Source organism: Lampetra planeri, chromosome 14 (genome assembly GCF_965212315.1).
Source record: "Lampetra planeri chromosome 14, kcLamPlan1.2.h2, whole genome shotgun sequence".
In the NCBI taxonomy this organism is placed as follows: domain Eukaryota; kingdom Metazoa; phylum Chordata; class Hyperoartia; order Petromyzontiformes; family Petromyzontidae; genus Lampetra; species Lampetra planeri.
In genome coordinates, this window is record NC_136120.1 from 13,642,160 (window position 1) to 13,705,493 (window position 63,334).

General features: G+C 53.7%; 2 protein-coding genes across 2 annotated transcripts; one reads left to right on the forward strand and one right to left on the reverse strand.

Moving 5' to 3' along the window:
* The first annotated feature begins 12,827 nt into the window (after positions 1-12,827).
* On the forward strand, positions 12,828-27,493 carry LOC144722412 (transmembrane protease serine 9-like). Its single transcript, XM_078600658.1, has 11 exons — positions 12,828-13,206; positions 14,423-14,585; positions 15,799-15,837; positions 19,372-19,576; positions 19,939-20,195; positions 21,000-21,142; positions 22,148-22,367; positions 22,512-22,713; positions 22,958-23,211; positions 24,022-24,164; positions 24,481-27,493. Exons 1-11 carry the CDS (start codon positions 13,144-13,146, stop codon positions 24,703-24,705), a joined length of 1,914 nt encoding a protein of 637 aa, XP_078456784.1. The 5' UTR covers positions 12,828-13,143; the 3' UTR covers positions 24,706-27,493.
* A 1,749-nt stretch (positions 27,494-29,242) lies between these two features.
* On the reverse strand, positions 29,243-56,488 carry LOC144722413 (aspartyl/asparaginyl beta-hydroxylase-like). Its single transcript, XM_078600659.1, has 15 exons — positions 56,341-56,488; positions 51,161-51,190; positions 49,761-49,958; positions 45,980-46,132; positions 43,657-43,748; positions 43,359-43,445; positions 42,729-42,879; positions 37,044-37,180; positions 36,560-36,658; positions 34,956-35,048; positions 34,494-34,631; positions 32,186-32,321; positions 31,096-31,187; positions 30,813-30,946; positions 29,243-30,401 (listed from the first exon to the last, which is right to left on the reverse strand). Exons 1-15 carry the CDS (start codon positions 56,408-56,410, stop codon positions 30,251-30,253), a joined length of 1,761 nt encoding a protein of 586 aa, XP_078456785.1. The 5' UTR covers positions 56,411-56,488; the 3' UTR covers positions 29,243-30,250.
* Positions 56,489-63,334: the final 6,846 nt, after the last annotated feature.

The window sequence follows — 63,334 nt, forward strand, 5'->3', positions numbered from 1 at the left end:
AGGTGAACACCACGAGGGTGTCGTCCACGCTGGCTCCCCATCGTTCGAAGAAGACGTTGCACATCACCGACATGTGTGTGGTACGCGTGCTCCAGCCGGAGCCGCGCCTTAAGCAGGTCCCTGAACACTGGAAGCAGCACAGAGCAGCCGTCAGTGTCACCTTCCAGCATCTTTTTTCTCGTTCTGTACAGTGTAGAGAGAAAGAGAGACACATGCTTACCGCACCTCCGATTGGAATAGTTGGCTACGTGCGGTGCGAAATAAATTAAACATACATAATACATTTATCGTGCACAAGTAATTGGTATCACGATCGTTCATTGTTAATGTCCCAGGGCGTGAAGTGTAACTCACCAAGTGAGCAAATTGGAGGTGGTTAACACCCTCGCCTGGAACGCAGGACCACGTGGGTTCGATCCCGACGCCTGCTGTATATCTGGAGTTTTCGTGTCTCTCTCTATTTCATCATTATCATCATCAGTATCACGGTGGCTAGGAAATGTCAACTACTTCGTCTGGTATACAGGAGGCCGTGGGTTCGATCCCGACCGTGACGCCTGCTGCTGTGTATTTGGAGTTTGCACAAATAAGACTAGGTTTTGCCCTTTCTGGCAATACAACGGATGCTAAGATATTCAAACACCAACTAAATACCTTTCGCAAGACGTCAAGGATGCATTATCTGCACATACGTGTGGCAAAACATGCAAATAAACACGCACTGATAATTATAAATGCATTGTCTTTGGAACCGATTGGCCTGCACCAGAGGCAGCCTTTTGGAGTTGGCCTATCTCTCTCTCGCCGTGATCGCCCTGGGGAGGGGGGGCGTTGTGATATTTTTCGGGTCCTCCGGTTTTTCCACATTTAGAGTCAACGCACGTCTCGAGCAGTAGTACTTAACCTTTACTGCAGCCTTGGACACCGTTGGTTGTCAATCAATACCATGCAACATTTAATAATGCTAATAAACACATCGGGTGTTATGAAACAAAGCAATTGTATGTGCGTGCCCGTGCTTAATTTGTGTTTTCGATGATTTGCCTTCTAGCAAAAATGTGGCCGTGTCTCGCACCCCCAGAAAGGTCATTTCGCACCCCCAGGGGGTGCATCGTGTACTCCACGTTAAGAAGAACCACTGGCTTAAGAGTATTTTGCTACCATAAATGTCCACGTGGTAAGCCACTTCGTTGAACTATCATTTGTGGCCAGGTCGCTTCTGCAAAAGAGCTACAAAGCTTACCTGGTAGAATAAAAAAAATGTTTAGTAGTTTTAATTGGTGACTGCAGCATTATCTGATGATATAAAATGTTTTAATTTTGGTGGTGGTGATGCTGATACTGATGTTTGCTGCTGCTTTGGCAGTGATGCACAAGCACAGTCAACAACATCGTCAACAACAACAACTCGACTTCATCGCACGATCCACGTGCTGTGTAGAAGGGCCATCGTCACGTTCCGTGTCCGTAGCCACGTGGTGGCGGTGGTGGTGGAGGTGGCGGCGGTGGAGGCGGTGGAGGCGGTGGTGGCGGTAGTGGCGGCGATGGTGGCGGTGGTGGCGGAAATGGTGGCGGTGGAGGCGGTGGTGGCGGTGGTGGCGGTGGTGGCGGAAATGGTGGCGGTGGAGGCGGTGGAGGCGGTGGTGTTGGTGGCGGAGGTAGTGGTGGCGGTGGAGGCGGTGGTGGAGGCGGTGGTGGCGGCGGTGGTGGCGGCGGTAGTGGCAGCGGTGGTGGAGACGGTGGTGGCGGTGGTGGTGGTGTTGGTGGCGGAGGTAGTGGTGGCGGTAGTGGTGGTGGTGGTGGCGGCGCTGCTGCACGTGGCTGTCCCTGTAATCCAACTCCGCGTGGAGGCAGCGGCAGCGAGGGTTGTTGGATCACTGCGCCGCTGCTGGTGTGAAACTCCCTCCTGCCGTGTGGGTGGGCGTTAAGTACGAGCCGTACCCCTGGCACGCCACGATAAGTCAGTACAGCGAGTGTGGACGAATCGCCATCTGTTTTCATCTGTATGGGGGGAGCAGGATTGAGTGTTTCCCCCTCGCGCAAGACGTGGGGTTTTTTCCGGCTACTCCGTTTTCCTCCCCACGTGTGTAGCAATAGTCACGAAATTAATAATAAACACAACTCATCGTTCATTCTCTTTCCGTGTATCCGTGTATCCCTCCGGATGCCCCCTATGCACTTAGCAGAACGATTCTTTATTGCCAGCAGCGTCCTGCTGCTGCATTTGGGATTTTTATTTAAAGATGTTTTCAGCCATTGAATGGATGATTGTTATTCACCATATATATACACACACACACGTGGGAGGAAAACCCATGCCTTGTGGCGAAGGGGGAAACACTTTATCCCCGTACAGATGGAAACAGCTGGCGATTAGTTTATTTTATTTTATTATTTTATTTTATGATATTATTTTATTATATTATTTTATTATGTTTTACTTTCATTATTTTATTTTTTCCCTTCTACGTGACTTTACCGAAAGAACCAAGAAGACGTAGGCTTTCGCAACCAATATCATTAGTAATCTCTGATTTTTTTTTAGTTTAGATCGCGTAAATATATAAATGTGTCGTTAAATCCGCCACCACCCGACACAGCCAGTGAGTAAGGTTTGTCACGTAAACAGAACGTGACCAATGCGTTACTAGTACAGCACACAACATTTACAATCTGAGTACGACGTTTCGCCAGTAATTACAACTCTCACCATCAGTGACAGCCAGACTTGTGGAGACATCCCCCTCCTGTTTCGTTCCTGAGAGCGGTGGATGTGATGACTTCACTTTTGGTTGCTAATATCGTGCAATTACTCATTCTAATAATTCAAATTATTATTAAAATTACTATCATAATGCCTTAGCCCGCGGCGCATGCATTTGCATTTTATTCTGTCGAATTTCCTCATCCGGCGTGATGTCACGTGCTCATTAAAGACGCGAGGCTCATGTTGCTTTACTTTGTGTTCACAAATCTGGCACAACGCCGGAACGTCGGACTACCCAATCGTTAACGATGTGTGTGTGTGTGTTGCATGTATTAGGCCAGCAAAGTCGCGATACATGAATTGTTTAGCAGATCCTTTATCAATCCACTGCTGGATGAAGCCCCCCCTGCCCCCCACGGTGTAGGCCATAGCGGGTTGTTTGACCATACTTCACCACGCTGGTCGGTGCGGGCTTGTGATGGGGGGCCAGGGGAGGCCCAGGACCAGTTCAGGTTTCACTCGCTACTGATGTTGGCCGTGACCGGGATTCGGACTTTGGCGGCTCCAGCCTTAGGCGACGGCATTAAAGTCACGGCACCGCGAGATGACTTTGGCATCGAGGCGAGATGCGGCAGCAGCAGTGCTGTAGCAGCGTTCTCAGTGGTAGAGAAATAGCAGAAGAATTGTGGTAATTATCATTAAAAAAAATGTTATCAGCAGCAGCAACAATTGTGTAGCAGTAGAGAATCATCAGAATCGTCGTCAAAATCAATACCATCATCAGCAGCAGCAGCAGTAGAGTCAGCAGAATATCATCATCATCATCAAACTACCATAATTAGTATCCCCAATTATCATCATGAGCTACAACAACAACAGCAACATCAATACAACAGCAGCAGCAGTAGAGACAGCAGAATATCATCATCATCACCAAGCAACAACCATGATTAGTATTCCCAATCATCATCATGAGCTACAACAACAGCAACATCAATATAACAACAACAGCAGCCGTAGAGACAGCAGAATATCATCATCATCATCATGAGCTACAACAGCAACATCAATACAACAGCAGCAGCAGTAGAGACAGCAGAATATCGTCATGATCATCAAGCAACTACCATAATTAGTATCCCCAATCATCATCATGAGCAACAGCAACAACAGCAATACAACAGCAGCAGCAGCGTCAGAATACGAATAATCGTCATGTTGTGACAATGCGTTGGAGGTGGTGCACAACCACAACCAACATCAACACCGCCTCGGAACATTCCTCACGAACACCGCGGCCCTTGAAAAGATAGATATACATATAATAGGCGACGTTTCGAGGAACGGACCTACTCCGTGGCAGTGGAACGGCGATTGCTGTGAAGAAGGGCCGTTGGCCGAAACGTCGCCTGTTGTTGTATTTTATTATTTAATCGTCGCCAATCGTCGTCGTCTCGCTTTGTGTCCACTTGCACGTGGCGTGTGTTCTCAGCCTGCACGATCCCGACCGCCTTTGTCTCCCCAGCGCTGGGCATTAACCGCAATCATGCGTGTCGCGAAGTTTTTGGGGAGGTGGGGGGTGGTGGAGATTCCAGAAGACCGGGTTAATATATTCAATTGTTTTAGGCTGAGTCGACCTAGGGGAGGTCCAGGCGCGCTTCTGATACCGATGGACCTCTGCTTGTTGTCCCACGACCGCGAGTCGAACCGAGGTCGCAGGCACCGTGGCCGTCAGTACACTCTCCGATGATCAAACGTTGTTTTGAAAACAACAACATCACATCCGTCATTCGCCATCATCGTCAGCATCGTCAGCATCATCAGCAGCGGCCGTGGATGAAGTGCCTCCCCACGCGGTGTCCGTCGATGTATCCAGGACAGCCTCAAAGCGTCTCCCCCCCACCCCCACCGCTTCATCCACCGCACTCACCAGCATGGTGAAGTATGGCCCAACACGGTGGATTGACAGCGGGGCTGTGAACTGACCGGGGAGAGACTCTGCGAGTCTCCAAGGCTCATAGTGCGAGGCGGCTCCTGCCACACGGGGGATGCTCCGGTCAACGCGCTTTTGTTTTGGGAGGACATCGCATGCACCGGAGAAGCGACATCTCCCGAGACGTGGCGGGATTTGGCAGTGTCAATCGCAAATCTCCGCGTGCTCCACCAACCTCTTGCCTCCCAAGGCCAAGCGCCACGCCCCGCAACGGAAACCGGAGGAGCGGTGGCGCAGTGGTTGGCGCCGCGCTGCGTTACGAACCCGACGGTCTGAGTTCGATTTCGGTTTCACGACCAATACGGTAACAAGAACTTGTAATTGTCTGAACCGGTCTTGGGCATTATCAAGGTCAACTCCGGCCTTAAATTAGTATATCAGCAGCAACAACAACCACCACCTCCGGTCACCACTAAGTGGCGGTGACGTCACCACGGCGCCTGTGCCAGCCTAGGTGCACTTTGAGGCCACGTGAAGTGTCGGACGCTCGCTCGGCAGGAAGGCACGGGACAGGCCCAGGTGCCACGGGTTAACCGAACGAGATGATTGGCAGATGCCCCACCTGTGCCCGCTGCTGTGCCAACACAAACACTCACAACAACAACAACCGCCATTCGCCACTAAGTGGCGGTGACGTCACCACGACGCTTGTGCCAGGCCAAGTGCACCTTGAGGCCACGTGAAGTGTCGAACGCCCGCTGACAGGAGGTCACGGGGCAGACCCAGGTGCCACGGGTCGACTGACCGAGATGACCGAGATGACAGGCTGATGCACCACCTGTGCCCCCTACTGTGCCAACTTGGATGCGCCGATGTCGGAAGAGCGTGTTGGTAATTACAAGCCCATGGGCTGCACAAAAATCTAGCAGCCTTCTACCGTTATTATTGAGCTGATCTGGCCCATGCCTTCCAATCACTCCATACCAGGTGCCAGCATCATGACCAACTCGGGCATTGAAGTCACCCAACAAGATGACTCTGTCCCGAGTGGCCACTTTAGCCAGCACCTGTGACAGGAGGTCATAGAACGCATCTGACTCATCGGCTTTGCCTGCATCCCTCCACGGATGTTCGTCTTCAGTGGGGGTATAAGTAACCACGACCACCATTCCTCGCCTCCGGTTGATGGGAAGGCGAGCCCAAAGTATCCTGGGGCTTACAGCTTCCCACACCTCACCGCCACGCTCCCATGCTCCCTTCATTCTTTTGTTCAGAAGAAGAGCCACACCCTGTTATTTGGCAGTCTCCTGCCCCGAGTGGAGGACTGTCCACCCCTCATGGTGGCAGGAGCCAGAACCGGTCCACCGGACCTCCTGAATGCCACAGCGATCCAGGCGGTACCGGTCCAGCTCCCGACAAAAGAGTGGCAGCCTCTCCTCCGCAGTGAGCGTTCGAACATTCCACATGGCCATCCGCAGTGGTTTTTCGTTGTTTCTGGAGGAGCCCCGAGGGTGAAGATTCAATTTCCTGGCTCCGCCAATTAGGGTTTGTCCAGGAGACGTCATAGAAGCCTGTCCCCCCGGGGCCTCCGGCACAAGCTTATTAGTTACATTTGTATGTTTATATCGTAGTTTAGTGGTAATGAATTGAAGGTGGAGGGGTTACCAGCCCCTCGCACCCGTTCAGCCGCTGTGGTGGTCACAGACGCCGTGAGGGGAGAGGCCAATGGGCATTGACCCTCCCCCCATAGCAATGTCCACGACAGTGTTGCCCGTCCGGCACCGCAAGGAGGTAGGAGGTTGTTTTTCCAGACACACACGTATACACACACACGTATACACACACGTACACACACACACGTACACACACACGTACACACGCACACACACATACACACGTACACACACACGTACACACACACACACACACGTACACACGTACACGCGCACACACACACACACTCGTACACACACACACACGTACACACACACGTACACACACACAGGCGTGGATATCGTAATGTTGGTTTTCCCCGCACCGCTGCGTCTGTATGGCCGTGGGCACACTCGCTCTACCATTATCGATGTTTTTTGCTGAGACCAGCGCTTTGAGTAAACGTGACCAGCTGCATTTTTCTTCGGGGTTGGCTCCATCGCCTCGGGATGACGGGCGGCGTGGGGGGGGGTCAACACGGGGAGGAGGAGGAGCGAGCGAGCGAGATAGGTGAATGTAGCATAACAACATCACCGTTCGGCGTGGATGTTTTATCATAAAACACAACAAGACAAATAAGCAAACACAATACCCCTTCATTATATCTGTCCCTCCGCGTGCAAATAAATACGTATGCAAGTATTGTTTTTTTGACGCATTCCATCAGGCACAGGGCTTTCTGGCAGTGCATCATTCCCATGTGCAGCAGCATTGGCTCAACACAGGCAAAGCTCGCGACGGGATTCGACATTCAGTGTTTCACCAGCAGCACCAACAGCAGCAGCAGTCGGGCTCTGCTCGAAACCAATGATCGTGAACTGCCAGACGATTAGAGTGAAGAGCCCCCCCCCCCCCCCCTTCGTCAGACAGGCACTGCCAATTGCGCTGTGATAAATAATTTGTTCGTTTGTATCATGGTGGGGGACAGACATACGATATGAATGCGATTTAGTATCCGCTTATTTAAGACAATATCTGCTTAATTAAATATATATAATGATATCATGATATTCTGTGGTTCTTTCGGTAAAGTCACGTTGATAGAAAAACATAATAACAATACAAATTTCAAAATAAGAATGAAAATAAAGTTTAAAGAATAATATTTAGTAATTGTATTGTTATTAATTTTCTCTCTCTACTTGACTTTGCCGAAAGAACCATAGAATATTAATTCCTGCAGTCACGAAAGTTTTAAATTAAAATATCATGATGACTTTAACTTGTAACACTGCACGCTCTCGTAGCGAGAGAGCACGACTCAGAGAGAGAGAGAGAGAGGACGATTCAAGAAAGAAAAAGGACGACTCAGAGAGAGATAGGACGACTCAGAGAGAGAGAGGACGACTCAGAGAGAGAGGACGACTCAGAGAGAGAGGACGACTCAGAGAGAGGGGGCGACTCGAGAGAGAGAGAGGACGACTCAGGAAGAGAACGACTCAGTGATAGAGGACGACTCAGAGAGAGAGGACGACTCAGGAAGAGAACGAATCAGAGAGAGAGAGGACGACTCAGGAAGAGAACGACTCAGTAATAGAGAGAGAACGACTCAGAGAGAAAGAGAGGACGACTCAGGAAGAGAACGACTCGGTGATTGAGAGAGAACGACTCAGAGAGAGAGAGAGAGAGGAGGACTCAGGAAAAGAACGACTCAGTGATAGAGAGAGAGAGAACGACTCAGAGAGAGAGGACGACTAAGTGATAGAGAGAGGACGACTCAGGAAGAGAACGACTCAGTGATAGAGAGAGAACGACTCAGAGAGAGAGGACGACTTAGGAAGAGAACGACTCGGTGATTGGGAGAGAACGACTCAGAGAGAGAGGACGACTCAGGAAGAGAACGACTCAGAGAGAGAACGACTCAGGAAGAGAACGAGTCAGTGATAGAGAGAGGACGACTCAGACAGAGAGAGGACGACCCAGGAAGAGAACGACTCGGAGAGAGGACGACTCAGGAAGAGAACGACTCAGTGATAGAGAGAGGACGACTCAGAGGCGCGGGGAGGAGGAGACGCAGCCGAGCGGGAAGGCAGCAGCAGCCACGCAGCAGCGAGGAGTCGGTGCCAAATGCTGTTCTATAAATATGAAGGGGTTTCCAGACAACGAATTAATGTTTGTATTGTGTGTGTATATATATAGATTAGAGGTTTATCAAACATCTCCCCCACTCCTCCGCACTCCCCTCTTGAAGGAATAATTTAAAAGTCAAGTTTGTCAGTCATGATGCAAATTATTTGGTGATGCTGCTGCTGCATTGAGAGCGGTGCTGAAGCATTGCATAACGCACACACAGACACACAAACAAGACAAAGATGCCCCGTATAGCCTGTAATAGACTCTTGGGGCAAGTGCTGTTAGCGAGCACCTATGAAGGCCGGCACGGCACACGAGGGAGTGGGTGGGCCAGCACCACGCCCGTCCGCCTTTGTCTCCCCAGTGGCGATGACTTTTACACACCGCACCGGGCACTCATTTGAGGCCGAGTCGATCGAGGGGAAGCCCAGGACCGGATAACCGTCACCGGTGTTTGCCATGAACGGGAATCGAACTCGGGTTGCCGGGTTGTGTAGCGCAGCGCGCAAACCGCTACGCTACCGCTCCCCAACACAAATAACGCACAGACGCACAGACGCACACACGCAACACTGCACACGAAAATAAAACAACATACAATAGACGACGACTACGACGACCTTATGCGTTCTCTCTTGCTAATCGCCCCATGAATGAGGTCCTTTGTCCGCAACCGCAACATCTCTCTTTGTGTGCAAGGAAGTTCCGCATATCCGATTGTGTTGAGATGCCGTCTCCTCTGCCATGCGCGCGTTGTCGCACAATCGATTCGAGATGCCACAGGGCGCGGGTTCCACGTTGCGCAGGACGTAGCGGCCTCTCGCGGCTGGCCACGTGAACCCATTGCACGCCACGTGGACGATTCGATGTGTTGAAACCCGCAGCAGCAGCAGCAGCAGCCTTTCGCGACCAATCTCATTCACAAGAGATCTGGTCGGGTGGTGGAGGGCTTAACGGCACACACGCTTACACATTTACGCGAGCTGACCCAAAAACCTCTGTAATGGATTCGGTGTTTGCGTGACGCAGTCGTGACCACTTTTAGGAAAGCCAAGGTCTAGAAACAAAACGTCGCAGAGCTTGACAAAGAATATATTTTTTTACGTAATAAATATAACAATAACTCTACATTTTTCAACAACGACTGTGGCCTCAAAAGAAAAAATGTGTATATCGTACAGTTAAAACAGGCGACGGTTCGGGCAAGGACCCTTCTACGTAGCACATACATAGATAGGCCACTCCAGATTCAAGTTCAGCCACCCCCCCCCCCGCTAAAGTATTCTCCCACTTACTACATTCCATTCTAGTACGCCGCGAAATAAGTTCAACGCGTACACACACACAAAGACAAATATCTCCGGTATAGCCTTAACATACTGTTGGGGCAAGTGCTGCTATCGAGCACCTATGAAGGCAGGTACGGCACACGAGGGGGTGGTTGTCCAGCATCACGCCCGGCCGCCTTTGTCTCCCCAGTGAAGACGTTTAGACACCGACACCACTTACTCATTTGAGGCTGAGTGGACACACACGCACACGCACAGCGCGAGCCGATGTGGCTCAAGGTGAAGAGAGCGAACGTGAATGTGCGTCTGGATCGGAGAGAGCCGCGGTGGTGGTGGTGATGGTGGTGGTGGTGATGGTGGTGATGATGGTGGTGGTGGTGGTGATGGTGGTGGTGGTGGTGATGGTGGTGGTGGGGGTGGTGATGGTGGTGGTGATGGTGGTGGTGGTGATGGTGGTGATGGTGATGGTGGTGATGGTGGTGATGATGGTGGTGGTGGTGGTGATGATGGTGATGGTGGTGGTGGTGATGGTGGTGATGATGGTGGTGGTGGTGGTGGTGGTGGTGGTGATGGTGATGGTGGGGGTGGTGGTGGTGGTGGTGATGGTGGTGGTGGTGATGGTGGTGATGATGGTGGTGGTGGTGGTGGTGATGGTGATGGTGGGGGTGGTGATGGTGGTGGTGATGGTGGTGATGGTGGTGATGGTGATGGTGGTGATGGTGGTGGTGATGGTGGTGGTGGTGATGGTGGTGATGATGGTGGTGGTGATGGTGGTGGTGGTGGTGATGGTGGTGGTGGTGATGGTGGTGGTGGTGATGGTGATGGTGGTGGTGATGGTGGTGGTGATGATGGTGGTGGTGATGGTGGTGGTGATGGTGGTGGTGGTGATGGTGGTGCACAATCTGAAACGTGCGCGGAGAAGCGGAGAAGCAGACAGAGAATGAGAGAAGAGAGAAGAGAGAATGAGAGAGAGAAAGAATGAGAGAGAGAGAGAATGAGCGGCGTGCTGGGACGATGCATGTCAGTGTACGCTGAACTTCTTTCGCACCGTACGTAGCCGGCCGTGCTAATAAGGAGGTGCATCGGAAGGACAAACGAATCGCAACAAGCAGCTCTACATCTAGGTTTCAAAGTGCAGCGATGCAGTGGCTTGTTGTGGCGAGCCAGGAAGCAGCACGGCTCGTCCTCGACGCCCACGGGAAGGGAGATTCGATTCTCACTGGCGTCCAACACTGACAACGAACATTTTAACTGGACCTCCCCTAGGTCGACTCAGCCTCAAATGAGTAGCCGATGCTCGTTAGAGGCTGCTGATTGTCGATGGCAACGACGACGATTTCACATCCAGGGCGGTGAGGCCAGACGGCAGGAGAGCGGTAGCCGAGTGGTACCGCTGTGATGATGTCTCCTCCTCCTCCTTCGTGTATGTGGATCGGGGCATTGCTTCGTTACGCGTTGCACTCGCGGTGTGTTCTGGATGACCACAGTCGCACGACCACCACCACTACTACTGCTGCTGCTGCCGCAGAGTTTTGCGGTTTTCCATTTGTGCATCATCAGCTACCGCGTCTGCTGGCACGGTCTGTGCAGCGAATGGAGGTGCGGGGCAAGGACGAGCAAAATAAACACGCAGAAGGAACAGAGTGATCTCTAGAAACGAGTTTCCAATCGAGATCCAGGGAACACACGCAGGGGGTTGGAGACATCACGACGACTGCGGCTTAAAGCGAGCCGGCGTGATGGGTGATGATAATGGGCGATGATGGATCATGGTGATGATGGGTGATGATGGATGATGATGATGATGATGGGTGATGATGGATCATGATGATGATGGGTGATGATGATGGACGATGATGATGATGATGGGTGATGATGGGTGATGATGGATGATGATGATGAGTGATGATCATGATGGGTGATGATGGGTGATGATGATGGTTGTAGTGATGATGATGGGTGATGATGATGGGCATAGTGATGATGATGATGGGTGGTGATGATGATGTGTGTAGTGATGATGATGGGTGATGATGATGGGTGTAGTGATGATGATGATGGGTGATGATGATGGGTGTAGTGATGATGATGTCCAGTGGTCGCGACTAACGACCAGGGTGGCACCCAAAGGAGTAGAGAACGGCACCGAGAAAACGTCCACCGTGGAGATGGAGCTATGGAATCCCGCTCGTGCGCAGGAGCCGCTGATGGATTGGTGCACCCCGAGACCTTGGAGAGATGATGACAGCTGGGGGCAGAGGCCTTCATCCAGCAGTGGATAGACCATGGTTACTTATTGATGACGATGAGATGAATCGAAACGCCATTATAATGTTTAACTATTTTTTATTTTATCCGCCGTAAGACCCACAGGGCTACGTAGCTCTTCTTCGTTCCTCCCCAGACGCGACCTGTTGTGGAGTGACTCATGCAGCCAGCTATGGCTGCAGAGTTTAGTAGTGCATGTTGTTACCGTCGTTTATTGTGAAAATTCGTCACAGTTCCTATGACCACTGTTTCATTGCTTTTATGGCTTTATTTTGGTGATTTTCGAAAAGTTTTTTGGTTTGGCCATGTTTGTTCGTTGTCGTACAGAGTTAGACTGATGGCCTTAATCTAAGTTGTCTTGTGGTTGTTGTTGTTGTTGTTTGACTTGCATCCCACTGGGATTTTTGCACACAGTGTTGGTGTACGGTGATTTTTCTGCAATATTTTGCTGTCTTTTCTTGGATTTTCTGTTTGCGCATAGTCACATATTCACTTTAAGATGTTTTTTGTTCATGTTTTTGTTTTTTGTTTGTTGCGGTTGCACCCGATTCAAGAGCCGAATGGCTCACAGGGCTATACCTAATCAATGAACTTGAAACTTGAACTTGACCTGGCTATCACAAATGATCGTTCCACGATGTGCGATTAATTACCGCCGCGTGGAAATTAACCGCAGCCGAAAATAGTCCAAATTCGTGCTACGTCACGTCACTGATACCTGGGGCAATGAATGGGACGGGGGGCGGGGTGACGGCGGGGGCGGGCGGGGGGGGGGGCGGGGGGAACATTAAGTGGGCGTGGCTTGGAACTCAACTATAAAGCCCTGGCAGAGAGACAGAGACACAGTCCGAGACAGGTTAGCAGACCGGCACACACAGAATTTAATATCTATCATAGATAGACACGCGTGTGGGTATATATGTATACATAAAACCGTTGCTAGAAAATTCACCAGACATCGGAACAGACCTTTACACAACACAGACAATTTTACAGAGAGACAGGCAGATATTTAACCAAACATATCAACGGGACGACACACAGACAGACATTTAAACAGACGCGCAGAGTAGACGACACACAGAGCGAGCGAGCGAGAGAGACAGCAGAGATCACGAAAGTCTGTCGACTTCCCAATCTGCGAGCGCCTATTTCTCACGATGGATGTCATGAAGAGCAAGGGTCGAACCCAGGGACGCAACTCCACGGAGCTGATGATCACCGTGAGTCCTTCTCGTACTCCTCCACCTCTTCCATCTCTTCCACCGCGTCCTCCACTTGCATTACCAGCTCCTCCACCACCTCGATCTCGTCCACCACCACCTCCTTCTCCTCTTCCATTACCACCTCCTCTTCCATAGGGGTGCCACGGTGGCTAGGAGATGTTAACTACCTCGCCTGGTATACAGGAGGTCGTGGGTTCGATCCCGATCCAGACCCTGACGCCTGCTGCTGTATTTTTGGAGTTTGCGTGTCTCTCTCTCTCTCTCTCCCCGTGGTCGCGTGGATTTTTCTCCGGATTCTCCGGTTTTTATCGCCACGCTTAGAATCGACATGCGCTGGTTTCAATGTCCACACGACAAACCACTTCGTTAAGCGATCATTTGTGGCCGGGTCGCTTTAAAAAAAATTGCTACATAGCTCGGTTGGGCTTTACCTGGTAAAATAAGAAAAGTTTAGTAGTTTAACTCCCAAATCACCTTCTACGAAACCTCCACTACCACCTCCTCTATCCCTCTAAGACCTCCACCTCCTCCGTTTCCTCCGTTGACCAGCGTGGTGAAGTATGGTCAAATAACTCCCACCACTGGCAGGGCGTCGGGAGGCCCTCATCCAGCAGTGGAATCGACAGGGCCTCTACATGTGCATAATTATAACATAAATAATACCAATACGACATTAACATGCGTACGATTATCAGCACGCTGTACTTGTGTTCATTCATGATGGGACGGTTCTCGTCATGGAAATATGGAATTTCCACCGCTGGCTGAGGCCCGCTAATGGAGATGAGCAACTGACGTTGTTCGTCATGGCCAGGAGTCGAACCTCATTGTCTGGGATCATGGTGCAATTCGCTCATTGTACGTGGCTCTGTATGACGCATAAGACACGGATAAAGATCCCCCGTATAGCCTTAACAGGCTGCTGGGGCAAGGGCTGTTAGCGAGCACCTCTGAAGGCCGGCACGACACACGAGGGGGAGGTTGGCCAACACCACGCACGACCGCCTTTGTCTCCCTAGTGGCGATGCTTATACATAGCACCAAGTACTCATTTGAGGCTGAGTCTACCTAGGGGAGGCACAGGACCGGTTCAAATAATCGTCACTGGTGTTGGCCGTGAGCGGGACGCGACATCGGTTGGCTCGGGTTCGTAGCGCAGCGTAGCGCTAACCGCTGCACCACCGCTCCCCTACACACACACTCACACACGCAGGTGGACGTGGAGACGATCACTCGCCCGTCGGAGCCGCGTGGCAAGGCGGGGAACCCCTGTGCGGGAGCCTGCTCCTGGTTGGGGTCTCACCAGGTCGTCGTGGCCTGCATTGTCACCCTCTGCCTGCTTCTGGTTGCGGCAGGCGTCCTCGCCGGCGTGTTCGGTGAGCCCGCGGAACGAGCCCGGCCCTCGACTTTGTTAAAATAAAAATCCTGTAATAATGAGCTGGGCAGCTTTGTTTGTTTGTTAAAAAACGACTTGGCTATCACAAATCAAAGCTCAAACGAAGTGGGCTCATCTTCACCGGGACGTGTATAGCAGTAGCCAAACACTCTACACGCGTGTTTTAGAAAGGTGGAGGGAAAACCCGGAGGACCCGGAGAAAAATCCACCCTACCACGGGGAGAGAGACGGAGAGAGAGAGACGCAAACTCCAAATATACAGCAGCTAGCGTCAGGATCTGGATCGAACCCACGACCTTCCTGCATACCAGGCGAGGTAGTAAACATCTCGTAGCCAACCGTGGTTCGCGGTTCGAATCCAGAAGGCCGTCCCGGTTATAAGTGCGGGCGAAATGTTCGCCTGCTGCTGTATATTTGGAGTTTGCGTCTCTCTCTCTCCGCGTGATCGCGTGGATTTTTTTCCGGACACTCCGGTTTTTTATCTCCACGTTTGAAATCAACATCTCGCGCTTAGAGTCTGTGGCTGCTGCTATAAATCCACTTCGTTGAGCTATCATTTGCGATAGCCAGTGGGCCTTAACCTGGTAAAATAAAATAAAAAGTTGAGTAACATCTGCAACAAGCGGCGAACACACTGCCTCTGGGCCGTGACACCGGCCCGACAACCATAATGTTGATATTGTGGTTAAATTTCGATTTAAAGCTTTCGTGACTGCAGGGATTCATCTTCTTGGTTCTTTCGGTAAAGTCACGTAGAAGGGAAGTAATAAAATAATAAAAATAAAACATAATAAAATAATTCTCACGACGTTTCGGCTACAACGCAAGCAGCCGTCTTCACCTGAAGACGGCTGCTTGCGTTGTAGCCGGAACGTCGTGAGCGGGACGCGACATCGGTTATTGATATTGTGGTTGTTGTTGTTATTCTGGTTGTGGTTGTTGTGGTTGATATTGTGGTTTATATTGTGGTTGTTTTGATTTAAAGATTTCGTGACTGCAGGGATTCATCTTCTTGGTTCTTTCGGTAAAGTCACGTAGAAGGGGAATAATAAAAATTGTTTTATATTTTTATTATTTCCCTTCTACGTGACTTTACCGAAAGAACCAAGAATATTGTGGTTGTTGTGGTTGATATTGTGGTTGATGTTGTTGACAATGTTGTTGATATTGTGGTTGTTGTTGTCTCTCTGCAGGTGCCCAGCGAGCCAACATGTCTGACGACAAAATTCCGAGTAAGTTCATGAAGCCGTGATCCGCTTTATCGCTCCCCTCTCCCCCCACCCCCCTCTCACCTCCACCTGTAAACACCAATCAGCAATCCCTTCCCCCCCTTGCGAATTGAACACGTGACTGTACTCTCATCCAATCATCGCCGATAACCGTCACTTTATCTCGATGATTTGTATCGCGGGAAAACACACCACGTGGTGCTGTTATTATTCCTGATTCATTTGATGGGTCGATAGAGAAGTAAACGATTCAATTGCATCGCCACCCTGTCCTGTGACCGAGCATGCAAATAACGCGCAAAGTGTTCCCGCATCCACCCGCTCGGCTTCCAACCTCATCGCGCGCGCACCATTCCTTGAACTAGAGGCTGGTTTCGCCCTATTGGGTCTCATCGGCAGTTAGGTGCGCTGCAAAATACAAAGCAAATATTGGCAAGGGCACCCTCTCTCTAAACAATAAAACGCGCACCACTTTTACGTATTTAATAATCTTATACACTTTTACGTGTAACTTTGAACACCATATCCACGCGTTATATGTGATGCCTTACCATTCAACATTGATTCCGACCGTTCATCTGATGCTAATTGACGCCATTGTCTCTCGTGATGTTCTAGAAGGGTTAGACATTTGAAGAATGGTACAAATGACAGAGTCGTTTATTTTTCCAGGGAAAAACTCAAACTCATGATAATCAACAATTAGTACTTATAGCGGCGCTTTGCTTAAATATCTCGGAGGCTCAAAGCGCCCTCCTTAAATCGCGTCCCATCTTAGACACCCGAAAGGCATCCCCCCCCACACACACACCGTGGGTGCCACGGTGGCGAGGAGATGTTAACTACCTCGCCTGGTATACAGGATGTCGTGACTTCGATCCCCACCCTGATGCCTGCTGCTGTATATTTGGAGTTAGTGCGCGTCTCCGTGTTTGGAGATTTTTTTCCGGGTCCTCCGGTTTTTTCCCTCCACATTTCGAATCGACATCACGCGTTTAAGAGTATTTGTCTGCTATAAATGTCCACGTGATGATGATGATGATGACAAGCCACTTCGTTGAGCTATCATTTGTGACAGCCAGGTCACTTCTTAAAAAGAGCTACATCGCTCAGGGGGCCTTACCTGGTAAAATATTAAAGTTCAAATACCTCTTCCTGTACGGCACAATGTGACTCAGCACCCGGTCTGCGAGCGAGGCATTACTCTGCTCGTAACAACAACAATTCACAACGATGCCAACGTGTAACAATGCGCCACCGCCCAACAACAATTCACAACGATGCCAACGTGTAACAATGCGCCACCGCCCAACAACAACAATTCATAACAATGCCAACGTGTAACAATGCGCCACCACCAAACAACAATTAATAACAATGCCAACGTGTAACAATGCGCCACCACCCTACAACAACAATTCATAACAATGCCAACGTGTAACAATGCGCCACCACCAAACAACAATTAATAACAATGCCAACGTGTAACAATGCGCCACCGCCCTACAACAACAATTCATAACAATGCCAACGTGTAACAATGCGCCACCACCAAACAACAATTAATAACAATGCCAACGTGTAACAATGCGCCACCGCCCTACAACAACAATTCATAACAATGCCAACGTGTAACAATGCGCCACCGCCCTACAACAACAATTCATAACAATGCCAACGTGTAACAATGCGCCACCACCCTACAACAACAATTCATAACAATACCAACGTGTAACAATGCGCCACCGCCCTACAACAACAATTCATAACAATGCCAACGTGTAACAATGCGCCACCACCCTACAACAACAATTCATAACAATGCCAACGTGTAACAATGCGCCACCGCCCAACAACAACAATTCATAACAATGCCAACGTGTAACAATGCGCCACCACCCTACAACAACAATTCATAACAATGCCAACGTGTAACAATGCGCCACCGCCCTACAACAACAATTCATAACAATACCAACGTGTAACAATGCGCCACCACCCTACAACAACAATTCATAACAATACCAACGTGTAACAATGCGCCACCGCCCTACAACAACAATTCATAACATTACCAACGTGTAACAATGCGCCACCGCCCTACAACAACAATTCATAACAATGCCAACGTGTAACAATGCGCCACCACCCTACAACAACAATTCATAACAATGCCAACGTGTAACAATGCGCCACCACCCTACAACAACAATTCATAACAATGCCAATGTGTAACAATGCGCCACCGCTCTACAACAACAATTCATAACAATGCCAACGTGTAACAATGCGCCACCACCCTACAACAACAATTCATAACAATGCCAATGTGTAACAATGCGCCACCACCAAACAACAATTAATAACAATGCCAACGTGTAACAATGCGCCACCACCCTACAACAACAATTCATAACAATGCCAACGTGTAACAATGCGCCACCACCAAACAACAATTAATAACAATGCCAACGTGTAACAATGCGCCACCACCCTACAACAACAATTCATAACAATGCCAACGTGTAACAATGCGCCACCGCTCTACAACAACAATTCATAACAATGCCAACGTGTAACAATGCGCCACCACCAAACAACAATTAATAACAATGCCAACGTGTAACAATGCGCCACCACCCTACAACAACAATTCATAACAATGCCAACGTGTAACAATGCGCCACCGCTCTACAACAACAATTCATAACAATGCCAACGTGTAACAATGCGCCACCACCAAACAACAATTAATAACAATGCCAACGTGTAACAATGCGCCACCGCTCTACAACAACAATTCATAACAATGCCAACGTGTAACAATGCGCCACCACCCTACAACAACAATTCATAACAATGCCAACGTGTAACAATGCGCCACCGCTCTACAACAACAATTCATAACAATGCCAACGTGTAACAATGCGCCACCACCAAACAACAATTAATAACAATGCCAACGTGTAACAATGCGCCACCACCCTACAACAACAATTCATAACAATGCCAACGTGTAACAATGCGCCACCGCCCTACAACAACAATTCATAACAATGCCAACGTGTAACAATGCGCCACCACCCTACAACAACAATTCATAACAATGCCAACGTGTAACAATGCGCCACCGCCCAACAACAACAATTCATAACAATGCCAACGTGTAACAATGCGCCACCACCCTACAACAACAATTCATAACAATGCCAACGTGTAACAATGCGCCACCGCTCTACAACAACAATTCATAACAATGCCAACGTGTAACAATGCGCCACCGCCCAACAACAACAATTCATAACAATGCCAACGTGTAACAATGCGCCACCACCCTACGGTATCCGCTCGCTCTCGGAGAGAAAGGACTTCAGAGGCGCCGCGAGGACGAGCCGCAGACGAGCAATGACCCCCGGGGCGCTACCGACAACGATTTCCCAAGCTCTGCGATCCTCTCCAAATCTCGCGGTGTCATCGTCCCGATCAAAGGCCGCAGTGGGGCTCATCTGCCGCGTGATTCTCTCGCTCTCCTCGCAGGCACCTCCGGCGGCTTCAAGGGCTGCGGTTGGCGCCCCGACGTGGGCACGCGCATCGTGAACGGGGAGAAGAGTTTGAGCGCTTGGCCCTGGCAGGTGAGCCTGCAGAACAAGTTCAAGACGGACAAGTGGACACATTTCTGCGGCGCCTCCATCATCTCCTCCACGTGGCTGCTCACGGCCAGACACTGCATCACCAACGTCCGGTGAGTGGGGGGAACGGGATGGTGGCATGGGGGGGGGGGGGGGGTGCGGGGAAACTCGCAGTCGTCAGCTCGTGTGTGAGTCTGGGGTTCACTCGGAGTCTATGGGTCGCTATGTAAGTCTATGGTCTATGGCTCTCTGTGCGAGTTTATGGGTCTCCGTGTGAGTCTATGGGTCTGTGGGTCACTATGTGCGTCTATGGTCTATGGCTCTCTGTGCGAGTTTATGGGTCTCCGTGTGAGTCTATGGGTCTGTGGGTCACTATGTGAGTCTATGGTCTATGGCTCTCTGTGCGAGTTTATGGATCTCTGTGTTAAACCCGCACCCTCTGCACACCCCCCCTCCCCCCCCCACACGCGGGCAGGAACCTCACGGGCGAAATCATCGCGGTGATGGGCACCAACTCGCTGACCGACACCAGCTTGGCAATCCAGAGGGTTTCCGTCGCCGAGATCGTGCTGCACCCGGACGGCGAATCGAGCGACGTGGCGCTGCTGCGGCTGGCCTGGAGCGTCGCATTCTCGGCCACGGTGGGGCCCGTCTGCCTCCCCGTGAACGCGAGCACGGCGCAGCCCGGCACGCCGTGCTACGTCACTGGCTGGGGACTCACCGCAACCGACGGTGAGAGCTCGCAGGCGGATGACCAGGACATCTCCAGGTCGCTCTACTAGGCAATCCACCCCCCAACCCCAAACACAAAGATGCCCCGCATAGCCTTGGCAGACTGTTGGGGCAAGTTCTGTTAGCGAGTAGTACCTATAAAGGCTGGCGCCATCATCATCACCACCGTCATCACCGTCATCACCAACATCATCACCACGCCCGGCCATCTATGTGATGTTTACACACCGCGCCAGGTACTCATTTGAGGCTGAATCGACCTCAGGAAGGCCCGGGACTTGCTTCAGATAATTGTCAATGTTGTTGGCCATGAGCGGGAATCGAACTCAGGTCGCTGGGTTTAGGGAGCCACGGTGGCTATGAGATCTTAACTACCTCGCCTGGTATACAGGAGATCATGGATTTGATCCCGACCCTGATGTCCGTTTAATTGGAATTACGCGGGTCGTGTGGATTTTTCCCCGGGTCCTCCGGTGTTTCCCTCCACATTTAGAATCAACATCATGCATTCCGATTTTTTGGCTACATCTATAAATGTCCCCATGATAAGCCACTTCGTTGGCTATCATTTGTGATAGCTAGGTCGCTCCTGAGCTGCATAGCTCAATGGGCCTTACATGGTAAAATATAAAATTAGTTTATAGTTTTTAGTGCGCTTACCGCATAACTACAGCGATGACTTTAACTGATGAGCTGAAGTCGCTTACCGCATAACTATACAGTGGCGGCGACGCCGATGATGATAACAGCAATGATGATGATGATCTAAGACTCGCATCGTCTCTTGCACTCTTGCATCTCCAGACACAACCAAACAATTGGATCTCCGCGAAGTGCAGTTGACCATCATGAAGGACGATGATTGCAAACTGACGAACAACGGCCATCCTCTCAAGCCGAGCATGATGTGCGCCGCGGACGTCTACACCCACGCGGACACCTGCCAGGTGAGTGTCGCGAATCCATGGCAGGAAACCTCATCACCTCACCTGAATCAGCTCGAGCCTCCAGTGAATCACGTGACAGCCGTGCCTCCCCCCCCCCCCCCCCCCATGGCTCTGAATCCCTCTTGCTCTCATATTTTTTTTATCTCTAAACCAGATCCAGCCTTTACACCATTGGAACCTCATTTGCCAGTAAAAAATATGATAATTGGATTTTTACCCTTTAATCTGGCAACAATACTGACACCTTTTTTACAAGGAGTCATGTTTGCATAGACCACAATACCTGCAGTTATAATGCAAACAAAAAACATAACTCTGATAATGTATGCACTGTCCTTGAAGTTGATTGGTCCACACCCGAGACAGCTTTCTTTAGAGCCTAGTCTCACATGGCGTTGGACCAGATAACGCCAATAGGCGCACAACTCAAAGACAATGCACCATCAGAGTATGAGAGCTCGGGGTAAACATTTACACCATTGGAACCTCATTTGCCAGTAAAAATATGATAATTGGTTTTTTACCCTTTAATCTGGCAACAAAACTGACGCCTTTTTTTTACAAGGAGTCATGTTTGCATAGACCACAATACCTGCAGTTATAATGCAAACAAAAAACATAACTCTGATAATGTATGCACTGTCCTTGAAGTTGATTGGTCCACACCCGAGACAGCTTTGATTGGTGTGGACCAATCAACTTCAAGGACAGTGCATACATTATCAGAGTTATGTTTTTTGTTTGCATTATGGCTGCAGGTATTGTGGTCTATGCAAACATGACTCCTTGTAAAAAAGGCGTCCGTTTTGTTGCCAGATAGAAGGGTAAAAAACCAATCATCAGATCCAGCCTTCCGTAAATCACGTGAATTCCACGTGGCCCCCCCATCGCCCCCGAATTTCTCCCCTCTCGTCTCCACCTCTGAGTGTCCTCAAGCCCCTGCCTTGCGCCACGCGACTTCTGCTCTTGACCGTTCTCCGCCACCTCTTGCGGTCCGCGTCGCAGGGCGACTCGGGGGGCCCGCTGGTGCGCTTGGCGGGGGACACGGAGCCGTCGCCCGGCCGCTGGGTGCTCGAGGGCGTCACGAGCTTCGGCAAAGGGTGCGGCAGCAGGGACTTCCTCGGCGTGTACGCACGCGTGTCGGCCTTCACCCAGTGGATCTCCCGCACCACAACAACCGAAACAACCACCACCACCACCACCACAACAACAACAACAACAACCGGCAAGTCGGCTCGCTGAAGGGTCTCGTCATTTGACCGCTCGAGTCTCAACTTCCCGGAGCTTGCCCTGGCTTCGTAAGTCATCGTCCCGATCGAAGGCCGCAGTGGGGCTCATCTGCCGCGTGATTCTCTCGCTCTCCTCGCAGGCACCTCCGGCGGCTTCAAGGGTTGCGGTTGGCGCCCCGAAGCGGGCACGCGCATCGTGAACGGGGAGAAGAGTAAGAGCGCGTGGCCCTGGCAGGTGAGCCTGCAGAACAAGTTCAACTCGAAGTCGACACATTTATGCGGCGCCTCCATCATCTCCTCCACGTGGCTGCTCACGGCCAGACACTGCATCACCAAAATCTGGTGAGTGGGGGGAACGGGATAGTGGCACGGGGGGGGGGGGGGGGAGATTACGGGGAACTCGCAGTCGTCGGCTCGTGTGTGAGTCTGAGGGTCACTCGGAGTCTATGGGTCTCTGTGATGGTCTATATGGGTCTGTGGGTCACTATGTGAGTCTATGGTCTATGGCTCTCTGTGCGAGTTTATGATTCTCTGTGTTAAACTCGCACCCTCTGCACCCCCCCCCCCCGCCCCCCCACACGCGCAGGAACAACACGGGTGAAATCATCGCAGTGATGGGCACCAACTCGCTGACCGACACCAGCTTGGCAATCCAGAGGGTGCCCATCGCCAAGATCGTGCTGCACCCGGACGCCGATAGCGACGTGGCGCTGCTGCGGCTGGCCCGGAGCATCGTCTTCTCGGCCACGGTGGGGCCCGTCTGCCTCCCCGTGAACGCGAGCACGGCGCAGCCCGGCACGCCGTGCTACGTCACCGGCTGGGGACTCACCGCGACCGACGGTGAGAGCGCGCGGGCGGATGACCAGGACGTCTCAAGGTCACTCTACTAGGCAACCCCCCACAAACCCAAAGACAAAGATGCCCCGCATAGCCTTAGCAGACTGTTGGGGCAAGTGATGTTAGCGAGTAGCACCTATGAAGGTCGGCACGGCACACGAGGGGGTGGGTGGCCATCACCACGCACGGCCGCCTTTGTCTCCCTAGTGGTGGTGTTTATACACTGCGCCAGGTACTCATTTGAGGATGAATCGACCTCAGGAAGGCCCGAGCATTGCTTCAGATAATTGTCAATGTTGTTGGTCGTGAGCGGGAATCAAACTCGGGTCACTGGGTTTAGGGAGCCATGGTGACGAGGAGATGTTAACTACCTCACCTGGTATACAGGAGGTCGTGGGTTTGATCCCGACCCTGACGCCCGTTTAATTGGAATTATGCGGGTCGCGTGGATTTTTCCCCAGGTCCTCCGGTGTTTCCCTCCATATTTAGAATCAACTTCGCACATTCCGATTATTTGGCTACATCTATAAATGTCCCCATGATAAGCCACTTCGTTGAGCTATCATTTGTGATAGCTCGGTCGCTCCTGAAGAAGAGCTACATAGCTCAATGGGCCTTACGTGGTAAAATATAAAATTAGTTTATAGTTTTTAGTGCGCTTACCGCATAACTACAGTGATGACTTTAACTGATGAGTTGAAGTCGCTTACCGCATAACTATACCATGACAGTGGCGGCGACGCCGATGATGATAATAGCAATAATGATGATGATCTAAGACTCGCATCGTCTCTTGCACTCTCGCATCTCCAGACACAACCAAACAATTGGATCTCCGCGAAGCGCAGTTGACCATCATGAAGGATGATGATTGCATACCGACGAACAACGGCCATCCGCTCAAGCCGAGCATGATGTGCGCCGCGGACGTCTCCACCCACGCGGACACCTGCCAGGTGAGCGTCGCGAATCCATGGCAGGAAACCTCATCACCTCATCACCTCACCTGGATCAGCTCGAGCCTCCATTGAATCACGTGACAGCCGTGCCCCCCCCCACCACGGCTCTGAATCCCTCTTGCTCTCATATTTTTTAATCTCTAAACCAGTTCCATCCTCCTGTAAATCACGTGACTTCTACGTGGCCCCCCGCCATCGCCCCCGAATTTCTCCCCTCTCATCTCCACCTCTGAGTGTCCTCAAGCCCCTGCTTTGCGCCACGCGACTTCTGCTCTTGACCGTTCTCCGCCACCTCTTGCGGTCCGCGTCGCAGGGCGACTCGGGGGGCCCGCTGGTGCGCTTGGCGGGGGACACGGAGCCGTCGCCCGGCCGCTGGGTGCTCGAGGGCGTCACGAGCTTCGGCAAAGATTGTGGCAGCAGTGAATACCTCGGCGTGTACGCACGCGTGTCGGCCTTCAGCCAGTGGATCTCCAGCACCACGGCAACCGAAACCACCACCGCCACTACAACAACAACGACCGGCAAGTCGGCTCGCTGAAGGGTCTCCCCGAGTCTCGTCGTTTGACCGCTCGAGTCTCAACTTCCTGAAACGTGCCCTGGCTTCGTAAGTCACGACGCTCGCCGCACTTGCCCCGAACTTGTCTGTTGAGGCTATACCGGGGTCGCGGTGGGGGGGGGGGGGGACACCTTTGCCTTTGGTGGTGATGGTGGCCGATGGTGCCGACGATGTCACGGACAGCACGAGAACGTCCCCGCCATGTCAACGGTCGTTTTCCGCGCTGCCGAAGAAGACCTTGGGCTCGGCATCAACGGCGTCTCGTGGTCGGCATCGTCCTTCCACGTGTCTGCGCACGCGCACGTGCGTGTGTGTGCGTTAACAGCACTTGCCCCTACAGTTTGTTAAGGCTATACGGGGGATCTTTGTGTGCGTTTAACTTCGTCCGCACCGCACGTGGTCAACCGCGCTCATCGGGAGTTGTGGGGCAAGGACCACGACGGCAAGTCCCACGGCCTGGCAGGTGGTCGCGGGCGTCGCGAACTACATCCAGGCGGGTCAGAGACTCTAAATAAAATACTTCTCAACCCGGCATACCACCTCCAGTATTCCTCATCCCGCTACCGCCCACGGCTGCGCAAGTCACGGGCTGCCATCGCTCCCTCTGACCAGGAAGCGGGAGGATATTTAGCGAGAATAAAAGGAAGGGCCTCAGTGTCGGCAGGGAGGGGTGAGGGTTGTGTGTTTGTGTACCCTGCCTCGTCACCCTCGCGATATGCACCGCCGCTTGCCGTGCCTCTTGTTGCCTGCAGTGGGCTCACGTGACCCCTGCAGTCGCTAGTGGCCGCTATAGCCACGGGTACCGTCCTGTCGTGTATATCTATAGATATATAAAAGGGAAATTTGTGAATGTGTGTCTGTTCCAAATGTTTAGCATACTTCCTGACATGCAACAAACTTGACATTTGGCATGTGGGCAGCTTCCAGACTGTACACAATGCAAAAAGTATAAACATTTACTTTTGTTTTGGGGGGGGGGGGCACAATAATGGATCTATTTTGCACGGCAAGTGAGCGGTGACGTCACATCTGTGATATCACCTGCATGCGGTAGCGTCACGCAGTGTGCCTGCTGACGTCACGCCCCCCCCCCCCCCACCCTCCACGTAGGCCGTGTATTAATCCAAGACAAGAATCCAAGTCTCGGGCGAAGCCGGGTCGTAAAGCGAGTAGTGTATATGTTAACAATAAGAGAGGTGACCGCGTGGCTCAAGAGTCAGAGACGCCGAGCCCGGCAACTTTGAGAGCCTGGGTTCGAGTCCGGGTTTCAGACGCCAAGGTGTGCAGCGATCGTGCCCCGGGGGTTCTCGAGCGTAGCGAGGTGACGGCTCGGCAGGGTCACAAGTGACTCGGGCAGAGACCCGTAGACTCACATAGAGACCCATAGACTCACGTAGAGTCCAATAGACAGACTCACGTAGAGACCCATAGACAGACTCGCACAGAGACCCATAGACTCGCACAGAGACCCACAGACTCACATTGAGACCCATACTCGCATAGAGACCCATAGACTCACATAGAGTCCAATAGACAGACTCACAAAGAGACCCATACTCGCATAGAGACCCATAGACTCACATAGAGTCCAAGAGAAAGACTCACATTGAGACCCATACTCGCATAGAGACCCATAGACTCACATAGAGTCCAATAGACAGACTCACGTAGAAACCCATACTCGCATAGAGACCCATAGACTCATAGAGAGCCGTAGACTCACATAGAGACCCATAGACTCACATAGAGTCCAATAGACAGACTCACGTAGAGACCCATAGACAGACTTGCACAGAGACCCATAGACTCGCACAGAGACCCATAGACTCGCACAGAGACCCATAGACTCGCACAGAGACCCATAGACTCACATAGAGACCCGTAGACTCGCACAGAGACCCATAGACTCGCACAGAGATCCATAGACTCGCATAGAGACCCATAGACTCGCATAGAGTCCAATAGACAGACTCGCATAGAGACCCATACTCACATAGAGTCCAATAAACAGACTCGCGTACGCTGCTGCGTTTGCCTGCCGCGCGAAATGTAAAACATTTAACAATTTTGTCGTATCGATATCGCCATCGTAAGATCGAAATATCGTAAGTCGGACCATCGTAAGTCGGGGACGACCTGCATTGTTACGACGCGGTTTCTGAGCGTTCGACGAGCTACTCTCTTGAACTGCGCGGCAGTGATGAGAGTAACGCTGCGGTCATCCGCCCCGCCACCTCGCATGCGAGGCATGCGTCGTCGTTGCGTCCTGTTCTCGCGCTCTTCGGGAACGCATCGACTTGCCGCCGCGTCGAGCGAGGTCTCCGCCGCGCGCGATTGTGGCCCGCACTCGCCGCGCGTATGCGAGGGATAGACGGCCGCGGCGGTGGGGCCGGTGGGGTTCGAGGGGGAGGTGGTGGTGTTGTGCATGGGTGGACGTCGGCATGATGCACGAACCCGGCAGATCGAATGCTGCTGCTGGGACGGCGTCATCGCGCGCACGTGCGCTGTGACGTCACCGCCGTGCATTCGTCGTCACACCTGCGCACGAGGCCAGGCCAAGAGTAAATCTTTTTAGATATATTATAATAAACAGAAACTGCACGTCCTGTGGACGTAACCGTGCATCCCTCCCTCCAGGCAAACTTGTTTTAAACATAGTATATTAAAATATAGTATCACAATGTACGAGTATCGTTTGTGACGGTGGTGTCTTTAGTAGCATTGTTTGTGTAATTGTCGTGATAAAATGAATAAACGGGTACAAAGATGAGTTTGCGTGGTACGTTTGAATTACGTCGTCGGGATGCTGTCGGGTGCAGTAAAGTCCACTGTTGGACTGAACTTTTCTATGCTCCAACGTCTCTCCTGCACCACGCCCTTCTCCAGCCCGCCATGCTCCCCCCTTGTGGCCTTGGCCAATGCACTGCTCGACAGAACGGAACTTCTCATTTGACTAAATTCCACTTCGGTTGAATTAAAGAACGTGTCGGGTGAGTTGCCACGCGGTGGACCGGACTGTAACTCCGTGATATCCACTTCCGTGGGCCGTTCTGAGTGGACCAGAGGTCACTTTAAGAAGGTGCCTCGTAAATAGCTCTGTCATATCCACTTCCACAGGCCGTTCTCAACTACAACAAAATCTCGATTTAAAGCTTTCGTGACTGCAGGGAATCATCGTCTTGGTACTTTCGGTAAAGTCACGTAGAATGGAAGTAATAAAATAATAAAAATAAAACATAATAAAATAATTCTCACGACGTTTTGGCCACAACGCAAGCAGCCGTCCTCAGGTGAAGACCAGGTCTGTGACTGCACCGAAAGAACCAAGAAGATACAACAAAATCATTCATTGCTGACGACGCCACTTCCAAACACGCGCCACACCTCCTCGCTTTATTTTGGCACTTTTGACCTTCACATCGACCGCCGACCACCAACCGTGTGACCTCTGCCCACCGCAACCAAATACAAAGACCCCACGCAAAGCCTGGAAAAGACGATTGGGCCCAGGATTGGTCCAGATAATCGTCACTGGTGTTGGCCGTGAGCGGGAATCGAACACTGGGTCGTCGGGTTCGTAGCGGAGCACGCGAACCGCTACACCGCAACCACCACGACCCAGGCAAGAGAGCAGCAGCTCGATCCACAGCGACGCGAACGCAGTCGGCAGTCGTACGTCAGTCCTTCGGTTGTTCTGCTCGACGGGCGCAAAAATACGTGCCGCCCGCTTCAAAAGCGGACGTCGAAGATCCCCGTGACGTCGTCGGCAGGAGCACGCCGCCGCCGCCGCCGTCGTCGCGGCTGCGTATTTGGCACGTGAGAAAGAGCACCGCCACGCCAACTCGATCGGCAATCGCGAGCGCACATCGGGCAATCGTCGTCGCACTCCCGCTACTACTGGCAGCACACCGATGCCCACCCCCCACCCCCCAAGGTCACCGTTGTAGATGAGGCCTCCTCGACTCTGGTCCCCTCCTTGGCTACCCGACCCGGTAACGCCAATCGTCGCCCACGGCGCTCCCCGCTGGGGCTTCTTCCGCTCGGGGTCGCCGCGGGCTAAAAGAAGCGACGGCAAAGGCGCCGTCGCCAAATAATCGACGTCGCCCACTTGGCTCTGACGACAACACGAAAGCCTTGTAAACACGCACATCGGGACGAAAACCCACGCGCGCGCACCCACGTGCACACGTGCGCACGTACGTGTGGTGAACTTATTTCGCGCCGTACGTAGCCGACCGTGCGAATCGGACGCGCGGAATATTAGTTCGGCTAATCGTGCGTGGAAGAGGAGCGGTGATGCGGTGGTTGGCGCAATGCGATATGCCACCCGGCGACACCCGAGTTCGACTCCGCGGCCCCGTCTGACATCGGTGGCGAGGTGCAACCAGGAACCGGTACTGGGCTTCCCCTAGGTCGACTCGGCCTCAAAATGAAGTGCTTTGACGAATGCCCACGGCTGACATCGGTGGCGCAGGTCGTAAAAATCTTAACCGGTCCTCGGCCCACCACCCACCGCCCCCACCCCCCACCCTTTTTACCACCCTCACCAGCTCGCACAGACTGGCGTGGTGAAGTGTGGTGAAGGATGGTGAGGTGTGGTGAAGCAACCGTACTCCAGCATGCACCTCACCGCATGACCGTAAACAAAACCAACAAAAAGCGACTGCGTCAAACTTGCGTCAACCCTTAAATAACCGACCATCGCGTACGAGTATTTAATAATAAGAATCGAACGTTTGTTATCGACGATGACGATGATGACGACAATAATAACAATCATAACGACAATCACGACCACTCCTACAGCGCCGTGCCGGTGCTGCGGGGGGGCAGCCGGGCTACTGTGATTGGCCGTCACGTCACCGCGGCGGCGAGGCCCGGCCGTGATTGGACGAGACCCGTCACGTGGGGCTTGTTGGCATCTCGTGACGTCACCATCGCGTGCCAAAATGGGACGACGTCGTCGGCGACAATACAAATGGCGGGAACCCGTCGCGCGGCGAGAGGGTACGGATGGCGGGTTGGTTTTCGGGAAGGGCGTGCGTGTGCGCGCGTGCGTACACCACACTCGTAGTCGATTTGGGTAGAGTGGCTCGGTAGTTCAGTCTCGACGCTGTGTCGTATCTCGAGAGCATAACTCACTGGTGTAGATCTGTGTGTGTGTGTGTGTTCGGGTAGGAACCAGCCACCACTGCGGTGTGAACGGAACCAATTACCAACGTGGTGTGGCCGGTAGAAAGCTCAATCACCCATGTGATGTGGATGAAATCCGACCATCACCGTTGTGTGCACGGTACCAATCACCCACGCGGTGTGGCCGGGTCCAATAATCTGTGGCGTGGCGGACACGAACTATGACCGTGGTGTGGCTGGTACCCGTTTAACCACGCGGTGTGGCTGGGCCAACCATCTGTGGCGTGGCTGGGACCAACGACCACCACCACGGTGTGTCCGAAGCCAACCACCCACAACGGTTCGGCCGGCACCAAACCACCACCAGCACCGCGGGTGCGGCGGTGTGGCCGGCTCAGATGGGCGAGAGGGTGCGCCGCTGGTGTGCGGTGAGCTGCGGGTGCCACACGTCGACGATGAAGATGAGGCGGGCGCGGTCGGCGTCCTGCCACACCTCGTGCTCAAACGAGTCGTCGAAGATCAGCACCTTGCCCTCCTGCCACTCGCTACGCGGGGTAACGGCAACACGTGGGGTAACAACACGCAGGTTAACACGGGTAACGATGCGTGGGTGTGTGTACGTGTACGCGTGTGTACGTGTGCGTGTACGCGTGTGTACGTGTGCGTGTGTACGTGTGCGTGTGTACGCGTGTGTGTGTACGCGTGTGTACGCGTGCGCGTGTGTGCGTGTGCGTGTGTGCGTGTGTACGCGTGTGTGCGTGTACACGTGTGTGCGTGTACGTGTGTGTGCGTGTGTGCGTGTACGCGTGTGTACGTGTGCGTGTACGCGCGTGTACGCGTGTGTGCGCGTGTGTGTACGCGTGTGAGTGTACGTGTGTGTGCGTACGCATGTGCGTGTACGCGTGTGTACGTGTACGTGTGCGTGTACGCGTGTGCGCGTGCGTGCGTGCGGTCACCGCGTGTCGTTGGCGCAGCGGATGCGGCACCCTGGCGTGGGGATCACGAGGCCCAGGTGGAGCCGCAGGCGGCAGTTCGTGGGCCCCGTGTGCGGCCACACGTGTGTGCCCGGGTGCATGACGGAGAACTTCACCTGCGCGACACGCGACGCATGACGCGTGACACGTAACACACGACACGGGACACGCAACGTGCGAAGCATGATACGACGCGCGACACGCGACACGCGACACGCGACACGCGTGGCAGCAGCGGAGGGGCGAGGCGGAGGCGGCTCCTCACCTGGCCGCGTGTGCAGCCCGTGGACTCTGGGAAGCGCTCCATGATGGCGCACGTGGTGGGCGCCCTCCCGCAGCCGCTCTCGCTCTTCCGGCCTGCGCGCACGCACAAAGACAAAGATCCCCCGTATAGCCTTCACACACTGTAGGGGCAAGTGCTGTTAGCGAGCACCTATGAAGGCCAGAACGGTACACGAGGGGATGGGTGGCCAGCACCACGCCCGACCGCCTTTGTCTCCCCAGTGGCGATGTTTACACACCGCACCAGGTACTAATTTCAGGCTTAAGTTGACCGAGCGGAGGCCCAGGACCGGTTCAAATAATCGTCACCGGTGTTGGCCGTGAGCGGGAATCGAACTCGGGTCGCCAGGTTCATAGCGCAGTGTGCTAACCGCTACACTACCGCACACATACGCACACACGTGCACGCACACACACACGCAGGCGGGCGGGTGAACGGGCGAGCGGGTGAATGTGTGAGCGGGTGAACTGGTGAGTGGGTGAGCGGGTGAGCTGGTGAGTGTGTGAGCGGGTGAACTGGTGAGTGGGTGAGCGGGTGAACTGGTGAGTGGGTGAACTGGTGAGTGGGTGAGTGGGTGAACTGGTGAGTGGGTGAGCGGGTGAACTGGTGAGTGGGTGGACTGGTGAGTGGGTGAGCGGGTGAACTGGTGAGTGGGTGAGTGGGTGAACTGGTGAGTGGGTGAGCGGTTGAACTGGTGAATGTGTGAGCGGGTGAACTGGTGAATGTGTGAGCAGGTGAACTGGTGAATGTGTGAGCGGGTGAACTGGTAAGTGGGTGAGCGGGTGAACTGGTGAGTGGGTGAGCAGGTGAACTGGCGAGTGGGTGAGCTGGTGAGTGGGTGAGCTGGCGAGTGGGTGAGCGGGTGAACTGGTGAGTGGGTGAGCTGCTGAGTGGGTGAGCGGGTGAACTGGTGAGTGGGTGAGCTGGTGAGTGGGTGAGCGGATGAACTGGTGAGTGGGTGAGCGGGTGAACTGGTGAGTGGGTGAGCGGGTGAACTGGCGAGTGGGTGAGCGGGTGAACTGGTGAGTGGGTGAGCTGGTGAGTGGGTGAGCGTGCGTGCGGGCTCACTCACCTTGCTGCCACAGCGTGAACTGGGCCCAGTCGCCCTTCTCGCGCAGATTCTCCTCCTCGGGGAGGAAGAAGCCGCTCTGGACGTCCATCGCAGCCAGCGCCTCGTCCCGGATGCTCCGCCAGCCACGCTCCAGCGCCTGGGATGGGGGGTGGGGGGGCACCGGGTGGGAGTAGGGGCCAAGGGTTGGGGGGGGGGTCACGCACTGCCCCCCGCAATGTCTACACACCCCCGGCTCCCCATTCGAGGGAGACATGAAAACGATGACTCCAGTCGCCTCACCCCCGTGTACGATCGAGGGAAAGAGGTGGGAACCGGGTGAATAACAATGGTCAACAAAAAAAAAAACACATTTTTTTTCTGGCCTGGACTTTTGCAGCTGTTCTAGAATTATTTCTGGGTGCTGATTCCAAATGTGATCTCAGATTTGCTCTATCACATCAAATTTTTAAACTATCGGCATACCCCATTTTCATTGATTTTACCCGAAATTAACTCTGTCACTTATGATTGCAAGTTGTTGCGAGTCAGTGACTGCTTTAGTGTTCAAATATGGTGCTGTATTTTTAGGATAGTGTGTTTATAATATAATTTTATGTAGATATCCACATTTATTTAATAGTTTTCTTCTGCAATTTTTATTGAAAATGCAATATTTGACATCTCAAAAACCTGATGTGATGGACAAAAACTAATGCCAGATTTGGAATCACCTTAAAACCGTTGGAATACCTTATGCCAGAAAAAGTGTGTTGACCAGTGTATAATTAGACGTGTGCACACTACAGGGTGGCATGGGGGTGGCACTGGGCTGCCTTCAATCCACGGGCGGATCCGATCGCCGTACACGGACCGCGGCGGGCCACGTGCTGCCATCCCCTGGCGATCACCCGGCGTGGCGGTGACCGTGCCGGGAGCGGTGGGGAGGTTGGGAAATCGCAGCCCGCGTGGATGTACGCGGCACGAGCCCTGCCAGCGGTGCAGCGCTGTGTCCCGAGCGGTGACCCACGACCATCGACTGCTCTGTGACCTTCTACGATAACCCCGAGAGATGGAGGCAGACGGAGTGCCAACAGAAAACTCCAGAGAGACGTGACAGAAAGCCAGAGAGATGGAGAACAACAGATGGAGTGAGAATCAGAGACGCACAAAGATAGAGACACAGAGACATGGAGAAACAGAAATACGCAGAGAGAATTACAGGGAGCAAGAGAGAGAAATGATGCTTAACCTGTTTCTGAAGCAGCAACACCGTGTGCTCTTTAATTAGCGTAAAAAAGTATTTATTTAATATTTCTGTCCTTTTAAGGTTAAGTTTTTCATTCTCCTCTGCTGGCCCCATGACCTGGAGCTCTCTGTAGATCACACAGAGCCCCACAGACTCACACAGAGCCCCACAGACTCACACAGAGCCCCATAGACTCACACAGAGCCCCATAGACTCACACAGAGCCCCACAGACTCACACAGAGCCCCATAGACTCACACAGAGCCCCACAGACTCACACAGAGCCCCACATACTCACACAGAGCCCCATAGACTCACACAGAGCCCCATAGACTCACACAGAGCCCCATAGACTCACACAGAGACCCATAGACTCACACAGAGACCCATAGACTCACACAGAGCCCGATAGACTCACAGAGAGCCCGATAGACTCACACAGAGCCCCATAGACTCACACAGAGCCCCATAGACTCACACAGAGCCCCATAGACTCACACAGAGACCCATAGACTCACACAGAGCCCCACAGACTCACACAGAGCCCCATAGACTCACACAGAGCCCCATAGACTCACACAGAGCCCCATAGACTCACAGAGCCCCATAGACTCACACAGAGACCCATAGACTCACACAGAGCCCGATAGACTCACAGAGAGCCCGATAGACTCACACAGAGCACCATAGACTCACACAGAGCCCCATAGACTCACACAGAGCCCCATAGACTCACACAAAGACCCATAGAATCACACAGAGCCCCATAGACTCACACAGAGCCTCATAGACTCACACAAAGTGAGTGCGTGAGTGATCAATCAAGTGATCGAGCGAGTGAGCGAGTGAGTGAGCGAGTGAGCGAATGTTTGAGCGAGCGAGGGTGTGAGTGAGTGTGCGAGTGAGTGTGCGAGTGAGCGAGTGAGCGAATGTTTGGGCGAGCGAGCGATGGAGCGAGTGAGTGTGCGAGTGAGCGAGTGAGTGAAGGAGCGGGTGAGCGAGTGTGTGAGCGATTGAGCGAGCAAGTGAGTGAGCGAATGTTTGGGCGAGCGAGCGAGGGGGCGAGCGGTGCGGTGCGGCCACCTTGACGAGCTCCGTGTAGCCCGTCTCGTGCGGGGTCCACCACGGCTGGGCCTTGAGGCCGCGCACGTTGTAGAGCGAGCGCTGGAACACGGAGGAGAAGTGGCCCTGCTCGTGGCCCTGCGCGTACCAGCGGTACGCCTGGGGGGGGGGGGGGGAGCGGGGGGGAGGAAGGATAAAGGAGGGTGAAGGAGGATAGAGTACAGATGATGAGGAGGGGAAGGAGAGGAAGGAGAAGGAGGGAGGGAGGGAGGGAGGATGCAAGGAGGGGAGGGAGCCGTGCGAGGTGCTTCGGACGATGGTGCCGCACTGCTCGGGAAGCGGCCGGCTCAGCGAGGCTCCGCTCACTCAGCACCCCCAACCGGCACGGTGCACTTGCCCCAACGGCGTGTTAAGGTCAGACGGGGTGGGGGATCTTTGTCTTTGTGTTTGTGGGTGCACCCTCCCCCCCCCACCCTCCCCCACCTCGTCGCGCTCCCCCATGCGCTGCAGAGCGTCTCCCAGGTGGAAGTAGAAGCGGCCGTCGTTCGTTCCTGGGGCCTCGGACTCCAGACCTGCCTGGAAACCGCAGCACCACACAACCACACAACCAGTCATACAACACAACCGCAGCACCACACCACCACACAACCACAGTCATACAGCTGCAGCACCACACCACCACACAACCAGTCATACAACACAACCGCAGCACCACACCACCACACAACCACAGTCATACAGCCGCAGCACCACACCACCACACAACCAGTCATACAACACAACCGCAGCACCACACCACCACACAACCAGTCATACAACAGCAGCACCACACCACCACACAACCACACAACCACAGTCATACAACCACACAACCACAGTCATACAACCGCAACACCACACAACCACACCACCACACAACCACACAACCACAGTCATACAACCGCAGCACCACACAACCACACAACCACAGTCATACAACCACACAACCACAGTCATACAACCACACAACCACAGTCATACAACCACACAACCACAGTCATACAACCGCAACACCACACAACCACACCACCACACAACCACACAACCACAGTCATACAACCGCAACACCACACCACCACACAACCACACAACCACAGTCATACAACCGCAGTGCCACACAACCACACAACCACAGTCATACAACCACACAACCACAGTCATACAACCACACAACCACAGTCATACAACCGCAACACCACACAACCACACCACCACACAACCACAGTCATACAACCGCAACACCACACAACCACACAACCACAGTCATACAACCGCAGCGCCACACAACCACACCACCACACAACCACAGTCATACAACCGCAGCGCCACACAACCACACAACCACAGTCATACAACCACAGTCATACAACCGCAACACCACACAACCACACCACCACACAACCACAGTCATACAACCACACAACCACAGTCATACAACACAACCGCAACACCACACAACCACAGCCATTCAGCTGCAACACCACACAACCACACAACCACAGTCATACAGCTGCAGCCCCACACAACCACACAACCACAGTCATACAACCGCAACACCACACAACCACACAACCACAGTCATACAGCCGCAACACCACACAACCACACAACCACAGTCATACAACCGCAACACCACACAACCACACAACCACAGTCATACAGCCGCAGCACCACACAACCACACAACCACACAACCACAGTCATACAACCGCAGCACCACACCACCACACAACCACAGTAATACAACTACACATTCGTATAACTACATAATCGCACATCCATACAAGTGCACAATCAATTAATCAGTTAATCGAGCAATCGGTGTTCGTGTGTGCATGTGTGTGTGTACGTGTGTGCATGCGTGTGTGTGCATGTGTGTGTGTGTGTGTGCGCGAGTGTGTGTGCGTGTGTGCGTGTGCGCGAGTGTGTGTGCGTGTGTGTGCGAGTGTGCGCGTGTGCGCGAGTGTGTGTGCATGTGTGTGTACACGAGTGTGTGTGTGCGAGTGTGTGTGTGTGTGCGAGTGTGCGAGTGTGTGTGCGAGACTCACCCGCAAGAAGGGGATGCTCTCAGCGATCTTGTTCTCCGCCTTCAGGATGAACCCAAAGTGCACCTTCGCAAATCCATCGTCCGGCGATCTGGCCAGAACCTACAAAGACAAAGATCCCCCGCATAGTCTTAACAGACTGCCGGCATGGCACACGAAGAGAGTGGCCAGGACCACGCCCGACCGCCTTTGTCTCCCCAGTGACGATGTTTATAACCACCGCACCAGGCGCTCATTTTTAGGCTGAGTCGACTTAGGGGAGGCCCATGACCGGTTCGGATAATCGTCACCAGTGTTGGCCGCGAGCGGAAATCGAACTCGGGCCGCCGGGTTCGTAGCGCAGTGCGCGACTGTACATACGCCCGTGCGTACGTGACACACGCACGCACACACGGTGCAAGTGCGTCACGCACGGAAGAGGACAGAGGAGGTGGAGGAGGAGGCGGGGGAGTGGTGTGGAGGGTTGTGGCGGCCGTGACCTGCTGACCTCCTCGTAGACGACCTTTGCCCCCTTGTTGTCGCCCTGCAGGAGCAGGGCAACCCCCAGCTCGTTCTGCAGCGCCACGTCGGCCGGGTACCGCTGCACCAGCTTCCTCAGCGCCGCCACGGCCGCGCGCATGCGACCTGCAGGGGAACGGTGGTGGGGGGGGATTACAAAGACAAAGGTCACCCGGAATGTCAGGGCAAGTGCTTCCTATTCACGCGGTTGGCTACGTAGGGTGAGAGCTAAGTTCAACATACGCAAGCACGTGCATGGCAAGCAGCGCCTATGAAGGCCGGCACGACGCACGAGGGGGTGGGTGGCCAGGACCGCGCCTGGCCACCTTTGTCTCCCCAACGCCGACGTTTACATGCCACGTCAGGTACTCATTTGAGGCTGAGTCGACCTAGCGGAGGCCCAGCCTCTGGCCCAGTTGAAATGTTCGTCGCCGGTGTTGGCTGCGAGTGAGAATCGAAGCTCCTTTCCCGTGGGTGTCGAGGACGAGCCGTGATCCACTGGAGCACTGCACTTCTAAATCTCAATTCATAACTGCTTTGTGTTCAGTTTGTTGTCCTTCCCCCGCACCTCCGATGAGCACGGTTGGCTACGTAGGGTGCAAAAGAAGTTCAACATTCATACATACATAAGAGAAGGTGATACAGAAAAAGGTGTGGACTAATCTCCATCTGTTCCATCTGTACGGGGACAGACCGTTGCTCCCCCCCACCCACCCGCCTCGCTCCGCTGATGATCACAAAGACAACCTGCCGTTTCCATTCCGAAATAAAACTTATTTTAGCTGCAATGCAGAACAGAAACATGACTCATCGGCAGTGGAGCCATGCGACTTCATGGCAAGTGAGCGATCACAATTCCACCATGCAAATCGGACGAACTAAGCAAACATCAATCATTGTCACGGGGTGGGGGGCGGGCGGGGGGCTGACATTTGGCAAAACGAATGCCTACCGGACGAGAGCCCAAACCTTGAAAGAGCAGAGGCGAAATAACACCGAGGGCATGTGGGGGTGTGGTTGGCTCGCAACAAAATGTAATAAACTAAGTAAGAATTTCACTGCTGCTGGTAGTGCCGGTTACTTAAAATAATAAATATATAATAGGGGTTTTGCCCTTTTTGCTGGCAACAAAACAGAAAACCTTTTTACAAGGATTCATGTCTGCATTAACCACAATACTTGCAGTCAAAATGCCAAAAATGTATCACACACTATGATAATATAGTGGCATTGTCCTTGAAACTGATTGGTCCACACCAAGGGACGGCTTTCTTTTGAGCCTCGACCCAATTGGTGCTCGACCAGAGACAATGCACTATCAAAGTAACGAGGGTGTGGGGTGAGCATCTACATCATTAGACCTCCAGACAAAAGGGGAAAACCCTATTATTATATTTTGATACTGGCAAAGGAGGTCGAATGATGCCGTTTACTTGTCGAGGGGGAAAAAGAGTCTCAAGACTCGTTGTCAAGAGGGCGCTGCTTTGCACCGCAGTGACCGACCGCGGGCAACAGAAATCATCGCGGGCATTTTTCAACGCGCCGGGCCCAACATTTGGGCTATGGGGGCAATCGTTTTGTTATTTTATCCTGTTTAAACGGTTGTTGCGCGAATGGCAAACCACGCAAGTACGAGTCGTTCTATCTGCGATGCGATGACGTCTTGGCGTGTCATTGGCCCATATTTCTGGACTGGGTCCAAAAAGACAAATGGGGGGGGGGGGCAGGTTGAGGAAGACTCTTTGGGGGCTGCCGAATATGTGTGGGGACTCAATGCCAGCTGAGAGCGTAAATAAGCAATCAAGCGTACACAGAGGTGATCAAAATATTTTCATAAAAAATATTTTGACTTTTTCACTCTGATCACATTTGCAATTTCCCCACGGCAGACCGGCCCCCACGGCTACTCGGAGTGGACTGGCCCACCGGGAACTTGCCCCATGGACTGCTGCCCCTATGGGTCAGTCCAGGTCCCGCTACACTGGGATGTCTGGCCAATTTTAGCGTCTCGTTTGCTAACTCTCCCTGCCCCCCCCTCTCTCTTTCTCTCCCTCTGTCTCTCCCCCTTTCGTCTCTCCCCCGCTTTAAGCGAGAGTTCAATTTGTACGTCGAGCAGCGTAGGGCCTCCCGCTGCAGTAATCAGAGAATGTATTTTATTCCGGAGGAATCTGATGAGCTATGAAGCTCTTTTTCACAGATGTCCGGTAATCTTCTCCAGCAGAATTTGTTTACGCAGCTAAGGCGCTCGACTGGTTTTGACTTCTCCGAGACTCATCAGCAGGGTGAGGCGACGCCATCGTCGCAACGGAGGGAGCTCCATCTTCATCAGCATAATCATCGTCTATCCACTGCTGGATGAAGGCCTCTCTCCCCCAAGCCATCGCACCCCCTCCCCCCGCGAGATCCCGATTCCATCGCTCCATCTCCGTGGAGAACAACCCTCCCTGGGCTTTCTACTCCGACGACGCTTAGTCCGTCCATCCCCCCCACCTGGCTTGCCCCCTCCCCCTCTTTAGCCCCCACTCCCCCCATTGCCCAACCCCCACCACCGCCCCCCTCCACCCCACGTCCGAAAAACAGAGGCGGCAGGAGCTGAATTGCACGACTCGTCAAAATAACAAAAGAGAGACGCTCCGAGAGTAAATGTTCGCAAAAAAAAAAATAAAGTCCCCGACGACAATAACAAGTTGAGCAATCGGTCCGTGGCGGTGACGACGTCGGTGACCGACCGCCCTGTCCACTTGAAAATGTCAGCGTGCCCCTCGAGAAAGATCGGGCGTGGGGTGAGCGCACGCCCCTGGGTACAATACTGCAGCAGCAGCAGCCGCAGCCGGGCCCAGCAATTATGTACCAGCGGGCGGTGGGTACGAAACTCCCTCCACTCATTGGGCGTCGAGGAGGAGAAGGAGGATAAGGAGCGGTATTCCCTGGCTCGCCAGGTGAAGGCGCTACAGCAAAGTAAGAAAGTTTGTTAACGAGCACTCGTATGAGTCCAGTCCATCACGAATACGTGCTGGTCGCACACTGAAGTTGGCTCTCCGGAACAACAACACCGTGTTGAGTCCGTTGCAGAACTCACTCCGACTCGGGGACGCGTCCCGAGCACGAGCTGCGCTGGTCGTACCGCGCGAGGTTTACACGGCGGGGGGCGCAGCAGGTCGCCGTGGATCTGAGTTGGACTAGTCTCCAGCTTCTCAGTTCTTTCGGTAAAGTCACGTAGAATGGAAATAATAAAATAATAAAATAAAACATAATAAAATCATTCTCACGACGTTTTGGCCACAACGCAAGCAGCCGTCCTCAGGTGAAGACCAGGTCTGTCGGGGAAACAGCGTCATTCATTCAGACGCTGTCTCATTCATTCAGACGCTGTCTCCCCGACAAACCTGGTCTTCACCTGAGGACGGCTGCTTGCGTTGTGGCCGAAACGTCGTGAGAATTATTTTATTATGTTTTATTTTATTATTTTATTATTTCCATTCTACGTGACTTTACCGAAAGAACCAAGAAGATGAATCCCTGCAGTCACGAAAGCTCTAAATCGAAATTTAGTCTCCAGCTGTTCCATCTGTACCGGGATAGAGCGTTGCCCTCCCCCGCTAAGCTCACGCGCCGTGGGTTTTCTCGGGGCGCTCCGGGTTTTCCGCTCCCGTGCGCATGACCGCTCGCTCCATCGGCTGAAAGCATCTTCGTGTTACCAAAGTAAACAAGTCCCATGCGGGACCCTCCTCAAGAGGACGCCTTGAGACTCGCTCGGCGCGTTGCCGCTGTCACGCCACCCTGGCGGAATCCGCTTACGATTCGCGTTCTCTCAAGCGACTAGGTGACATTTCGCACGGCGGCTGTTGGGCAACATTACTTTGTGCTCGTGCGTGTGTGTACATACGTGTGTGTGTACATACTTGTGTGTGTGTGTACATACTTGTGTGTGTGTGTCAATGTGTCGACTCGGCCTCAAGTGACTACCTGGTGCGGTGTGTAAACATCACCACTGGGGAGACAAAGGCGGCCAGGCGTGGGGTTTATCCACCCCCTCGTGTACCGTTCCAGCCTTCATAAGTGCTCACTAACAGCACTTGCCCCAACAGTCTGTAAGGCTATATGGGGGATTGTGTCTTTGTTTTGTGCGTGGGGAGCTGCAGTGCAGCGGTCGGCGTGCTGCGCTACGAACCACGCAGCCCGAGTTCGATTCCTGCTCACGGCCACCATCAATGACCATTATCTGCACCGGTCCTGGGCCTCGCCTAGGTCGACTGGGCCTCAAATTAGTACGCTGCACCTCGGTGCCTCCTGCAAACATCGTCATCAGCACCGGAGAGACAAAGACGGCCGGGCGTGGCGCTCACTGCGCCACCTCGCCCCTCATTAGGTACGCCGTGCCGGCCTTCACAAGCGCTCGCTCACAGCGCTTGCCCCAACAGCCTGCGTGGGCTACACTGCGGGTGCGGTGCCGTGGGGGTGGTGGGGGTGGGGGGGGAGACCTTTGCCTTCGTGCCGCGCCCAAATCAGGCGATTCCTGAGTGGCAATTCAGTTGACATCACTCGAGAAACAGCGGCCACGTGGCGCAAAGGGCACAGACGAGGGCCGCGGGAAAGTGGACAAATTGGGCTGCGGTGGCCACAGACGTTGTGGGTGCTGGCGGTGGCAATGGGAGTGGCACCGTCCACCAGAACGAGCGTCGCCCCTCCCCTTCGCCCACTACACAGGACGGCACGTGGGTTCGATCCCAGACCCTGGCGATGCCTGTTTGTGTATTTGGGGTCTGCGTGTCTCTCTCTCACTCTCTCTCCCCGTGGTCGCGTGGTTTTTCTCTCCACGTTTAGAATCAACGTCACGTGTCGAGGGCTTATTTTCCACACGATCATGATAAGCCACTTCTCGTTGGGCTATCATTTGTGGCCAGGTAACTTCCAAAAAATCAGCTATATAGCCCAGTGGACCTCATCTGGTAAAATAAAATAAAAAATGTTTAGTTAAATAGTTTGGTATATTTGGAGTCCGCGTGTTCTCTTTCTCTCCCCTTGGCGGTCGCAGCGTGGATTTTTCTCTGGGTTCCTCCACCGGTTTTGCCCCCAACCCCCCCTCCTACACATTTAGAGACAACGCGCATTTAGATGATCTGGCTGCTACTAATAATGCCCACATGTGATGACGATGACGATACAAGGCCCCTCGATGATGACCTACCATCACGTATGCCTCTGAAAAAGAGCTCTTAGCTCAGTGGGCTTTTCTTGGTAAAAAAAAGAAAATCACAATAAAGGTTTTTGGGCCAGATCGCGTAAATGTGTCCATAGCCCATCTCCGCCCGACACAGCCAAGTAGTTTGTCACGTGAACAAAGCGGGCCAAGTAGCTACTGATTAAGCGCGGACCGCTTGTGGGTTGGAGAGTAAACACCCAGACAAGTTGAGTTCACGACGATTATTGCGGCGTTTACCACGACCAGTGTCGCCGGAGTTGTGGAGGTGGGTTACCGACACATCTGCATCTACATCGATCTGACCTTTACATGAACAACAGCGGTGGCCCAAGCCCACGCGTTCACTTTGTGTTTACATTTTTTTGAGAGCGACGCAGCCGCCCAGCACGCCGTCGCAGAGCCCCGCGGGTTCCGATGCAGCGGCCGCCCCGGTAAACTAATCCGCTCGCCCCCCACTCGCCCCCCACTCACCCAGGAACTGCAGCCGGTTCGCCTGCCGTTTCAGCGCCAGCTGCACCAGTTCCGCCGGGGCATCGGGGAGGTCGGCCACCTCCGCGTACGTCGCGATGGCGCGCGCCAGCTGCTCGTTGCTGCGCTGCTTCTCGGCCAGGTCGTCCTCCGCCTGTCCCACGCGGTGGGGAGGGGGGGGGGGTGACGGTGGGGGGATGGCGGCGAACATGACGGTATAAGATTCAGCCTTGCCACCAGAGGTCGCAACCGGGTACCCGATACCCGTAACCTATCCGATACCTGGCTACCCGTACCCGGCCGGGTACCGGTACGGGTACCCGTTTGCGACCCTGGTGCGGCCGGGTACGGGTAAGGAATCAAAACCCGTTTGCGACCTCTGCTTGCCACCCCGCGCAGAGCTCCTGGTACCAGCCGGTCCCCGCCATGCACGGCTGGCACCAATCCAAATACTAATACCCCCGCCACTCAGGAACGGTGACGTCTACTGGCGCCCAGCCTGGTGGAACACGGCCAATCTGCCACCCGGCCACAGTGCACCCCCCGCGGGCCTTGCGATGAAGACCACCGCCATGGAGCCTGTCTCTCGGCCTGGTGGCGAGGGTGAGGAGGTGACCGTCAGGGTGGCCTCACCTGGGCCTTCCCGTAGCGAGCGCGCGGACTGCTGGGGAAGGTCTGCACGAGCTCTGTGAAGGCCTGGAGTGCCTCCTGCATGGAGCCCTGGGGAAGGCGGGGGGGGTGGGCCGGGCCAGAGGGGTTGGGTGCACAGTGAGAGGAGAGTTAGACTTGCTTAGTATTTCTTCCGACGCGTCCCATCGGCCCCCACGGCCTTCCTTCTGGGAGCGCGCAATGTCAGCAGGAGCGGGCTCAGCACGAGCAAACTCTGGGACCGGTTGTCGACATTCAGTGCCTCGTCAGCGGAGCGGGTCACCTTTTTCCGGAGCTTCTCCGCGGCGTCCAGCTCCTCCTTGATCGCGCGGTCGAACTTGTTGAGGAGTTTCGGCTTTTTAGGCTTCGTTGGGGCTGGGGAGATGCACGGAAACAAAAAGTAAAAACGAACGCATCAATCGCGTCAGCGTTTACTCCTTGCTCCGAGCAAACAAATGCGAGTGCCAACACGTTTCCCGAACGGGTCAAACAAGTCCTGGTCACTTTTCCCTAAACGGTAAGTAATGGCAGCTAAAGGTGCAGCCCTGCAATTGCTCAAGCTCTGCGGTTCTCTATATATGAAGGTGTTATCATCCAATTAATGAGTGTTTAGACACGGGAGTAAATCTGTGGGTCTCTGCGTGACTCTGCGGGTCTCTGTGTGAGTCTGTGGGTCTCTGTGTGAGTCTATGGGTCTCTGTGTGAGTCTGTGGGTCTCTGTGTGAGTCTGTGGGTCTCTGTGTGAGTCTGTGGGTCTCTGTGTGAGTCTGTGGGTCTCTGTGTGAGTCTGTGGGTCTCTGTGTGAGTCTCTGTGGGTCTCTGTGCGAGTCTATGGGTCTCTTTGTGAGTCTGTGGGTCTCTGTGTGACTCTGTGGGTCTCTGTGTGTCTCTGTGGGTCTCTGTGGATCTCTGCGTGACTCTGCGGGTCTGTACGTGACGCTGTGGGTCTCTACGTGACGCTGTGGATCTCTGCGTGACTCTGCGGGTCTCTACGTGACGCTGTGGGTCTCTACGTGACGCTGTGGGTCTCTGCGTGACTCTGCGGGTCTCTACGTGACGCTGTGGGTCTCTGCGTGACGCTGTGGGTCTCTGCGTGACTCTGTGGGTCTCTGTGGGTCTCTACGTGACGCTGTGGGTCTCTGCGTGACTCTGTGGGTCTCTGCGTGACGCTGTGGGTCTCTGCGTGACTCTGTGGGTCTCTGCGTGACTCTGTGGGTCTCTGTGGGTCTGTACGTGACGCATCAGCAGAGTCGTTGTTCCAAGGCGGCCTGGGCAAACACGCGGAGCGACTAGTGACGTCACGGCAAGTGGTGGCGGAGACGGGGGGGGGGGAGAGAGAGAGCCAGGATAATCGCCCCTTGCGCTGGGCGATGTCGTTGCTGCTGCTGCTGCTGCGTCTCTCTCTCTCTCTCTGTGGTCAAGGGAGGAATTCACGTTCATCCGTTGCCAGGGGGCAGAACCGCGTGGAAGCATCATCGGAATTTGTCGTTAATAAAAAGGTGGCCCCTTTCATCAAAGGACACGTGGCTCGGACGGATAGGGTGATGAAAGAGAGATGGGTGGGGTGGAGACAGGGGAGGAGAGAGACAGGGGAGGAGAGAGAAAGGGGAGGAGAGAGATAGGGGGTGTAAGAGAGAGACCCATAGACTCACATAGAGACCCTTAAACTCGTATAGAGATGCACACTCAGAGACATATTGACTCACATGGAGACCCTTAAACTCGTATAGAGATGCACAGACTCACAGAGACCCACAGACTCAAACAGAGACCCATAGACTCACATAGAGACCCTTAAACTCGCATAGCGATGTACACATGGAGGCCCACAGACTTACACAGAGACGTATTGACTCACATAGAGACCCAAATACTTACATAGAGACCCACAGACTCACATAGAGACCCAAAGACTCACATAGAGACCCAAAGACTCACATAGAGACCCAAAGACTCACAGAGACCTATGACTGACCACCTCTATAAAATAAAAGCGTCCACCGTTTCTGTCGAAGCGTCCTGAAATGCGGTTACACTTGGACATCGCCAAATAAATAAATCCAACCTCCCTGGTACAACGCTTCCCTGTACTTACCCAGCAAAGAACTCGCCGAGTCCCAATAGGCCCCTTGCTCAGGAGGCCCCCTGCTACACTGGCGATGTTTTTTTTGGGCCATGAGAGTTTGATTTCGCGCGGCAGGAGACCGGAGAAAAACCGAGCAACGCGCACCACCAGGGGGAGACACTCGCCAGGAGCAGACACCCAAAGCAGCACAAACACACGCGCGCGCACACTCTGGGATGCGTTGCTGTGCTGCCACCTCCTGGCCAGAGAGGGACAGGAGAGGGAGGAGGGAGGGAGGGAGGGCGGGAAAGGGAGAGAGGGGGAGAGAGGGAGAGGGAGGGAGGGCGGGAGAGGGAGGGCGGGAGAGGGAGGGCGGGAGAGGGAGGGCCGCGAGGGCCAACGGGCGGAGAAGAGAGGACGCAAAGCAGAAGCGAGGAACAAATGAAGAAAAATCATGCTTACGCATGGATTCCGATACAAGGAGACACAGGGAGACACAGGGAGAGTCGTGGGGGTGGCGAGGGTGGGGGTCGGTACTCACCGGGCTGCGCTTTGGGGGCCGAGTCCTGGGGGGTCGACGTGGCGGGCGGCTCGTGCGGTGGCTGGGGGTCGCCGGGGTCCAAGGTCACGGGGGGGGCTGGGGGGCCCGCTTTGCGGGGTGAGGGGTCCACATTCTCACCACCCCCATGGAGCCCTGGGGGTCGGAGACAAAGACAAAGATCCCCCGTGAGGCCTTAACAGACTGTTGCGGCAAGTGCTGTGAGCGAGCGTCTATGAAGGCCGGCACGGCACATGAAGGGGTGGGTGGCCAGCACCGCGCCCGGCTGCCTTTGTCTCCCCAGTGGCGATGATCTTTTACTCACCGCACCACGCGGGCGCGAATCGAACCACGGTTGCCGGGTTTGTCGCGCGGGGCAAAAACAACCGCAACTGCCGCCATTCGCAGCAGTTGCGGTGATGTCACCAGAGTGCCTGTGCCAGGCTAGGTGCGCCGTGAGGCCACGTGAGGAGTGGAAGGCTTGCTGCTGGCAGGTCACGGAACAAACCCAAATGCCACGGGTCGACCGACTGAGATGACCGAGATGACGACTGGCAGATGCACCACCCGTGCTCAACAATGCGCCACGTCGCTGCGTTTTATCCGCCCGGCCCTCCGCTCGTTGTTGTGAGCACCGCGGTGCAGAGGTCACAAACGGGTTTTGATTCCTTACCCGTACCCGTACCCGGCCGCACCAGGGTCGCAAACGGGTACCCGTACCCTACCCGTACCCGACCGGGTATGGGTAGGGTACGGGTATCGGGTACCTGATTGCGACCTCTGGGATGAAGCCATGTTGCAGGCGCGGGTGGGTTGATTCCAGGAACTTGAATTGTGAGAAGAGACAAGACGTTGGGAAATGAGTGACAAACGGTGACTCACCAGTGACTCACGGTCTACCCGTACCCGTACCCGGCCGCACCAGGGTCGCAAACGGATACCCGTACCCGGCCGGGTACGGGTAGCCGGGTATCGGGTAGGGTACGGGTATCGGGTACCCGGTTGCGACCTCTGCCGCGGTGGCCGCACCCTCACGCCGGGAGTGAAGGAGACGGAGGCTCAGCTTCGACAGCTCGCCGCGCGCGGAACGCGAGCGTCACAGTGGCGGGTCAACGTCCGCGGTTGCGAAATATTCCGTCAATGAACTCGCAGGACAATGGGTTGGAATCTAAAGATATGTTGTTCGGTTTGCACGAGAGAGAGAGAGCGGGCGACTGGTGGAGAGAGGAAGTGAAACAAAAGCAGCGATAGCGATCGCTGGGTCCTTCATCGGCAGTCGAGATGCGGCGAGTCGAATTCCACAGGGCGTCCGTTTTCGCAAAGTGGTTATTCGTTTATTTGACCGCCGCCAGACGGACGGACGGATGATGCCACCCCCACCCCCCCCCCCCCCGAGTTAATCAATCAATCAATCCGGGTTACGCATCGCAGCAACCGCCGCCCCTGAGTAGGAAACACGTGGCAGAGCTCCCTCCTGAAAAGCAGGTACGAAGCTCTTGGATGAGGCCTTCCACTGGTTAAAGAAGCAGCATAAACATATTCATAACCCTCCACCGCCCGACACGTCCAGATAGTAAGGTTTGTCACGTGAACAAAATCAGGCAGTTATAATCACCGGCGAAACGTCGCACTCGAATTGTAAATGTTGTAGCGGGTTTACTCTCCAACACACCGGTGTGCTGAACTCGTAACTAATTGGCATGTTTTGTTTTTCGTGACAAACTTTACTATAAGAGGTTTTTTTGGGGGGTTAGATCACCTAAGTATATAAATGTGTCGTTAAACCCACCACCACCCGACACGGCCAACTAGTAAGGGGTTTGTCACGTGAACAGAACGTGGCCAATTCGTCACTAGTACAGCAACACCGGTGTGTTGGAGAGCCAAGCCACAACGTTCACAATCTGAGTGTCGTGTGGTGGCGAGTTTAACGACGCATTTATATTTCCGTGATCTAACCGAATAAAACCTCTATCATGGAAAATATTGGTCGCGAGAACCTACGTGTTAATCGTGATAAATACGAACACATGAAAACTAGTGTTCGTGCCACGTGTTTTGGTTGTTGATTCACAAGCGCGGTTGGGGAGGGGGAGTGAGAGAGGGCAATGATCTCCACGGCTCAGGGAGATGTGGAGAGGGGGTCAAGAGTCGTTGACCCCGAGGCCACTTGACAAGAGGGCCCTCCCAGAAGTGGCCAGCGTGGCTCAGGCGGGGGTCACAGATGTCGAGATCCTGGGGGTCATGTCCGGGTCCGAGCCACCAGCGCTTGACCCGCGAAGTCACCAACGGCTTAGACACCCGGGAGATTCCCTCAATGTTCAGTTGGAGGATCCTTTCCCCAGGGCCTATCTGGCACATCGTCGTTTGGCCTTGAGCAGGGCGATTGCCATGGCTCGGTGCTGTTGCTCTGGAGACCAGGAGATCGACGGTCGATGTTCGCTCGCCGCGTTGATGGCGTTCGTCGCGAGCTCTCACTCGGCAGAGTGTGGCCGCGTCAAGGCCGCTCTTCCACTCCGGGGCGGAGACGGTGACGCAGGGCGACAAGACGGCGCGGCGCAACCGTGCGGGCGGCCGTGCTGGTCCAGGTGACGTGCCGACCACCCGGCTTCCCCAAGACAATGAACGCACGCGCCCACGGACACACCCACGCCCACGCCCGCATGCAGGCCGACTGTAACGACCGCTGGCCCGTGACGCCGCGCGTCACTGCGTCGGTCCAAGCGGGGTGCGTGGGAAGGGGGTGGAAGGGGGGCTACACTCCCGCATCTGCGATGCTGGTCGTAAAAATATCCGAACGCGGGTGACAAAAAGAGTTTGTTTTGCGTTCGGCTAGTCGGTGGAGCGCGACGCGCGCAAGGGCGTGGGAAGGGGCTGCGTGTGTGCGTGTGAGCGTGTGTGCGTGTGTGCGTGTGTGCGTGTCAGTCAACCAATGGCACCTGGGCCCGTCCCGTGGTCTCCTGCCAGCGGGCGTTCGACACTTCACGTGGCCGTAAAGTGCACATAGCCTGGCACAGGCGCCGTGGTGACATCACCCCACTTAGTGGAAAGCGGTAGCGTAGCAGTTAGAGAGCTGCCGTACGAACCCTGCAACCAGAGTTTGATTCCTGCTCACGGCCTACACCGGTGACAATTTGTTTTAATCGGCCCCGGGCCTCCCCTAGGTCAGATGACCACCTGGCGTGGTTTAAAAAAATCGCCACTAGGGAAACAAAGGCGGCCGGGCGTGGTGATGGCCACCCATCCCCTTGTGTGCCGTGCCGGCCTTCATAGGTGCTACTCGATCAAGGCACCTGCACCAAAATTCTCGAAGCGAAATGGGGGATCTTTGTCCTGTGCGCGCGTGTGCGCGTGTGCGTACGTGGCTGCCACGCCACCATCGTGCCACCACCCGCCCCCCTCGCGATCAGCGGACACCGGTTCCGTCCGCGCTCCGAGGACAAAGGGGTCCGTGGTGCGCTGGAGGGTGGCCGATGGGCGAGGTCCGTCACAGAGAATTGCAGTCAAAGGAGGGGAGGCCGTGTGGAGGTCAGGCCGCCATTCGTTCACTCGGCTTGTTCCATTCTCTCCGGAGAGCCACGCCAGGAGGGTCCTGCTGCTGCTGGATCGAGGCTTTACTCGTCACGGGGCTTTCAGCAGATTTAACGATGTACGGTTGTTTTTATTGTTATTATACCGACGTGGGAGGAAACCGGAGCACCGGGGCAAAACCCCCGCCTTGTGCAAGGGGGCAACACTCGATCCCCCCCCCGCCCCCGCCAGCCCAGCCCCCCACAAGGCCTACCGGAGAGCGTGCCGGAATCCGCCCACCCCAGCACGATAATCGCGACGGCGAGGACGGCAGCGAGCACGGCTGCGACGGTGACGACGGCGGTGAGGGTGAGCCATCGTCGCCCGACCCCCGCCCCCTCCTCGTTGTCAGCTCGCCGCGAGGCCGTGGGGAGCCCCGACGAGGTGGAGGAGGTGCCCGGCTGGCTCCCATCTAGTGGGGACGCGGAGAGAACGAGAGACGGCGTTAAAGTCCCGCGGGAAAAATAGGCGCGTGTAAGTGAAGTATGATGGGTTAAATCTCGCTCACTCGCTTATACACCCACCCACACACCCACACACCCACACACCCACACACCCACTCACTCACCCACCCACACACCCACCCACACACCCACACACCCACACACCCACACACCCACTCACTCACCCACCCACACACCCACCCACACACCCACACACCCACACACCCACACACCCACACACCCACCCACACACCCACACACCCACTCACTCACCCACACACCCACCCACTCGCTCACTCACTCGCTTATCCACCCACCCACACACCCACCCACACACCCACACACCCACACACCCACTCACTCACCCACACACCCACCCACTCGCTTATCCACCCACCCACACACCCACCCACACACCCACACACCCACACACCCACTCACTCACCCACACACCCACTCGCTCACTCACTCGCTTATCCACCCACCCACACACCCACTCACCCACCCACCCACTCGCTCACTCACTCGCTTATCCACCCAACTAACACACCCATACACCCACACACCCACTCGCTCAATCGCTTACCCACCCACTCGCTCACTCACTCGCTTACCTACCCAACTAACACACCCACTCGCTCACTCACTCGCTTACCTACCCAACTAACACACCCACTCGCTCACTCACTCGCTTACCTACCCAACTAACACACCCACTCTCTCACTCACTCGCTTACCCACCCACGCACTCGCTCACTGACTTATCCACCCACCTACCCATACACCCACTCGCTCACTCACTTACCCACGCATACACACATCAACTGGCTCACTCACTCACCCACCCACCCACCCCCACTCGTCCACTCATTCACTTACCCACTCGCTCACTCACTTACCCACCCACCCATACACCCACTCGTCACTCACTCCCTTACACACCCACCCACACCCACTCACTCACCTACTCACGCACACTCCCAATCACCCACCGACTCAATCACCCACTCACCGACCCAGACAGGTACAGAAAAAGCGTTTACAGAGCGCACACACGCGCACGGATCGTCTTCCTGGCTCTTATTAATATTCGAGTGCGGCAGAGGACGTGTGAGCGGTGGCGTGGTGAACACGGGCAGAGAGAGCGAGGGAGCGGGAGTCACACGCGTACTTTGCTTCCGTTGGAGCTGCTTCGGGGTGCCTGAAGGGAGACACCGAGGGGAGAGGGCGAGAGAGAACGTTGCAATGAGCGCACGCGACAAAACAAGCAATCGCAGTCACGAAACAATGGCGATGTTGCGACGTTGGTGGTGGTGGCTGGTGGTAGCCGGTGGTGGGTGGTGGTGGTGGGTGGTGATGGTTGGTGTGTGGTGTTGGGTATTGGTGGGTGGGTGGTGGTAGTGGGTGGTGCTGGGGCGTGGTAGTTGGTGGTTATCGGTAGTGCTGTGTGGTGGTAGTGGTAGTGGTGGTAGTGGGTGGTGGTAGTGGTGGGTGGTGGTTAGTGGTGTGTGGGTGGTGGTGGTAGTGGTAGTGGTGGTAGTGTTGTGTGGGTAGTGGTGGTAGTGGTAGTGGTGGGTGGTGGTTAGTGGTGTGTGGGTGGTGGTAGTGGTGTGTGGATAGTGGTGGTAGTGGGTGTTGGTAGTGGTGGGTGGGTGGTGGTAGTGGTGGGTGGGTGGTAGTGGTGGGTGGGTGGTGGTAGTGGGTGATGGTAGTGGTGGGTGGGTGGTGGTAGTGGGTGATGGTAGTGGCAGTGGTGGGTGGGTGGTGGTAGTGGTAGTGGTGGTAGTGGTGGTAGTGGTAGTGTAGTAGTGGTGGTGGTAGTGTAGTAGTGGTGGTGGTGGTAGTGGTGGTGTTTGGGGGGGGGAGCGCTAGTGTAGTAGCGGTTAGCGCTACGAACCCGGCAGTGACCCGGGTTCGATTCCCGCTCAACGGTCAACACCAAGTGACGATTATTGGAACCCATCCTGCGCCTCCCCTAGGTCGACTCAGCCTCAATGGAGTACCTGGTGCGATGTGTAAAAACATTTGCAACGAGGGAGACAAAGGCGGCCGTGCGTGGTCGCTGGCCACCCACCCCCTCGTGTGCCGTGCCGGCCTTCATAGGTGCTCGCTAACAGCACTTGCCCCAACAGTCTGTGAAAGCTACCCGGGGGATCTTTGTCTGTGTTGGTGGATGGTGGTGGTGGTGGGTCTAAGCAGGTTTTGCCACTGCCTCGGCACCTAAATACCGCAACCGCCACCACCACCACGATTCTCAGAACGCGCCGCAACAAAGCCCCCCCGCCACCCCGAGGCATCGAAAACGAACGTAAACATCATGCGGCTATCAAGAACAACAATCACGAATGTGTCACCAAGGTGGTGGAGCGGTGGGCGCGATGGTTAGCACGCTCGACTTGCAACTCCCAGTCAGCGGGACGCACACCAACGCCGAGTGCGTGCCTGTGGCCTTATTTGGAAAAATATTGACACTGTAATAGGTGACGTTTCGGGCAATGGCCCTTCTTCGGAGCACTTGCATAGAGAGGACGGAGAGGTGGGGCTGTATAGCTGCGAATCCCTGCGGGTTTCGATAGCCGTGTATCAGTTCCGTGTTGTTCCGACATCATCTGCGCGGTGATCCACCAACCCTAGCTGCTGCTGCCTCCACACCGCGCTGGGTCACGGGGCCAGCCGCGTGCGTAGCCACTGCAGAGCTCCCTCCCCAGCGGAGGCGCTTCCGCCAGCAGTGACGTGATCAAGATGCTGCGGGGCTGCGCCTTTACGCAGTCTCGTTTAAGCAAAAAACAAATTCTTTGCTCTCAATATTAAAAAGTTACATTTCAGCCGTTTTTCACCGCTGGCTTACACACCACTCCCCCCACACACTGTTGTCCGTCATGGCGCCTGTTTGACCATACTTCACCACGCCGGTCATTCATTCGTTCATTGTCGGTCGGCGAAGGAATGTGGACAGGTCCAGATATGACTGGCCACTGACAGTAGACGTCGTGTGGGCGGATTGAACTCAGGTCGCCAGGTTCACGGCATAGCGTGCTTAGTTCACCACCGCCACCACCACCACACCCTGGGTTATGTAAAAGTGTTTTTTGTTATTTATTTTCTATTTTTAGATATTTCTGTCGATCGGGGATTGTGGTGAAAAAGATCGAGATTCGAGTTTGTTTGGTTTAAGCTGCAACTGATAATCTCAAGAGACCAGGGTGGAGAGTTTCAATTGGAAGAGTGAGTGGGTGAGAGCGTGAATAAGTGGGCGAGATGGTGGATGAGTGAATTAGTAAGATGGTGAGTGAATGAGTCAGATGGTGGGTGGGTGAGTGAATGAGTGATACCGTGGGCGAGTGACTGATTGAGTGGGTGAATGAGGGGGGTGAGTGAGATAGTGGTTGAGTGACTGAATAAGTGGATGAATGAATGAGTCAGATGGTGGGTCGGTGAATGAGGGGGATGAGTGTGATCGTGGTTGAGTGACTGAATACGTGCGTGAGTGAATTAGTCAAATGGTGGGTGATTGAAGGATTGAGTGGGTGAATTAATCATTGAGTAAGTGAATGAGTGGGTGAGTGAGACTGCAGGGGGTAAATTGAGTGAGTTTAAGTTTCCTATGTAATTTGTCGAACAATGTGACAACTTCAAATACCAGGATAGTCTAATTTGCAAGAGCGAGTGAATGAATGAGTGGAACGAGTGAAATGGTGGGTGAGTGAATGATTGAGTGGGTGATTTAGTGTGCGAATTGGTGGGTGGGTGAGATAGTGGGTGAGTGAGTTAAGTGGGTTGGTGAGGCAAGTGGGTGGGTGAGTGAATTCGTGTGTTTAGGTGAGTTAATTCGTGGGTGAATGAGTGGGTGAGCGAATGAGTGAGGTGGTGGGGAGTTATTTATTGAGTGACTAAATGAGTGGGTGAGTGAGATAGTGGGTGAGTGACTGTATGAGTGGGTGAGTGAGATAGTGTGTGAGTGACTGAATGAGTGTGTGAGTGAGATAGTGTGTGAGTGACTGAATGAGTGAGTGAGATAGTGTGTGAGTGACTGAATGAGTGGGTGAGTGAGATAGTGTGTGAGTGACTGAATGAGTGAGTGAGATAGTGGGTGAGTGACTGAATGAGTGGGTGAGTGAGCTAGTGGGTGAGTGACTGAATGAGTGAGTGAGATAGTGGGTGAGTGACTGAATGAGTGGGTGAGTGAGCTAGTGGGTGAGTGACTGAATGAGTGGGTGAGTGAGCTAGTGTGTGAGTGACTGAATGAGTGGGTGAGTGAGATAGTGTGTGAGTGACTGAATGAGTGAGTGAGATAGTGGGTGAGTGACTGAATGAGTGGGTGAGTGAGCTAGTGGGTGAGTGACTGAATGAGTGGGTGAGTGAGATAGTGAGTGAGTGACTGAATGAGTGGGTGAGTGAGATAGTGTGTGAGTGACTGAATGAGTGGGTGAGTGAGAGAGTGAGTGAGTGACTGAATGAGTGGGTGAGTGAGATAGTGAGTGGGTGAGTGAGATAGTGTTAATAAGTTACTTCAATAAGGTTTCCGCTTCGTTGCGATCGAAACGTCGTGTTATATTATTTTTTTATTTGACTACCCACGTGACTTTATCGAAATAACAAAAGAGTACATTCACGAAAGCTTCAAATCAAGATTAACAAGTCGCTACTTCAGCCCACCGGTGTGTTGGAGAGTAAATCCACGACACTGGATTCACGTTGGCAATGGTTTAACACATCACACCTCCTTTGAGGCCCAGTCGACAGCTCAGATAATCGTCACTTGGTGTTGGCCGTGGGCGGGAATCGAACTCAGGTCGCCGGGTTCGTAGCGCAGCGCGCTAACCACTACACCACCGCTCCCCGCAGCGGCACATGGCAGGTACTCCTGAAGGCAGTTGTCACGTGTTTACAGTGGCACGCTGTGACACTCGCCTGGGAATGCTCCTCCATCTGGCCCGAGACAAACTCACACACCGAGACCCATAGACTCACACAGAGACCCATAGATTCACACACCAAGACCCATAGACTCACAGAGAGACCCATAGAATCACAGAGATCCATAGACTCACAGAGACCCATAGACTCACACACCAAGACCCACAGACTCACACAGAGACCCAGAGACTCACACAGATACCCACAGACTCACACAGAGACCCACAGACTCACACATAGACCCACAGACTCACACATAGACCCACAGACTCACACAGAGACCCATAGACTCACACAGACCACCCACAGACTCACACAGAGACCCACAGACTCACACAGAGACCCACAGACTCACACAGAGACCCACAGACTCACACAGAGACCCACAGACTCACGCAGAGACCTACACTCACACAGAGACCCACAGACTCACACAGAGACCCACAGAATCGCACAGATACCCACAGACTCACACAGATACCCACACTCACACAGAGACCCACAGACTCACACAGCGACCCACAGACTCACACAGAGACCCACAGAATCGCACAGATACCCACAGACTCGCACAGAGACCCACAGACTCGCACAGAGACCCGCAGACTCACACAGAGACCCGCAGACTCACACAGAGACCCACAGACTCACACAGAGACCCACAGACTCACACAGAGACCCACAGACTCACACAGAGACCCACAGACTCACACAGCGACCCACAGACTCACACAGAGACCCACAGACTCACACAGAGACCCACAGACTCACACAGAGACCCACAGACTCACACAGAGACCCACAGACTCACACAGAGACCCACAGACTCACACAGCGACCCACAGACTCACACAGAGACCCACAGACTCACACAGCGACCCACAGACTCACACAGAGACCCACAGACTCACACAGAGACCCACAGACTCACACAGAGACCCAGACTCGTGCCAGTACCCGCTACCCTGGGTCCCAGAAGCGGTACTAGCGATTGACTACTGAGTGTGAGTGAGTGACTGAGTGACTGAGTGACTGAGTAAGCGAGTGACTGAGTGAGCGAGATGTGAGTGAGGAGTGAGTGACTGAGTGAGCGTGTGACTGAGTGAGTGACTGACTACTGAGTGTGAGGAGTGAGAGAGTGACTGAGATTGCGAGTTAGTGAGTGAGAGCGAGTGACCGAGTGTGAGGATTGAGTGACCGAGTGACTTAGTGACCGAGTGAGTGACTTAGTGAGTGACTGAGTGAGTGACTGAATGAGTGACTGAGTGAGTGACCGAGTGAGTGACTGAATGAGTGACTGAGTGAGTGACCGAGTGAGTGGCCGAATGAGTGACTGAGTGAATGAGTGACTGAGTGACTGACTGAGTGAGTGAGCGACTGAGTGACTGACTGAGTGACTGAGTGAGTGACCGAGTGAGTGACTGAGTGAGATACCTGACTGAGTCACTGCGCCTCCTCCTCCGTGACTAAGTTTGCTCTTCTTTCGCCTCCTGTCCGCGTTCATCTCCGCTCCTCTCCGCTCCCTCGCCGTGTGTGTGTGTGCTGTGTGTGTGTATGTGCTGTGTGTGTGCTGTGTGTGCGTGTGTGCGTGCGTGTGTGCTGTGTGTGTGTGCGTGTGTGTGTGCTGTGTGTGTGCTGTGTGTATGCTGTGTGTGCGTGTGTGCTGTGTGTGCGTGTGTGCTGTGTGTGCGTGTGTGCTGTGTGTGCGTGTGTGCTGTGTGTGCGTGTGTGCTGTGTGTGCGTGTGTGCTGTGTGTGCGTGTGTGTGCTGTGTGTGCGTGTGTGCTGTGTGTGCGTGTGTGCTGTGTGTGCGTGTGTGCTGTGTGTGCGTGTGTGCGTGTGTGCTGTGTGTGCTGTGTGTGTGCTGTGTGTGCGTGTGTGTGCGTGTGTGTATCCCGTGCGCGTGTGTGTGCGTGTGTGCTGCGCGTGTGTGTGTGTGCTGCGTGTGTGTGTATCCCGTGTGTGTACCGTGTGTGTGTGTGCGTGTGTGTGTGTATCCCGTGTGCGTGTGTTCGTGAGACTTCACACGCGACCCACAGTGCACCTAGCCTGGCACAAGGCGGCTGTGCTGACGTCACCGACACTTCGTGGTGAATGGCGGTTGCTGTTGTTGACTGCCTGTTGTCTGTGGGTGTGTAAGCAGCAGAGCGTGTTAACAGCACTGTGTATCTACTGTCTGTGTAGATGCGTGTCTGTGTGTGTGTGCACGTGTCTGTGTGTGTCTGCGTGCCAATAAGTTGTGTGTGTGTCTTTGTCCTTGTACACACTCACACTCTCCTGCACGGCCAACACACACACAAACACACGACTACACGCACACGACTACACACACGACTACACACACACACGACTACAGGCGCATCAACAACCACCGTGGCCAACACCACGACTCGTGGTGTGTCGGAAGAACGGAGGCTGTCACTCGCACACCCTGCTCGTTTTTGTAATGATTAGCCCGAGGGGCGGAGGGATGGGTGGGATGGGTGGGATGGGTGGTGCGGGTGGCGGTGGGTGGTGGTGATGCGGGTGGTGGTGAAGGGGTGGTGCGGGTGGTGGTGGATGGGGTGGGGGGGCTGATGGTGGGGGGTGGTCGTGGTGGGTGGTGCTGGTGGGTGGTGGGGGGGCTGATGGTGGGTGGGGTGGGTGGTAGTGGGTTGGGTGGGTGGGATGGGTGGTAGTGGGTGGGGTGGGTGGTAGTGGGTGGGGTGGGTGGTAGTGGGTGGGGTGGGTGGGATGGGAAGCTTTGGAACAGATTTTTTTTTATTTTTCTAAACCAAACAGCGCGGGGCGCTGCAAAAGAACAGGAACGCTGCCGATCCGGTCACGACTCCTATATGTGTTGTGTTTATGGTAAACTCCCACCCAATCGACTAACGAAACGATTAATCGATACGACTTGACGGCGCGGAATCGAATCGATAACGACGCCCCTCCTCCTTCGTCAGCTCTCCATCCGACACAAAAATATAATCGTGACTCATCGATTACACACGCGGGACTTCATGCATCCAGTGAATCGATACTAACGACTTCCTTCCTCCCCTCCCCCCGAGCCCCCCCCCTCACCCTAGCCCCTCCCCTTAACCCTAGCCCCTCCCTCTCCGTCATCCGCCCCCCCCCCGCGAAGGAATGCGTCGCCCCTTCCATTGTCCCTCCCTCGACGTCACATCCGGCGGCTCAGCAAATCGCGCAATCCGATTGGCTGACGACAACCCCCGCCTCGTGCGGGAACGGGAGGGGTTCCGGTTGGCTTTCATCATCATCAGCAGTAGCAGCAGCAGCAGCCGTGATCTGTTCACTGCTGGATGAAGCGATTCGTTCCTGCTGCATAGGAGCCGATGTCATCGCTCCGTCTCTTTCGATGGACGTCCTTTCGAAGGAATTGTGACGATGCATGACCATCGTCGCCATCGTCATCCAATCGTTAATCCATACTCTTTGGTTCGCTCAGTAAAGTCACGTTGGGAGAAAGATCATGGATCACGACGGTTCGATCGCATCGCGGTTGTGTTGGATGCATGAAGTTCCACGCGGTTGTGTTGCCTTCGAAACGTAGTGATCAATTATTTTATTTTATACCCACGTGACTTTACCGAAAGAACCAAAGAGTATGGATTCCTGCAGTGACGAAAGGTTCAAATCAAAATGTATTAATAATCTAATAATTAACTATTCATTCACGAATGACTCAACAATCGATTTCACGATATGAACACTTAAGATTTGATCGATCCACTGCGGTGGGTACGATATTGGTATTGGGACGGTATTGGTACCGTATTGCTATTGGTACGGTATTGGTATTGGGACGGTATTGGTATTGGGACTGGGGAGACAAAGGCGGCCGGGCTTGCTACTGGCCACCAATCGCCTCGCGTGCCGTGCTGGCTTTCATAAGTGCTACTCTTTAACAGCACTTGCCCCAAAAGTGTGTTAAGGCTATACGGGGGATCTTTGTCTTTGTGGGTGAGGGAATGGGAACTGAAAGAGTGGGCGAAGCGGCCGGCAGGGGGCGAGAAGTTGACCACACAACCACACTCAACACACAGAGGTTGACCACACAACCACACTCAACACACAGAGGTTCACCACACAACCACACTCAACACACAGAGGTTGACAGCACAACCACACTCAACACACAGAGGTTCACCACACAACCACACTCAACACACAGAGGTTGACTACACAACCACACTCAACACACAGAGGTTCACCACACAACCACACTCAACACACAGAGGTTGACAGCACAACCACACTCAACACACAGAGGTTCACCACACAACCACACTCAACACACAGAGGTTGACAGCACAACCACACTCAACACACAGAGGTTCACCACACAACCACACTCAACACACAGAGGTTGACTACACAACCACACTCAACACACAGAGGTTGTCAACACAACCACACTCAACACACAGAGGTGGACACCACAACCACACTCAACACACAGAGGTTATCAACACAACCACACTCAACACGTAGAGGTTGACCACACAACCACACTCATCACGCAGAGGTTGTCATCTCAACCACACCAACCACCCCAACCACACACGAACATTTCAACCACCCCAACCACACACTAACATCTCAACCACCCCAACCACACTCACCGCGAGGGGGCGCCACGGTCGTGAGATGTTGACGACCTCGCCTGGTACACAGGAGGTCGTTGGGTCGTTCCCGACCCTGACGCCCTTGTATTCGAAGTGTGCATGTTCTCCCCATGGTCGCGTGGATTGTTCTCCCGGTCCTCCGGCTTTTCCCCTCCGAATTTAAAATCAACGTCACGCGTTTAGGGGCCGTCCATAAATGACGTCACGCGATTTTGGACGATTTTTGACCCCCCCCCCCTCGTCACACGGCGTCACAAAAAGTCAGACCCCCCCCTCAAGTATGACGTCACAAAACTTTAAACTATTGTCATTGTAGTACGTATTTAATGTGGCGCTGCACTCTGATGTTGTAGGAGAAAACATTTATCAAAAAGTCAATCTAATGAAGTAGAACGTGTTGTCTATATTTATTTAAAGTTGCGCATTTTGATGTGACGTCACATTTCTCAACCCCCCCCCCCCTCGTCACACATCGTCACAAATGTCTGACCCCCACCCCCCCAGGTGCGTGACGTCATTTATGGACGGCCCCTTAGAGTGTGTGGCTGCGATACATTTACACGCGAAAAGCCACTTGGTTGAGCTTTCGTTTGTGTTCATATTCTTAGGTTGTTTTTTTTCCGGTAAAGTCAAGTAGGTAAAAAAAATAAAAGTAAAATAAAATAAAAATTTTAATCACGACGTTTCGAAGGCAACACAAGACTCCGTCTTCAGGTGGAACCGTCACAGCACGATAGCTGTATCAAGTGACGGTTCCACCTGCACCTGAAGACGGAGGCTTGTGTTGCCTCCGAAACGTCGTGATTTCTATTTATTTAATTATTATTTTTATGTTACTTTTTTTTTACCTACGTGACTTTACCGAAAAAAACCCCTAAGAATATGAATCCTTGAAGTCACAAACGCTTCAAATCTAGACTTTCGTTTGTGGCCAGGTCGCTTCTGACAACAGAGCATTGTAGCTCAGTGAGCCTGACCTGGTAAAATAAAATAGTTCATAGTTTAGTTTAAATTACGGCAACGACACATAACTACACTCTAACCACGATTAACCACGCGGCCTTCTTGCACCACAACCACCCAACCACAACTGCCCCTCCACCTCGCACCGCTTCCCACCAACTTCCATCATCAACTGGCATCGACAGGAGTGGTGAAGTATGGTCAAAACACCCCCACTCTCTTCTCCCCCTCCTCCATACCGCGACGGCAATGTTGGGGAGGGCTTCGCTGCCAGATCTGCCCATGTACGTCCACGTGCAGTGGTCACCGAGCTGCATCGCCTTCCGGTTGGCGAACACAAACCATATGAGGTCACTCTCGTCACATGCGCCGTGCGCTTGCCGCAGATGAACCCACCAGAGCTCGCCGATCTCGTACAAGGAGCTCAAAGCATCACCACCGCCATCATCACCATAATCACCATGATCATCACCATCATCACCACCACCATCATCACCATAATCACCATGATCATCACAATCATCACCACCGCCATCATCACCATAATCACCATGATCATCATCACCACCATCATCATCACCACCATCATCATCACCACCATCATCACCACCACCATCATCACCATCACCATCATCACCACCACCATCATCACCATAATCACCATGATCATCACCATCATCACCACCACCATCATCACCATCACCACCACCATCACCATCATCACCATCATCACCACCACCATCATCATCACCATTATCACCACCATCATCACCATCATCACCACCACCATCACCACCACCGCCATCATCACCACCATCATCACCACCACCATCACCACCACCATCATCACCATCATCATCACCATCATCATCATCACCACCACCATCATCATCACTATCATCACCACCATCATCACCATCATCACCACCACCATCATCACCACCACCATCATCACCACCATCATCACCACCACTGCCATCATCACCACCATCATCACCACCACCATCACCACCACCATCATCACCATCATCATCACCATCATCATCATCACCACCACCATCATCACCACCACCACCATCATCACCACCACCACCATCATCATCATCATCACCACCACCATCACCATCATCATCACCACCAACACCACCATCATCACCACCACCACCACCATCATCACCACCACCACCACCACCATCATCACCACCATCATCATCACCATCATAACCTTCACCACCATCATCACTACCACCACCACCACCATCACCACCTCCATCATCACCATCACCACCACCATCATCATCACCACCATCACCAACATCATCATCACCACCAACATCATCACCACCACCATCACGCGAACTGCGGTGGTCATCCTCGTAGCAGCAGCAGCAGCGGCGGCTTCTGGCTGCTCGACATCGAACAAAGGCGGCGGTCACCGCATCGCGCGGCGCTTTCAGATGCGCTCCTGCGGCCGTCTGGAACGCTCTTCCCACCGATATTAGGAAGCCGCTGGGAGCTATTTCACTTGAACATCATCATCTAGATTGACAAACTGATTTCTTCAGAACTGTTTGTTTGTGGTTTGGTGTATTGTCCTTCCCCGAATAGCGCATTGGGCTACGTACGGTGCGAAAGAAGTTCAATGTACATACAGCGGTGGATTGACAGAAGAGTCTGTGAGATAATGAAGACCGGGCATGCAATTAATCTTCCGTGGAGCCATGCCCCGTAGTGAACGCAGTTTGAATAGCATCCGCACCCTCTAATCGAACCGCCTTTGTCTTCCTGGCCTCGCGAGACGGAGCCGCGGAGAGCCACTCGCCTGACATTGAGATTCCACACCTCATTAGCGAGGAGGAGGAGGAGATGGGGGAGGAGATGGGGGAGGGGGGGCAGTGATGGAGGACGCGGAATAGACGAGGCCAGGGAGGATTGGGCGGGCATCGAAGTGGGATGAGGGTCGAGGGGGAGGAGGGGTGGAGGAGTGGGAGGTTGGATCGGGAAATAGGAGATGTATAAAGAGTTTGGAGGATGAGGGTAGAGATGAGGAGGAGGAGGGGTGGGTGAGTGGGAGGAGGATGGGAAGAAGAGGAGATGCGGTATAGAGGAGGAGGATAGAGGAGGATGGAGCCCGAGTCGCGTGCCCGCGTCTGTAAGCGAAGAGCGGGTTAGGAATATTGTTGTTGTTATTATACTTGTGTGTGTGTGTAGGTCGACTCGGCCGGAAATGAGTAAGTTCCTAGTGCGATGTGTAAGTACAAGCACTCGGGAGACGGGCGGCCGAGCGTGATATTGGCCACCCACCCCCTCGTGTGTTGTTCCGGCCTTTGTAGGTGCCACTTTATAGGTGCCACTTTATAGGTGCTACTCTGTAGGTGCTACTCCATAGGTGTTACTTTAATAGGTGCTACTCGCTAACAGCACTTGCCCCAGCAGTAGGTGAAAGGTTATACGTGAGGGGGGGGGGGTCTATGGCTTTGTATTCGTCGCCTGATGAAGCTAGTTGTAATTACTGGCGAAACGTCGTACTCAAATTGTAAATGTTGTGGCTTGGCTCTCCAACACACCGGTGTGCTGTACCAGTATACTACACTACAATATACACTACACTATACACTACACACAAATGCTGTACTACTGACGAATTGGCCACGTTCTGTTTACGTGACAACCCTTACTAGTTGGCTGTGTCGGGTGGTGGCGGGTTTAACGACACATTTCTATTTTCGCGATCTAAATCCAAAAAAAACCTATATTATGGATGTGTATTCGTGTTTAAGTGCTTATGTGTGGATAGTGTGAGGAGCTCACAGATCATTGAAAGATATGGACATA

What these genes read in the sequence shown, in the direction of transcription:
- LOC144722412 (XM_078600658.1), top strand. Translation starts at nt 13,144, where the DNA reads ATGGATGTCATGAAGAGCAAGGGTCGAACCCAGGGACGCAACTCCACG. An exon ending in GGGACTCACCGCAACCGACG is followed by an intron (nt 20,196 to 20,999) that starts GTGAGAGCTCGC and finishes TTGCATCTCCAG; the next exon opens with ACACAACCAAACAATTGGAT. An exon ending in CCCACGCGGACACCTGCCAG is followed by an intron (nt 24,165 to 24,480) that starts GTGAGCGTCGCG and finishes TCCGCGTCGCAG; the next exon opens with GGCGACTCGGGGGGCCCGCT.
- LOC144722413 (XM_078600659.1), bottom strand. Translation starts at nt 56,410, where the DNA reads ATGAACGCGGACAGGAGGCGAAAGAAGAGCAAACTTAGTCACGGAGGA. An exon ending in CAAAGGTCGTCTACGAGGAG is followed by an intron (nt 36,659 to 37,043) that starts GTCAGCAGGTCA and finishes TTGTCTTTGTAG; the next exon opens with GTTCTGGCCAGATCGCCGGA. An exon ending in GTTCACGCTGTGGCAGCAAG is followed by an intron (nt 31,188 to 32,185) that starts GTGAGTGAGCCC and finishes GCGTGCGCGCAG; the next exon opens with GCCGGAAGAGCGAGAGCGGC.